This window comes from Ostrea edulis, chromosome 3, assembly GCF_947568905.1.
Source record: "Ostrea edulis chromosome 3, xbOstEdul1.1, whole genome shotgun sequence".
Taxonomy (NCBI): domain Eukaryota; kingdom Metazoa; phylum Mollusca; class Bivalvia; order Ostreida; family Ostreidae; genus Ostrea; species Ostrea edulis.
In genome coordinates this window covers 1,155,958-1,224,447 of record NC_079166.1, presented here as the reverse complement: position 1 = coordinate 1,224,447, position 68,490 = coordinate 1,155,958, and the positions used below count along the sequence as shown (strand labels likewise).

The 68,490-nt window shown below is 35.9% G+C and overlaps 1 protein-coding gene and 1 long non-coding RNA gene across 2 annotated transcripts; one reads left to right on the top strand and one right to left on the bottom strand.

Annotated features, from left to right (window-relative positions):
- The first annotated feature begins 8,239 nt into the window (after positions 1-8,239).
- LOC125673401 (receptor-type tyrosine-protein phosphatase O-like) lies at positions 8,240-36,928 on the top strand. Its single transcript, XM_056159688.1, has 16 exons — positions 8,240-8,517; positions 9,317-9,448; positions 13,622-13,924; positions 14,026-14,316; positions 15,894-16,005; positions 17,164-17,223; positions 21,749-21,799; positions 21,917-21,998; positions 22,186-22,273; positions 22,378-22,448; positions 23,754-23,876; positions 24,424-24,546; positions 24,663-24,811; positions 24,939-25,077; positions 36,285-36,375; positions 36,607-36,928. The coding sequence occupies exons 1-16, from the start codon at positions 8,343-8,345 to the stop codon at positions 36,636-36,638; spliced, it is 2,022 nt and encodes a 673-aa protein (XP_056015663.1). The 5' UTR covers positions 8,240-8,342; the 3' UTR covers positions 36,639-36,928.
- LOC125673416 (uncharacterized) lies at positions 34,292-35,920 on the bottom strand. The gene is made up of 3 exons (XR_007369527.2): positions 35,561-35,920; positions 34,597-34,682; positions 34,292-34,494 (listed from the first exon to the last, which is right to left on the bottom strand). It is a non-coding gene; the product is annotated as an uncharacterized LOC125673416 (long non-coding RNA).
- Positions 36,929-68,490: the final 31,562 nt, after the last annotated feature.

The window sequence follows — 68,490 nt, the reverse complement described above, 5'->3', positions numbered from 1 at the left end:
GAAAGAAGAGAAAGAGGAGGGAATATATGAAAGCGGGGATGTGAGAGAGAGGGATGGAAAAGAGAAGAGAAAGAAGAAAGAAAGAGATGTGAGAGATAAAGAGGTGGCAAAGCTTATCTGGTAATCCTCAAAAGTAGGTGTATGTAAAACTTATACGGTACCAATTTTGATGCACCAGATGCGCATTTCGACAAATAATGTCTCTTCAGTATATATCGCCCGGGAACTGGCTAGTTGAGCGTCGATAATTAACTCGGAATCCCCGAAAGGCAGGTCAGATATAGGGTTCGTTGGGTGGCAAAGCTTATCTGGTATCTCTGAAAGGTAGGTGAGTTTAGCGCCCGGGAATTTGGGCTAGTTGAGCGTCGATAATTAACTTGGTATCCATGAAAAGTAGGTTAGATATAGGGTTCGTTCGGTGGCAAAGCTTATCTGGTATCTCTCAAAGGTAGGTGAATTTAGCGCCCGGGAAGTAGGGCTACTTGAGCCTCGATAATTAACTTGGTAACCTTGAAAACAGGTCAAATATAAGATTAATTGGGTGGCAAAGCTTATCTGGCATCCCTCAATAGTAGGTGTATATATCGCCCGGAAATTTGGGCTAGTTGAGCATCCATATTTAACTCGGTATCCTTGAAAGACAGGTCAGATATAGGGTTCGTTGGGTGGAGAAGCTTATCGGGTATCCTTCAAAAGTAGGTATATATATCTCCCGGGAACCCGGGCTAGCTGAGCGTCGATAATTAACTCGGTATCTCTGAATGGCAGGTCAGATATAGGGCTCGTTGGGTGGCAAAGCTTATCTGGTATCCCTGAAAGGTAGGTGAGTTTAGCGCCCGAGAACTCGGGCTAACAACAGGGGCACCATTACTGGGAGTCATCTTGCAATTCGTTCTTTGCTCTAAGGGAGAAGAAAACAGTGGTTTTTCGGAAATTATCTGAGATCGAGATCAGCAACTTAAAAAAACCCGATCTGAACTTTTCAACGTTTATAAACAAATATACGTCCACTGAAAAACTTGCAATGCATTATAATGTGGTCCTCCAAGCCACTATTGATATGCATGCTCCTAACAAATCAAAGATCACTTTACGATCTAACACTGCATGGTTTACAGACGACCTTCATTCTGCGAAGAGAGAGACGGATGATGAGACGAATGAAATTGTTTATCCACAAGGAAATGTTCAAGGAGAAGTGTGTGCAAGATACTAAAACACAATATCATACTAACACAATTCAGGGATTGAGCAACAACTCGAACGAACTATTCCAGCTTACAAACAATATCATTGGAAATACAAATGTGTCAGTTTTATCTGTGTATGATAATGAATTCGATCTTGCATCCAAATTCGGTGAATATTTTATTGGAAAAATTCAGGAGATCGGAGATAGTTTATGTTCTTCGGGCTGACATAGAGTTTGATGGTATTCCTTTGGCAGTGTTTTAGTCAGTGTCGCTTTCTGAGGTGCGTGGATTATCAGTGATGCGCCAACAAAGTTCTGTGAATTATATCCAATACCCACAAAATAAAAGTTCTGAAACAATGTTTGGAGCGTGTTTGCCAATTATTATTGATACCATCAACAAATATTTCTTGGAATCAAACGTGCCTTTGGATTTCAATGAAGCTATAGTACGAGTACGGCCATCAATTAAAGACCAAGGACTTGACAAGGATGAATAAAAACAATACAGATCTGTACCAAGCTTACCTTTCCTATCCAAAATATTGGAAAAAGCAGTAGCAGCTCGACTTGAAAAACATCTAAACGCCTACCATCTTCATGACCAGGCACAATCTGCCTACCGCAATTGTCACTCCACAGACACGGCTCTAGTACGGGTTCACCATGATATTACCTCTGTAATGGACATAAATGTGTTTGCACTTGTGATGCTTGATCTCTCTGTCGCATTAGTCGTCATAAACCATAGTATTCTCATCAGGCATATGGGTTATGCTTTTGTCATCATGGGATCGGCTCTGTCATGGACGACGTCTTATCTCTCTGGTCGAAATCAACAAATTGCTATTCATCAACATTATCCAGAGTTCCTACTTCACTTTGGTGTTTCGCAGGGTTAGGTATTAGGACATCGTCTGTATTGTATGTTTTCCAAACCAATCGGAGAAATTTGCCGGATACACATGTGTTATCATAGCTACGAATATGACACTCAGGTATACCTGGTTATAAATCCGAATGACAGCTAAGAAAGCATTGCAGACATATTTGAACAGTGTCTTTCTGACAATAATAACTGGATGCAAAACAACATTCTCAAGCTAAATCAGCAAAAGACAAAACTTACCATCTTACCCCAAAACTTAAAGCTAGTGAATTTTTAGGATATCAACTAGCTATAGGTGGATCTGTAATTACTAGCGCTTCATGTTTCAAATAGTGTGGATATTTATTGACAGCATACTTAACATGAAATGTCAAATAAGTGCATTGGCTAAATCATGTTATTTCCAACTTCATAATATCGGTAGATTTAGATCTTTTATAACAGAAGATGCGTATATGACACTGGTTAGATCACTGATTACACCCCGTCTTGATTATGTAAATACACCCCTTTATGGTGTTGATTCAGCATCCTTGCAGAAGTTACGGAAAGTTCAAAACACTGCTGCTAGGCTAATGACATGTTCAAGGAAACATAAACATATTGCACAAATTCTCATATCGCTTCACTGGTTACTTGTGACATATCAAACGAAATATATAATTATGTTGTATATTGTCAAGGCTCTGCTAGGATTAGCTCCAGCAGACATTCAGTAATTAGTTAAAATGTACCACCTTCTGCGAAAACTTCTGCGGATTTGTTATGCCTTCTAAAGCAACGTGCTCGTATTAAACTATATGGAGAAAGACGGTTCGTTGTGTCTTAATCAACCCCGTGGAACTGCCTCCCACTGGATCTTCGACTCAAAACTTCATTAGCTGTTTTTAAGAATAAACTTAAAACATATCTTTTTAAACTTGCATTTAATTTTTAAGGAATTCAACATATAACGACCGCCGCGGTGGTCTAGAGGTTAGAGCGTTCGCCCAGCATGCGGAAGACCGGGGTTCGAATCCTGGCCGCGACAGACCTAAGTCGTTAAAACAGGTAGTGGCAGTTCCATCGTCAAACGCTCGACATCAGGTGTGAATGTCACGGGTCCTTGGAGATAATCTTAAAAACGAATGTCCCGTGTCTCTGTAGGTGTGGCACGCTAAAGAACCCTCACTGCACAATGGCCTTAAGTGCCGAGTATAGGTCTAAATCTGAAGCTCTACACCGGTCTTGGTGACGTCTCCATATGAATGAAAAATTCTCGGGCGAGACGTTAAACAACATATAATCAACATATAATGACCGTGTTTGATATCTAGTATATGGATGGTTGGGTTTTTGTAATCATGATATCATTTATAAGGGTTCATCAAATAGAGATAATCCACCATAGGGATGTCGAAAGATTTGTTTACCGCTTTGTTTATTTCACCTAATCTCGTTTAAAGTCAGCATTTCGAACATTCTATGATCCGTGTTTGCCCGATTCTCTATTATGCATTACTTATAGGAGTTATGAGATTGATCCCTGTATGATATATTCACCTTTCACCTAGAATTTAATATTGAAGTCTATGGAAGATCATGTTTTATTAAAATATTTTTAAAAGAAATTATATTTTCATACAAATATTTTGGTAAACATTAGTTAACAATAAACATGTATGTCGATAAAAAACCTTCAAAATTGTTCATTATCCTTGAATACTTTAATTTGGCATTGATGTATACAGTTGCATCCCCCCCCCCAAAAAAAAAACCCACACACAACAAAAACCAAACATTCATATAGTTTTGCCTATTCTTAGTTACTTGAGTTTAATATTTTTTTTATGTCCTTTTTCTTTATGCATTTATTGTTTTTTTGTTAGCCGAGTTGCGTAGCAAATATCGGCTTTTAAATTGGCGAAGGATGGGCGTCCAGGTGGGCGGGCGCCGTCCACAATTAGCTTGCCCGGTTTCTAACATTCATACCTTTTGGTACATCTTTGTGAGACTTACATAACAAGATCACATCCAAAAGAGGAAGGTTCCTATTTATTTTGAGGTCAAAAGGTCAAAGGTCAATGTCACTTAGTCACTAAATGCCATCGATTTGAGCTTGTCCGGTCTCTAACTTTCGTACTACTTTGTACGTCTTTGTCAATCTTGCATATGTTGATGCCATCCAAAGGAGGAAGGTTCCTTTTTATTTTGAGGTCAAAAGGTCAAAGGTCAAGGTCTCTTTTTCACTATGTACTGTAGATTTGAGCTTGCCTCTAACTTTTATACATGTACTTGCTGGTGCATGTTTATCAGACTTCAAATCCTGATGACATTCAAGATTCATGTTGCTTTTGAAATCCAAAGGTCAAGGTCATTATCACACTAAATACCTATTGCGGCCATTCAAAGCTTCATACTTATAAACTATATTAAATACGTGCATGTTTTTACTTTGTGAATGCAAGCGTGCATACTTTTCCAAACTGCACCTCGGCTATACGCATCTTTGATGAGTTTTAGTAATCTTTTTTTAGTTTGCTTTACATAAAAAGGAGACATTATATAGTTTTGCCTATTCCTAACTACTTCAGTTTAATATCATTTTATGTCTTTTTAATTTTGTTTACGCATTTATTGTCCTTTGGTAATTGTGTTAATTAAACAAAACGCTATAAAAAGTATAATAATAATAACTTCAAAACTTTTTGAACTAAGCATGACAACTATTGTAAGCTTTGTTTTACTCAACGTTAAGAAATGAATAAGAAGTATATATAGAAGCTAGTATACCCCATTTATACTACTTTACTGGACGTAAAACGATGTCCATTATGAAAAGTATATATTGATTGCGAATACTTACTTCACGTTAACACTTTACTGACAGATAACCTCTGAATAAAAATATCAAATTCTTTAACAATCTTGCAAAGACAACATGTCCTTAAATCGAAGTTGCAAAGTAATATGAAACCTAGAGTCGTAGAAGTTTGTTTCAATTTCTTATACATGTATGGAATTGATGCAAATGAAAATTATTTCGTTATGATGTATGAGAAAAATCGTTTAAAAGCATTAATCGTATAAACCTTAAAATGTGATTTGGTAAATTAATAACCTATCTCAGCTGCATGTATCGACATAACTCCGATTTTTCTTCAATACTTTTTTATCTACTGGTTAATCACTTTAGCAGAATTTCCCCATTTGATAGAAGGAATACCGGTAGGCGCATCAAAACATAACATTCATGTTTCAATCTTAATAACTATATTTGTTCGGAAATTACATAATTGTCACTGATCTCCTTTCTGTTTCCGCTTTCTCTCCATCATTTCACGCGTTTGCAAAGAGAATTAGGCTGGATCCCTTGATATTAGTTATTCTATTTTAGTTAAAATTACATGCTTGACACATTTTTTGATATACTTACAGCCTAGAGCAAAGTGATCTCATGCCATGTTATGTATTTATGTGTAGTGAAAGTACAACAAATATAAATAAGTAAATATCTTTCTTTCTTTCTTTCAATCTCTCTCTCTCTCTCTCTAAATACATGTCCACCACAATTCACTACTGTTTCTATTTCTTGTCGTTTTTGAAAAAGGACAGCCTATATATTAAAGATCGAAGTTTGTTCCTCAAATTAACCAGCTTAGCATGTAAAAGTACATTGTTGAGAAAAGGGGATGGGGTAAGCTATCTGCTGCTACGTACCTGATGATTATTTTTGTGCACATTTAAGTACATGTAATTACAATGCATGTCAAGCTGTGTAATGTAAGTTGATCTACACAAACTTTATTTTTTATAAGATTGAATCACGTGTGACCCCCCCCCCCCCATGTCAGTAGAAAGATTACATTAGAGTTTAACATGTTCCGTTCTTTGACACCTAATGCACATCTTATTGCGTACAGTGTGAAATAACAAATTAATGTACATGCATGTGTTTCAGGGGTATCTTGCTGTGTTTCATGTTTTGGTCGTTGACAATATTGATTAGAATTAATAGCAAAGAATTGTTGATATGGTAAAGACAGCCTGTTCTAAAGAAATCGAGGACTACTATAAATTTAGAGACTTTGTTATTTGTACATCATGTCTGAGTGTGTAAAAAATAAATCACGCAATGGACAGATAAGTTTTGACACAATTATGGTAGGATATTTTGTTAGGAATTTATTTTATTTTATTTATTCATTACGGCAATACAATAATACAACGATATGAAGCCTCGACCTTTTTGTGCGCAGTAAATCGAAGGTTTTTATAAAGGATGGATCTGTAGCTCTCTGATCTGTCCCAATATTTTCTCAGAGAGCTACAGTTCTGCAGCTTCAATTTTGTGCACTCACAAAATATAAGGAATGTACAGTATATACAAGTAACCGTAAAGGGCTTTTACCACGATTTTCATTGCTTGTAAATTTATATGAAAATGTGGTGTTTTGAATCGTGCTAGTATTATTTTATTCGATATAAAGCGTGCTTTAGTGATTATTTTGTATCGAAAGTGCAAAAAGCCAGATATGCATATTCTCGTTAGAGATTTTCGTGCCATTAGTATGTGACGTCATACGTGTCAATCGTGGTGAAGCGAGAAAGCATGAAAACATTTAAACAAGTTGTGAACAGCACATACAGCAGGCAGTTGATACAAAGTGGAGATATTCAACAGTTACAAGTCCCATTATATTGTGTTGTACAGTATATAACTGTAATAATCAGCACAAAAAAGGAGAGTACTTTTACTTTTACGAACGAGGCACGTCGGAGCAATTTTGTGAGCTTAGAACTAAACTTAGAAATACTTCAAACCAACGGAAAACCATCTTCAATGACGAACTTACATATTGCATTCTAACCCATTTAATTCATGATATCGACATTTCTGTTTACAAATTAATAGGCTCGTTGTCCTTCAGACTGGACATAATCAGAGACTGTCTTTCAGTTCGAGAACTCTTATAACCTACCAGGCATTGAGGCAATCAAAGTCGCCGCGGGTCTGTCAATCACAGAAAACACTTGGCTTTTTATATATATGCACCTTTGATTGCATATGCAACTATATATTGGTTTGCCCCCCCCCCCCCCCCCCCCCAATGCTTGAGGTTTTGAGTATTGGCACCATGTACGAAATGACTACACGGTCTACCCCTAACCCAACCCCCGATTAAAATAGTAAGAAAATGAAAAAGTCGAAAAAATCCTAGTTAATGTTGAAATTCGACGGCTTTATTTTTTAAAAAATGACAGTGCGTGCCTACGTAGTGAAAAAATTGCAACAATATAATGAATACCCCACCCCCATATTTTTTAAAAAAGAAGTGAGAGGGACGATTATGAGGTAGAGGTTACGAATATTGGCCCCATGTATCCCACTCTTAAACACACACTATACGATTTAAGAAGTTGAACAATTTTCATCAGATTGGTAATTTTAAAGTCCTCTTTGAAAAATAAAATTAGAAATTAAATCGATATCGGTAAATCGGCTGTTTCCTTCGATACGTTGTAGGTTAATGCATCAATTTAATTAAAAGCAGATCTTCTCTACCTTCTCCAGTGTAACGGTTAGAGAAGACTTATCTTAATTATATCATTGGCTAATGCATGTTATACTCTACATGTACAGACCTCTTTAAAAATATTATGATCTACAAGGGAACACAGTCAAAATGTTTGCAAACGAAACGTGTCATTCAGATATTTACCAAAACGTTCCATCCTTTCTATAAGCGGGATCTCCGTCCGAGTCCGTCAATGAAGATGTAGTTTGCTGAGGGAATTTCTTTTAGATTTGGCACAGCGGCAGGTTCAAACATGTATGACTGAATCTTAAATACTAACGGGATGTCTTCGATGTTGGAACATAAACTATCCATTCGGTATAATTTATTACTTTCAATAGAATCTATTCACACACACATACATAGCTGCTGCAGCACATTGACACGTATGCCGTCATGACGTATCACGTGACTAGATGGCTCATTAGTGACGATTTGTGAAGCGGAAGCTTTGAATATATGCAGATAAAATGCATGTTTGTAGCATTTATTGGGAGTAATGAAACAATATAACAGCGGACACGTGCTTTATTAAGGTTACTCCTTCTGATCTTAATTACATTAAAACTCGTGGTAAAAACCCTTTAATATTTCAGCCGTGCTTAGTGTCACCGTTGGTTCAGAAGTCACGGGGAAGATCGGGGAGAGTAACACTATATCATGTACAGTTACTGGACCTGTGATTAGCCAAATCACATGGAGGATGGGAGGTGCCGATTTATCTATTGATGGTACCAAATACGCAGGATCTACAACTGACTCGCCATCTCTAATCATTAATAACCTGGTTATGCAGGACGCTGGTCAGTATCAGTGTATTGCGGCTAACCCTGGAGGGACTTATCCAAGTCATCGCAGTGCAACACTCACTGTCATAAGTAAGACTAATTTACCTGCCATTGATCATAACATTTATCTCAATGTTCTCCATGTTTTTCAATGTTTTCTATGTTTTCAAATTTCAATACAATAAGTGCTCCCTTTTAATTCAATACAATAAGTGCTCCTTTTTAATTCAATACAATAAGTGCTCCCTTTTAAAGAAATGTAAAATAAGGTATATTTTGTTAATTGATATTTGACAAATACACTTTTTGGGACCCTTCAATGCGCAATGCTTATGCGTTTATTCAACAGATACATCGTCATCCTGGAGAGACTTGATATGATGAGAGTACAGATATTAAGAATTGTGCTTTTCCTAACATACATGCTTATGGAAGAAATTCATTAATGAAAACCTTTTGTAATTCTTCAAACATTTTTTCTAACAAAAATCAACACCAGGACCAGGGTAAAATTTCAAAGAGACTATAAATAATTATTAAGTATCCGTGAAAACTGTGTTCCACGAAAAGCATTAAGTAGATGGATGGAATATACATTTTCGATAAGATGTACATGTAGATACAAATATTAAAAATTTCAGGTGATAAAATTTATCATAGATCATTTATGGACGACAGAAAGCTGTATATTGTTAAATCTTCAAAAAATCCTGTTTATACCTTTATATCATACCTTTGTACTTGACCTTTGTATTTGGGAGAGGGCCTACATAGGCTATGCCTGTTGCCCAATCCTGTTGAGTTTCTCAATAAAATATGTTTAAATTGAAAAAGAAAGCTGTAATTAAGCGATTCACTTTTTTTTTTACTTCAAATCTTATCATTGCAGATCGACAGTTTCAAGACTACTGCAACGCGAGTCTCCCTTGCGATGACAGTAAGGAATTAGAATGTTCCCAGTCAACTTGGAGGTGTGTCTGTAAAAGGACATTTTATCATAACAACAAACAATGCTTTACAAGTAAGTCAATTATGAAAAATTCCAGTAAAACATACATGTGTCACTTATAATTCTGGATGTTTAGCCTAGTTGGTAATCTAAGCTTTACTGTTATTATATGGTTATCAGTGTTGTTCAGCAGCCATTATATAAAATATGAATTCCTTGTTCATTAATTCATTCTTTATTTTCTCCATATGGAGATATTTTTCACCTTCAGTTTTGTTGTTACCGGTAGTGTTTAAAGTATTCACATCAACATATCTATGTGCTACATATATTTCAAGGAAATATAGTTTTCTTATTTAGTACATGTGTGTGTCCAGGGGTCCGTCTTTGCCTAATTATCTATTTTGTATTGATTTTAGGAGTTATGAGATTGATCACTGTTCGTTATCTTCACTTTTCATGTAGACAAAATGAATTTATTTTGAACGGAAATGAAGATTTCTATTTTGGTATTGATTTTTTAAAAATTACATACATTATTATTTTTGAATGAACAGGATTATTAAATTTAGTTGCAATATGGTAGATTCATGTCAATGATATGATATGCACAGCCAGCTGTAAGTCTAATATGAATTTATCTTACTTAGATGCTGCATAAAGTATTCCGATAAAATATCATTACTAAATTATATACATTATCCAAGATGTATGACATAAGAACACACATTAAATGAATTATGAATTTATTACGTTAATGGCGTTACTGGCCGCGGTGAAGTAAATTGAGGCTACCAATGCATAGGGCCGCCTTGCACAAAAGTTCGCACAAAAGTGACGGCCCATCAAGAGGCTCATTTTGCAATGGGTTATCGCAAATGCACAAGCGTCACGAAAACAACAAATCACAAATTTGACGGCCCATCAAGAGGCTTAATGCGCATTAGCACAAGCGTCACGCAATCAACAAATTCACAAAATGTGACGGCCCATCAAGAGGCTCATTGTGCAATGGGTGATCGCAAAAGCACAAGCGCCACGAAAAACAAATTCAAAGCACAAACTTTACAAATAATCATTCAAAATGTCAAAGGCAACAAATGTTCATACAAGTATATATATAGGAATGTATGGTGTCCATTCACCAGGTTCATGGTAGTTTAGTCAACTGCATAACGTATTTACAGGATGACGAATCAACATACTCAAAGCTAAATAGACAGTTCGAATATCACATCAGAATTTGTTTCCAGATGGTTGACACTCTTCCATTGGAGTAGGGGTGTGACGAAACACGCCGCTTGCAAGGGCCATGAACATGGCTCTGCAACCGCCACCAATGGAGTGCCCACAATGGTGACGGCGGCAGCTCCCCAACTCCAATGGTTACCGCTGGCCAGTGAATACGTTGCCCTAGAATTAGACTGGAAAGCCAATTGCATCGCAACAAGTGAAGTTTAGAAGGGCCCCCTGGAAGTTATTTAACAACAAATCATTGTCAAGCTGAGATAAGTGAACCCCATCGGAATCAAAGAGAGTCGGTGGTTTGGCGCTGAATTAGGGGTGTTTAATATGACGGCCACCCCGAACTGACAAAAACCTGATAGCTTCCCTATCCATTCTACCTCTCATCCTGTTCATTGACCTGGTATTATTTGAGAAACGCCACGAGAACATTGGCAATGACGAGGACCAGACGATAGAGGTGGTAGAAAACATGACACGAATTTGTAACAAAGTAGAAATTAGAATTTGCAGCAGGCGCTCCGTTGTAGTCTGTCCCACATTGTTGGCTCCACAATGGATAATTAAGAAGGCGGGTGGATTTTCGTACCGTAATAAGGTCGTTAGTTTGGGAACAAGGTCCTGCAGCTTCATGCCGCTATAGCCCTGCCACCAAATGAAGATATTGTTCAAGTTGAGGTTAAGCCCCCCAAGTCTAGTACCTGCAAAAGTGGCCGCTTTCTTTATAATTGAAGATCCCACAATCCAAACTCTTGTTACATCTAAAATTCTTGGTGTGAATTAGCTTGGGGTAGCAAATACGGGCATACAAATGAATTAAAACCAAACCATAGCAATACAAGTATATTCAACGAATATATGAATGGAACACATTGGAGCGCCTTCGCCCTGCTGCTTGAATAACATTACTGTGGGCCCCTTGCATAGCCAGGGTAGTAGCTGCTCCTATTCTGAATGAATGGGAGTTATAATTTGTGGTGTCAATCCCAAGGATAGTCAAACACCTGTTTAATGTTGCACAAAACTGATAACGAGTTAGAGGCTGTCCCCCAAAATGAACAAACAAGAGGCCCCTTTTCGCAGGGTGGGATTGCATATAAACCTGCATAGAGGCGAATGGGCATGGGGTGCTGTAATACAGAGAATTGTTCCTACACCCAACTGGCCGGTCTTAGAACGCTTAATAGTGAGTTGTATTTTGGACTGAAGCAAAATAATGTCATCGAACTGTAGTATTGATTGAGGATTGTTGCCTTTAGATAGTGCAATTTCGCCTATGCGCAAGAAAGCATGAAATGCCAGTGTAAAGGCCGCGGAAAATAATTTGGTTTCATAAAGGTTGTGACATGCTGTGCGTAAAACTGAAATGATACGGTTTAAAAGCTGCAATGTAATGGGCAGTCGCGAGTCTTTACTATGAGTGCTAGTTCTTTGCATACCCTGCAAAAGTTTTCTGATGATAAACTGACCAGTAGGGTCAATATTGTGAGAGACTTTGGTATAAAATCTAATTGCCGCAATGTACGATTGCGCTGTGGAGTGTTTGTAGCCCATTATTGACAAGTATGCAATGAACTGTGTGATGTGCGATGGATTTTGAATTTAACGACCCATTCCAAAAAAGAGGAAACAATTTCAAATATTTTACATGATATTGAGCAACCAAGGGGAAGGCATTTATCAATGAAATATGCACCCTTAATATATAGTCCCAAGAGCTCAAAATCACCAGGGTATATGGGCAATAAGCGGAATGTATTTTTTTATGTCAGCCTTTGCTAGGAGAGCTCCCTTGCCTAATGTACCTATGGTCTCAACTACAGTGTCAAATTGGGTATACGATACTGAGGTGAAAGCCGGATCTATGTTGTGATTGATACTAAAGGACGGGGCGTAAGATAAGTGCATAATCATTCTCCAACCCCCATCTGACTTGGGAACAACCCCTATTGGGGATACATGTAAATTATGCATAGGTGGCCTAGGATAGGGACCTCCCATACGACCAGGTGCAACCTCACTAAAAAAATTGTCTTGAAGCACTTGCTCATGATCCAAGGCTGACGATAATTTTTTTGAAAAAACTGCAATTCTGGGCCCAGAGTATTGAAGCCTAAATCCGTGACAAAATCCATCTAACAAATATTCAGCCGTGACTAGATCTGGGTAAATACCAAGTATTTCAGTAAAGAATTAATAATTACTGGGGAAAGGCCTAGGTCCCATGTGCTTGTGTTGTGCAGGGTTTCGATTCGATGACTGTTGAGCTGGGCCTGATTTGTGACTAAACGACTTATTAGTGCTTGCTGTTGGTGCCCGAAAAGCATGATTGAAACTAGCATTGGATTGACTAAAGGTTATGTTGAGTTTTGTCTTAGGCATGGTAACCAGTAACAATATAGAAAAGAAAAAAAAATAATAATAAATAAAATAAAATAAGAAATACAAAATTATCGGAATAGATATACTGATATTGTAGTTGGGAACGAACTAAATGTGCAGCGAGAGATGGCACGTTGGTATAACGAATTTCCCAATCCGCTCTAATCTTAATATAATCAAGCCATCCATACACAACTAGCAGTAAAACGTTGAAATAAATGTGTAAATAGACAAAATCAAACACATTAGCAGCATATATGTTGATTTCAGAGGATATTTTCAGGAGCGAATTTTGGTACGTCTTACCGATCTAAATATAGGTTTGAAAGAGAAAGTGGCGAGAATTCTAACATCCGAGGCTGGTTTGCTCAGCCGTAAAATTTCCGGAATTGCAAACTGATACCCTTGTATAAAATTCGGATATATTAGACGAGCTACCATATGCGATAATATTCGTAACCCTCTAAGCAATAATGAAGAAGTGGTTATTATAGGAGCATAGTTTGGCTGGATAACCAAAGATAATAAAACATTGTAGATGTAAGTACATGCAGTGATTTAATTGATATATTTCAGTTATTCAGGCATCAACGTACATGTAGTTTAACTTTATTTCAGGGGATAGATTAAAGGTTACGATTACATCACATTCGTCCAGTACATCAACATTTTTTGTGTCCTGGATTCCTCCCTCCTATGATGTGAACCTTGTGAGTGGATATATTGTGATATGGAGAATCCATGACCAGGCAGAGTCAACACAGCAGTCACAAACAGTGGACAAGTCAGTGACCAGCCACACTGTTAGTACTGGACTGATACCGGGACAGCTATACATTGTGACTGTCACATCGTCTGTGACACTCAGTAATCCAGCCTCTAATATACAACTGCACAGTGACCTGGCATTCATTAGGATAGGTACATGTAACACTATTCAAATGGTTTTCAATATTAACCCTTTTCCTGAATTTCAGATCACAATGTACATGCAATGTGAATTAGTTTATGATTTCGTGCAGTTCCTCTTCCTCCTGGGTCTATTTTGGATAGCAGTGATTTTTCACCTGATGATTTGATGTTGAACTGGACTCCGCCAATAAATAGTACAGAAGTCACCAAATATGACGTGACAATTAATGGGACAACACTTAGCACCTTGGACAGTACTACTAAGATTCAATTTACAAAACAGCTGATTCCGGCTACACATTACAGAGTCGGTATTGTGACAGTTAGTGGTCAGGATATACATAACAACGAGGAAAAAAGGAGTGTAGCGTATACAGAGGAGATCTGGACCATCCCAAGAAGTAAGGAAGTGGAACATTAACTACTGATTAAAAGGAAAGTTAGATTTGAAATAAGATATCATGTTAGATATGTTTTGACAGCATGCTTACAATATAACGTAATTAAAATGTACACACATATAATATAGAATAAACTGCATATGAAACGTGAAGATAACGAACAGTGATCAAACTCCTATAAGCACTACATATATGAAACTAACTTCAATTCCCCCTGTACATACAAATAGCTAGATGAATATAACGAATTATACCTATTACAAAGAAAGTAAGACATTTTTGGTGTTTAACGATAATGTTTTATTCTATTGATAGTAAAACAGGTATATATGGTAAGGGGATTAGCGAGGCTCTTTTCTAAAAAACAGACAAAAATCATTCAAACAAAAATTATTTCTTTACAAATCAAAGACATATAGATAATTGATAAAGAAACAAACAAAAGAAGCATTCACACACATGTCACAATGTCACATACATGTACATAATACAAATATACACAATATTAGGAATACAGTGCCTAATGTATATATGTATTACATATATATACAGTAAAATATCTCTATCTCGAAGTCCGAGGGACCACGAAAAAACTTCGAGATATCCGGGGGTTCGAGATATCCAAAATCGATCTTGGATATTTTTTTTTGAAGGAGGATATTTGATGCATAGTATGGGATTTGCATTATAAACAAAAACCCCGTTGCCGTTTCTTATAGTTTAATACAAGTTGATAAATTAATATCGTGGAATTTCAAAGACAAACATTTCGTTTTTTTTAATATATATAAACATCCAATTGAATTGACAATGTGTTTCAAAATTAAGATGATCGTGCCTGTATGCTTACTTTAAGTTTACTGATTTCCAGGCTCGACTGGGATGTAGTTATTACGTTGTAATGAAAGAACCTATCACGGAAGAAACAAAAAAGACGGATTTAAAAAAAACCCACAACTTTTAAATGTTTATTAAAGAAATTTTCGTGTTTAAAACTTTTATATTATGACGTCATGTATATATTCCCTCCTCACCACGACGTCACAATAGACGTCTCCAAGATAAACAACTTTGTATTCAATATTTCTATTCACCTGAGGATGAATGTTAAAATCCAGAAAGCGCCAGTGATTGAAATATATTTTGGAATTGCATGTTTTTCTGCTTTTTTTTATTGAATTGAGGTGGGATCAGGTGCCTAGGAGGAGTAAGCATCCCCTGTTGACCGGTCACACCCGCCGTGAGCCCTACGTCAATGATAGAAAAATGCATTGTCAATTACACGAATATTTTCCATCGCTGTAGTTATGATATAGTGAATGGCGCAAAATCTAATTCTTTCATACTGCACAGGAGTCTTTTGTCACAGTTGGCACGACCCTTTTTGCTTCTGATAAATTAAACTCATCAATAGTTTATATATATTAAACATCAAACAGTTGAAATCGTTTTGCTGGGGACTTGATTTGAGATTCATTATTGTTCGTTGTCTTCATTGTCTTCATCTTTCAATGTATTCCAATTTGTAAAATACGCGCGAAGGCATGAAGTAATATGTAATTTTTGTCTTCGCACAGTGATAATATATGAAGAGGAATCAACGTCATCCATCGTGTACAGTATTCCTGGAATACTTTTGATAATAATAGTTTTTACGATTGCCATCTGTATATGGTGGATAAATTGGAGGTACATTGTAACATATTACTTACAAATCAAAAGGTTGATATATTCTTAAGCGTAGTTTGGTTATAATAAGTAGAATTGTAATATTCCTAAAATATGGCGCTTGTAAATTATTCAATACACCTCCCTCGATACACCAATTTGGATGCACCAGATGCGCATTTCGACAAATAATGTCTCTTCAATGATGATCAAGCCAAAATTTTGGAAATTCGAAATGACAAAAAACTTGTAAGAGCTAAAAGGAAAACTAGAGTGTCAAGTTCGTTATGCATGAGGGATATATCATCCTTGATTTTGAAATGAATTTCTAAATTTTATCCCAGCAATTAAATATACATCCGTATTTTCAAGTTAGTAACGAAGTACTTAGCTACTGGGCTGTATATACCCCTGGGACTAACAGTCCACGAGCAGAGGCCTCGACACAGGGGTGATAATGTAAAACTTATACGGTAGCAATTTTGATACACCAGATGCGCATTTCGACAAATAATGTCTCTTCGGTGATGCTAGATTTCCCCCCACTCTTTTAAACTTAATTGGGGGACCTGAGAATAAGCTACATTCCATATATATGATAAAATGCAATTATGTTTCGAGTACTTATGAAAAGGGAATTCTTGTTTTCATCATTTAAAGAAATGTAGCAAGCTCGGACTTCTTTTCCAAATATATTTGAATAACTATAAAACATATAAAAAGCATTTAATACCCATAATTATGTTTTCTTGAAGTTTATAAAATATATATGAATTTAATCTAGTCTTTAAAAGCAGCTGGTATACAAACGCAAAATTACTAATTATCTCATCTAATATTCGTTAAACAATGAACACAAAGCTATCGTGGGATAAATACGTGTATTACAGTTCTTATCGTATATACTATTCATTTTTGTACGTGTTTAGAAACATGAATTTAGTTTACGTTTTTATCATTTTTCAAAAGTCTAAGTTTGTGGCACTTCACTTACAAGTGGTGACGTCTCAATATAATTGCAAAATTCTCGACGGGACGTAAAACAATCATTCAATGATGTTTTTTATATATATATATATATATATATATATATATATATATATATATATATATATATATATTAACAAGCGTCTTTATCATTAATAGGAATTTATTTTAAAACATGTATATTAATTACAGGAAACCGAAAGAAGATTCCGAAAGATATACGGATTTGACACTGCATGACGGAAGAAGCAGGTAAGAATCAATGATGTTCAATTTAAGCGTTTAGAGACGTGATTTACTCTTGAAAAGATTGTTTGAATTCATGCATATTCTTGTTCCTTTGTCATCTAGACCCTACAACACTAGTGGGATTCCTGATTCAAGTATATCCATTCTTTGTACGTGTGTATATTCAAACCTTTGATTCTCAAGGGTTACGAAGCAAACGTCAATGAAAGGATGATGTGTAATGTACATTTGGTATAAGTGTAGCCGTGTTCTAAAAAAAACGCGTCGCAAGAAATTTAGAAATCATGAAAAGTAGAGTTACATACGTCGTGATTAATGACGTTTAGCTTCAAATGCATATACTTTTTGTATTATTACGTAATCATCAGCATGGTTAAATGATAAGTGTTATCATTCAGAATAACCGTGAGCACAGTAAGGTGCTAGATAGCGTAGTGGTTAACACACTCGCGTCTCACCGCTGATTTCCGAGTTCGATTCACAGGATCGCCAGTAGTTGTATGTCGCTCATTCGGACACGTGGGTTTCTCCTGGATATTGCTGTTTCCTCCCACATCTATGATCCTTCACGACAACATCTGAACCGACAGTGACATTGATATAAGTTGCTGAACTCAAAGTTAAAACATCAACTATCATAAAGTCAATATTCAAATATTTAGAACAATTTTCTTCCATTGATTGGAAGAAAATTATATCAATTACAAACAAATAACAGACTTACACCGGGTATAAAAATTCAGTGTCTGATGCTGGCTAAATGCCGAACTGAAATCGCACGCTTTAAACTGTCACGAAGCAGCTGTTTGTTCCAATCAGTCCCCAGATATGAATCCGAACGAAAGCTTCACGAAAGGCCTAATATCATAAAAATCACTGTACTACAAATGTAGTTCCCAGGGCTTTCAAGAAAGGAACAGTGTTATATGAATTTTACAACAGCTAAAGAAGTGCTACCTCATCTTTATACTAAACTGAACAAAACAACGTTCTAAAAATTTAACATCTAAAATGCTACCTAGCTCATAAATAACAGCCAAGTATAAATGCATTATACAACACATACCTCCTTAAAAGGTTTTAATGACATTGGAAACGAAATTATTCAAAATTTAAGACCCGAATACGCTATCATTGTAAAACAAATCAAAGCAACAAAGCAGAGCATATCCATGACACTCTTGATGAAGCATTCGCAATAACTTTGTCATAATATTAAGATCATGCTCTTGTAACAATAAACTCTATCATGTTAATCTTTGACTCTTGTATGACATTTTGTGCAAAACTAGTTAGAGGGTTGTAATCCGTAAAAACAAGAATTGAATGCAAGGTAAAATTAAAGAAAAAACCAAAATCTTGCAAAGCTAGCAACAAAGTAAGATACTCTTTTTAATCGTAGAATAATTCCGTTGACCCTTTGTTTCTTTGAAAAATAGGAAATAATTCTTTCTACATTGTCGCTATGTTCTTGAAACAATACATCATCGATTACCATATCACTAAGATAAAAATGCTATAAATGCTTAGAAAAATCTGGAGCTGAATGAACTGAACTACTCATTGGGACAGATTTAATTTTACAAATAAACAATCCATTGAGATCTAACACTTTTTGCAATAGGTTGTTAAGTGGACCAACTATTGCGGGAATATGAGGAACGATTTCTGTAAAATCCAGCAATGCTTTAAATGTCATTCACTCTATCGTTGACCAAATCCGAAACTTTGTGATAACCTCCATTTTAGCCATTATAGGACTGATGTAACATAACCTTAACCTACTCTATGACCTAGATAGTCTACGCTACCATGACAAAAGTCACTCTTCGTAAGGTTAACTGTTTAGTTTGCTTTGTAAGAATGTTGTAGAACACATACATGATTTGGAGATGTTTTCCCCATCCATCGCATCATCAATGTAGGCTTCACATCCTTAAAGGTTGTAGGGACATTTTTTATACCAGAAGGCATTCATTTGTAGTGAAACGGGAGTCATACATACAGGGATGTCTTTGTCAGTTAATAGAGAGTTGTGCTAACAGTGACCCCTGGACACACCAGAGGTGGGATCAGGTGCCTAGGAGGAGTAGGTATCCACTGTTGACCGGTCACACCCTCCGTGATGCCTAGGTCTTCTTGATCAGGTAAACGGAGTAATTCGCAGTCAAAAATCAATACACCAAGAACGGCCTAACAATTGGTATGAAACGCGTCAGATAGCATATGACCCAATGATAGGATATATTAGCAAACTAAGTCTTGTCGAATAAGCTCTTGCGTATCAAATCAGGTGAGAGATATAAACACTATTTTCAGATAATAATGGACTATTGCTACATACATATAGGAAGCTGACGATGGAGAAGCTACAGTTATCCTGTTAGTCATAAATTTGAGTTGTTTGTCGTTAATATTCATTTTCAATAACATGAAAATACGAAGTAGATGTGAAATACTCTGTGGTGCCTTATCTCGAGTTCACAGAGATTGATTGATTGCATATTGTTTAACGTCCCACTTCAGAAAATTTCCCTTATATGGAAATGTCACCATTGCCAGTGAAGGACTGCAAAAAATTAGGCCTCTGCTCGGTGCTTACGATCTTTGGAAAGGAAGGGATCTTTACCGTATCACGCTTGCTGTGACACAAGGCCACGGTTTTTACGGTCTCATCCGATGGATTGCCCCATGTAGTCCCTCTTACGACAAGTTCCCACGGGATAGTTCACAGGGATATATTGAATGGACATATGAATGCAATTGATTATTGTTAATAGATAAATCTTTTCTCAAATCAACAACATCAGAAGGTATGATTTTTCAACACGTTACGCGACAATATTTCTCGATAAAGTAAAGGCTAGACTTTTTGACATCATATACAGGTGTTTCGTCAAAACAATGCAAAAAAGAAGAAACCATTCGTATATAATGGTCAATCATTTAAACATTAGGTTGTTAAACACCATTCTGATTCCACAAACAAATATTCTGGAGTTTTTCATTGACAATATCTTCGTTATCAGATCTGTTGGAATTACTATGGGCACGAATTGTGTTCCTTTGTTAGCTGGTCTGTTTTTATATTCTGATGAAGCAGAGTTATTTAGCATCTACATGAGAAGAAAAATCCTATCATACGGTCTACAACTCCACATTTAGATATATTGACAACGTTTTATCTATTAACAATAATTGTTTTCATCCAGATGACGATTCGATATATCTCTATGAAGTCGAGATAAAAGATACCACCAAGTCATCCACATCTGATTCGTACTTAGATATTTCATTGAAACTGAATATGAACTTAACATTATGACAAACTGATGATTAGCAAAAATGACCCTTATCTCATCCAACAGTGTTTTTAAAAAAACAACATCACAATGAAAAAACGTGACGTCATTATTTGCATACTTTTAAAGGAAAGGTCACATAATCACGAGTTTGTTGTTATCTTTGATTGACTGTAATATTTTAACAACAATCAATATTGCTTTAATATGTTGAGGGATTTTTCTCCATAGTTCACACTTTATCAGTAATATAGTTATGGACCTTTTTTTACAAGGAACGGCTTATTTCATCTTCTTCATCTTCAACTTTCCATATTTATACAGCAATATTTCATTATCACTTGTGTATGGCACTTATATCCCTAAAATGATTCGATATGCAAGAGCGTGTTCTGCATATGATCAGTTTTTTTTAAATCGATGCAGGCTATTGACAAATAAGTTGATGACACAGGTGTTTCAACAGTCTTATTCAAAGCCGGCATTTTACAAATTCTATGTGATCTAGTTTTCCGATAAAAGTTATCATTGGGTCAACTGCTGTTTGACGTGTTTCATATCGATCGTTACGCCGTTATTGGCACATTGATTTTGACTACAGATTCTCCCATTTATTTGATAAAGACAAAGTGGTTACGGCGAGTGTGACCGGTCGACGGAGGATGCTTGCTCCTCTTAGGCACCTGATCCCACCTCTGATATGTCCAGAGTTCCGTGTTTGCCCACCTCTTTATTTCGTATTTAATAGGAGTTATGAGATTGATGACTGTTCGTTAGCTTAGCCTTTTATTGATCACTGTTTTGTTTTCTTCCTGGAAAGAGGAGAGAATATTTGAAATAATGTTTGAAATAAAATGTTTTCTTTAATTATATTATTGAGTCCAATAACATCTTCTTTGGTGATCCCGACAAGGTCGTTGAAATTCACTTGAATGAATTTCGTTCAGCAGAATGTATTACGTTAATCAGAAGTAGAAAAGGAACGTTTCCAACCATTATTTAGTAATCAATTATTATTAACATGTTTTAAATTTGATATGGGGATCTCCCATTTATTTCAGCATATATTTGTTGGGAAAAGAGACTTGTTTGTAGTCGTACGTTACTTTGGTTGTTTGTTGCTTGTCGGAAATTCTGAAGAATGTGTAATTGTTATAAAGGTATATAAATGTGTTCCAATATAACCACCTCAATGACTAATGATATTTTGAAATGCATGCATTTAGTGACCATACATATTCGACCTTGGATCAACGTACTCGGACACAAAGAGAAAAGTAGGTGTCATAAGTGTTAAGTTTTCATTGTGTTGAAGTATTTACAAAACGTACTCGAATATACTTATAATGAACTGTTTAGTGCTTGTATCATGAACTATTTTGTGCTTGTTGTAGACCGATCCCTATACTCTCATTCGGGGACCATGTTCCGGAGCTGATGAAAGATAGTAGACTAAAGATTTGCAACGAATTTTCCGTGAGTAGAATCTCGAAGAAACTGTTACATTATAGAAAGATAGATTGATCATACATATGAGATTGATCACTGTTCGTTTTCTTCACATTTCTAACAGAAGAATCCATAATAACGATTGCTGAATCATATCACATATGTTTTATAACATGAAATACTACACACCAACCATGTACATGTCATTGTGTAGGAATTACTTCGGTCAAAGGAAACAGCAATAACAACAGAAGCAATTTCGAAGATCAATACAAACAAAAATAGAGGGCGTGTAGTACCTTGTAAGTCCTATAACATATTGATGTTCATGTATGTGTCTCCAAAGAAATCGTGTTGCTTTGCAATGCTGACTGATACTTTTAAAGGAGTTGAATAAATATTTCAGATGATTTTAATCGCGTACAGCTCCAAGAGAAGAGGGATGGGTCCGACTATATCAATGCCAGTTTTGTTTTGGTATGTAATCAGTTACTAACCTCTACTTAATTTATAGTTTCACGTTAGATCTAAAACATACAAAATAGAAATTGATTGCTTCAGATGAGAGGCTGTTTAATTGCCAATTACCGACGTTTATGTGTATGAATGCCTTATGATATATGAACCAAATCGAAAGAGATCTATCTATAGTGCAACGCAATATATTTGGTGATCCTGATTAGAATAGGTACTCAGTACCCCTTGTTTGTCGTAAGACAGGTGTGACACGATAAAAAACCCTGCCTGCTCAAAAGCTGTAAGCGCCGCGGATAGGTCTAAATGTTGCAGCCCATCAACATCAATGGTATCCATATTAGTGAACAAATCTCAACCCAGATGTAAATCAAAGTACAATCAACCAACTAAACTAGGCACCTGGTCCTACCTCCAGTATATCCAGGGGTTCATGTTTGCCCATCACTTGATTTTTATTTTCTATGGGGATTTATGCGATTGAACTGATCACTGTTCGTTATCTTCACTAGTGTAAGGCGAAAATAACGAACAGTGATTAATCGCATAACTCCTATAAACAATACAAAATAGAGTTTGGCGAACACGGACCCCTGGATATACCAGAGGTGGGATTAGATGCCTAGGAGGAGTAAGCATCCCCCGTCGACTAATCACACCCGCTGCAAGCCCTATAGATCAGGTAAATGGATTTATCCGTAGTCAAAATCAGTGTGCCAAGAACAATTGGTATGTATCAATATACTGTTATCAGAGTCGTTAATGATGAATCCTATTGACTATATAATTATAGTGATGCATGCATTGAATAAGAAATCACCACAGACATTGACAGGTATGCTACTGGTTGGGAAGCTTCGCCGCCGGAAGGTCTGGATGCGATTCTCAATCCCGGTACATGTACCGCATTCAATCAAATACGTTAATGATGCTAAATGGTTGTTATTTTTCGAAACTCCGGTTCTGTGTCACGGTCACCTTTACTGCTACCATTTTAAGCGTTCTGCCCAGGTCAGAATTTGTGGCACTTCAACTAATGAGTGAACTATTCTCAAATGATACACACGACAATATACATGCAAAGGATAGCAAAATATCTTCACTTGTAAGAATGGAAGGTATTTTCACAGGAATATATAATGAACCAGAAATATCGCTATGCTCGCTACTTTAGTCTGTCATCCAAGTCTTCAGCCATTGTCTTCTAAATAAATTATGTTGTTTTTTCGTTTGGCTTCTTTACTTCTTTTGAGGAATTATTCGATAAATCGTCGGTGATTTCTTAAATGAAACTGCTATCTTTTAAAGAATCAAAGCTATATAATGGCACAGTGCCCCCTTCCGAAGACAGCTGGACATTTTTGGCACATGGTTTGGGAACAGAACTGTCCCTCGATAATAGCACTTACTGGTGATGATGAAAAATATAAGGTAATGCGAATTGTGTATAGAGTTCTTGACATGAAGTGAGACTTGATTGAAATATAATCTTTTGTATCCCTGTCTGATAAATGTACAATTTCTTTTTGGACAAGTTCTAAGGAACTAGAATATTACTTACGTTGTTTTGATGTGACAAAGAAATCATAACCTTGCATTTGAATATGCAACGATTCATTTACTTCATCTATGTTCACATACTAAAAAAAATAATATCAGATTCACAATCCAACGACAAAATTAACGTTTCGAAACTTTGGGAAATCTTTTTATAAGCAGAGACACTCATTTTATGCATACCAAAGTTAGATAATAATAAAAAGGCCATACAATGTGTATCTTTTCTTCACGAACTGCTCAAATCTGTGTGCAAGGAAACTGCTATAAACGTATATTTGTTCTTTAACTAAGAGCACAGATAAAATGTCTTGATCAATACTACATGTTATACGCCATGAATTAAAAAAAAATCGTCTGATGTTTTAAGATTGGTATAAAATCAGATAATCTACATTGGTTGATACCTACAATTCTCCAGGAGAAATGGTATTTTCCTACAACCGATGGAGCAGTCCACACTGTTGGTGGAATCGATGTGGAACTCGTAGCAACTTTCACCGTCCTAGAAAAAGTGGTATTACGTAAAATCAAGTTATCTAAGGTAATTTTGCGATCTATCATAAAATAAGGAAAAAACTGTATCAATGATTTATGATAATGATGATAATATGGTATGACAATGCAATGAAAGATCACACATGATTTTTAATCTTCCAGGGGAAGCAGCTAAAGAATGTAAATCACTTTCATGCATACGGTCTGCAAATGGTCAACATGTCAGAGGAACTCCTTAATCGCATAAATCTTGTAGCATCAAACAACTCCAAACTACAAAGTAATGGGCCATATGTTGTACACAGTGGATGGTTAGTAAGCAGTGTATTTCAAAACTACTGACAAATAATCAGCAATATATCACACTTTAAAACCTCTGTGATATGGAAAAGTCTTGACATGTACGGACTAATTAGAATACACATGGATATATTTCAGTGTCGGTATAGACTACAGCGGAATATTTGTTCTGGTGGATTACCTTGTTAAGTTAATTGAGTCTGGTGTCAATAGCATTGACGTTTACGGGTCCACCTTCACCATCATGAGCGAAAGAATGGATGCCGTAACCACAGAGGTATTAATGAACGAAAGTAATCAGGAAATGTGTTATTCACTTTTATTAAGATTTTTCGGAACGTATAACACTCAGACACCGCAATATATAAAGAATAATCTGTAATCAGAACGTACATCAAAGCAGATGTAATACCTTTTGATACTCTATAATCCAAAAGACCAAATGTGTCATTATTTCATACTTATTCATCTTAGTGTTAGTATTTCATACTCATTTTTAGCTAGCAATTCATATATGATCTATAATGATCTAGTTTGCAAATACAACCTATAATTGGGTCAAATGCCGTCTGATGTGTTTCATAACGAATGTTAAGCCGTTCTTGGCACACTGATTTTGATTACGGATAACTCCGTTTACCTGATCAAGATACAGGGCTCACTGCGGGTATGACTGATCGAGAGGGGATGGTTGTTCCTCCAATGCACCTGATCCCACCTCTGGTCTCCAGAGGGTCCATGTTTGCCCAATTCTCTATTTTGTATTGCTTATAAAAGTTATGAGGTTGATCACTATTCGTTATCTTCCCTTTTCATACTCATTCTCATTTCATTAATTCATGAAAGTTATTACTTTTATATCATGACAGATTTTTATCATCAAGCTGTGTGTAATAACACACGGATAATATGAAAATAAGTTTGTACAACTGCTGTACAAACTATATTGCCATTTTGTTGTAGCCCTGCGGGACGAATATCCGGAGGGTTAATGTCATGACTCTGATATTGACGGCAGTGTCAACGTCAGACTTTAAGGGAAAAAAATAACATTTTGAAGCAGTAGATAGTGCTTTGGTATTTCACCTGTGGATACTCTAGGACTAGGCCTTTCATTCCGAATCAAAGGGTTTGTAACTTTGATATTTTACACATAAAGTCTCATTGTAAACCCATTCATTTGGCATCAAGGCTTTTGACCGTGACCATGGATTTTAATTTACTTTTCAAACATGGTATCCTTGGTGTATGTTTTGATCCAAGAGGGAATAACTTTAATATTTCTCAGACGTATGGCCATCTCTTTTATTTGATAACAAGACATTTGATATAGAATCTTGACCTTCAACTGACCTGCTTTTCAAAAAACAAGGGGAATATGGCTTATACTTGCATTGCGACAAGGCCTTTTATTTGGTACCAATACATCAGACCTTGGATTTTGACCTGCTTCACAAAAACTGTAACCTTTTGAACTGAAGGCCGTATGTTAAGTAGTGCTACACTTCCCGGCGAGCTCTGTTTTATTCTGACAACGCAGCTATTTTAAGGCTTCCCGGAGTTTGAAGTGCGTTCAAAACGTATGTTGGATTGCGAGGTCGGTTTTTGGTTTTCACTTGTAATTTATATACTTAAGTAAAGACAATTTATATAGAAGGTTCTCTCAGCTATATATTAGCATATCTGTTATGATATCACATGACTTCGTTGATCACGTGACGGTCATTTATAATTGTTTGAAGTGTTTCACATAAATCGCTTCAGCGCAGCTAATTTAACAATTATTTTTAAATTTTTGTTTGATAAATGAACTCACCGTATCCTTGTGTACCCGAAATTTGCTTGGGTAAAATGGTAGTATTACTTGCGTACAAAATACACGTATTTCATGAAGAGTTCAACTTACCGACACACTTACCTACACATTTGAGGGTAATCTGTATTCAAACAAAGCCATCACACATTTACCCAAGCAAGATTTGGGTAGAGAAGAAACTCCTCTTACGATTTCCGTAAAAGATCTCAAATGAATCCTCATAAATTGCCTGCGTTGGACTCTTTTATAAACACATCATAAATTCTACCTCTTACCACTGGTATAAAACAGAGCACATTGCAAAAGTATATTTTTCGAAAGCAGTTTAACCACGCTGAATTTCAATCAAGGGTACTGAAACAAACTATTTCAAAATATTCGGACATATAAGATATTAAAATACAATTCAGACACGTGAATTTTGCAATAGCGTTCTGACATCTTACAGGCAGTTTGAAATAAGGTCTAAAGTTTTTGACACTCTCCCCGTCATAACAGCTCAAGTTTGCAGTGACTTGACACCATTGTCCATTATGACGTCATACATTGGTAATTCGGAGAAGTAAAGGCATAAAGTTCACTGTGATATTCTATAAGGGAATCCTTAACCTACCCGCGAACATGATATAGGAGAGAATGCATATATTGTACTGTCCACTGTGATGTAAAGTACTGGTTGTCACGTGATTATATCATACAACTTTCAAGGGCTTTGTGGAACATATGCATTTCACACGCCGAACATCAGATAGATTTGTGGCTGATGTAAAAGGATATCAGCTGTCGCCACACTAAATCTGTATTGTTCCCTAATACATCATTACAAATTAATTCTCGCCTTTTTTACTATTGTACCAGAAAGACGAAAGGTGAAGATAACGTACAGTAATTAATATCATAAGTAAAATAGAGTTGGACCAACACGGACCCCTCGACACACTAGAGGTGGGGGCAGGTGCCTAGGAGAAGTAAACATTCCCTGTCGACCAATCATACCCGCCGTGAACCCAATATCTGAATCAGATAAACGGAGTTATCCGTAGTCAAAATCAGTATGACAAGACCGGTCTAACAATCGGTATGAAATACGTCAGACGTTATCCAATGATAAGTTGTATTGTCAAACTAGATCGTTATGACGACCATAGAATTTGTGAAATGCTAACAATAAAACGAGACTGTTGAAACCCCTGCATCATCAACTTGTTTGTCGGTAATGCGCCTCGATAAAAAAAAACCGACCATACACAGAATAAGCTCTACCGTATGAAATCAATTTAGAGATACAAACAGCATATGTAGATGATAACGGAACAGTGATACTTAAATATTGGAAATTGACGATGGAGAAGCTGAAATCATCCCGTTTGTCATAAATTTGAGTTGTTAGTATGCTGTTGATATCTACTTTTAATAGAATACCCAAGTATGAGGAAGTATTGTACGACTATGTTGTGTCTTTTATTTAGAGTTCACAGGGAATTGAAGGCCACAGCAAGAAACAAGAGATGTTTCCTTCTCACGTAGAAGTTTTTGAATTAGTTCTGCTTGATAGGAATATAAAAACATGTTTGCTAACAAAGGTGCATAAATCGTGCCCATGGGGAACACTAGCATATGTTTGATTTCAACTTCAGAGTACCTGTGCCAGGAATCAGAGTTGTGTTTAACAATGTAATTTTGGGATGACTGGTCACTACATATGAATTCTCCCGTTTTCCATTTTTTTTGAAGAAGCAACTGTATAGGATTTCAAAAAGTCTAGGTTTAAATTTATCGTGGGGAATGGTCGTGCAAAGTTTTGAAAAGTCATACGTTTTGATGTTGTTGCTATGAGAAACATTTTGCTATTTCAAATTTACTAAACCTTCTTTAGAAGTTTTTAAAATCCAGATTTGATTTGCACCACCTCTGGCATATGTAGTCAAAGAGTACGTTTGACGTTTCACCTTCACAGGTGTTAATATTTTCGTGAGGAACAAAGAAATAAAAACAAAGTAAAGCACGTAATGTATCCAAAAATGTATCTTTGTTTGTAAGGGCTTTTAGGAAATTTAGGAATCGAGTATAACTACGGTAACTCATATTCATCCGACCCATTGACTGGGATATTAAATGTGTCTAAAACTGAAGCATGATTTTGAAGAATTTTATGTTTTGAAAGGGCAGTTGGAGTATAAGTACGATTACCAAAAGTGGAATAAATGCCTAGTTCGTTTAAATACAGTTGTAACAATGAGCCTTACAAATAAAAACAATGTTGTTACAAGGTTTGTCAGCTGGAACCAAAACCGTTTCCTCATGTAACTTATCTAATTGTTTTATCACTTCTGATTTACTGAACACAGAAAGACATATGATACGTACTTTTGTTTTGATATGTCGAATGCGGGATTTTTATATTCCTCTTATGCTTTTAACCCATTCTGACAATGTATCAAGTTCTTCTTTTTCATATTGAGCTCATCGTCTGGCATACTCTTCGACATAATTCATAATAGGGATGAATTGATTGATTGAATATTGTTTAACGTCCCTCTCGAGAATATTTTACTCATATGGAACCGTCACCATTGCCAGTAAAGGGCTGGCGAATTTAGACCTGTGTTCGACGCTTATGACCTTTGAGCAGGGAGGGATCTTTATCGTGCTACACTTGCTGTGACACGGGGCCTGATTTTTTGCGGTCTCATCAGAAGGACCGCCCTATTTAGTCGCCTCTTATGACAAGCAAGGGGCGCTGAGGACCTAATCTAACTTGGATCCCAATTGGATTATAAAATATGAATTGCTGTCGTCAATTGAAATACCGATGTTCTCTGTATTTAGGACCTGTGTTTTAGAATAATGTAAAACTTATACGGTACCAATTTTGATGCACTAAATGCGTATTTCGACAAATAATTTATCTTCAGTGATGCTCAACCGAAATGTTTGAATCCGAAATAATAATAAACTTGTAAGAACTATTTTAGGAAAAAGCAGAGTGCCAGAAGTGGAGTCAAATTCGTCTAAGGATAAGAGCTGTGCTTGAGGGAAATAATCCTTAATTTTGAAATGAATTTCTAAATTTTAACACAGCAATTAAATATACATTCGTATTTTCAAGCTAGTAACGAAGTACTTAGCTACTGAGATGTAGAAACCCTCGGGGACTATAACTCAAATAAGTGATGTGAGGTCTTCATTTTCAACTATATCAACATCACCAGTAATGGCATATCCAACTGGACTGTAGTTGAAGGAAGAGAAAGAACAAGAACATGTAGGTGGTTTACGAATAAGATGGTCATATCTAGGCACTGCAAATTTGTTTACAATTAAAGTTTGGATGCAGTAGAAGTCTATTTGTAGCAAAAACAGAGTGTAGACTTGAACTTAAAATAATTTGGAATACACGACTGAACTCTTATGACGAAAAATGTTGCTTGTGTTGATGGTATATATTCCTTTGTTTGTAAAGATCTTATAAAACTGTCGGCATGATTCGGAATGAATATCACTCATGATCCATGGTGGTTTAAAGAGGCTGCGATTGGTAACATCCATTATCATAGAGTTCAATCTATATTCAAGTGTTGAAAATCCAAGTATAGACTAACTGTGGCTTCGTCAAATAGCATATGTAAAACTCTCACTGGAGCACAATAATGTTTTGTGCGAATATGATATCGACCTAATTATTTGTTGACGTAAGGACTAAAATGATATCAACTTACCTGGTGTGATATTTTTATTGAATTGAAAAAAAATCCTTCGTTGAATAATATATATTGATGGTGAAGATTTCAAATGTAATGATTACCTATCTTGTGTTTCCAAGTCCTTAAGTACCTGTCACTGTTGACTTCTTATTTTCAGTCAATTTTTAACTGTATCCTTCAGAACGAGCTGTTTACGCATTCATTGTATTTTGAAGAGACTATGACGAGTTCAGTTATGGGACAGTTAATATTAAGGATGTTCTCTCCTGGTTTGAATTTTTTTCAGAAGTATCAAACTTTTTTGATAAACCATTTGAACTGATACATCTTTATCCGAAAGACATTTAAAACATAAAAAAGAGTATGTTAGTGTGGACTTTAAAGAATTACAGCCCCTCAAAGTTGTCCCTTTGCTGAAACTTAATTTTTCATGAAAATCACCAATTTTCACAAGAAACACACTATAAAACAAATATTAAGGACAGAATAATCTTGGCTTTCTTTTATTTTATGTAAATTAAGCATAATTGATTATTTCAATAACTTTTGCATAAAATGTATCACCAATTCTATAAAAAATGAAGTATTAATTAACATATTTGTATAAAATATCACACAAATCTGAAGACCTATTTCATCAAAAAAATCAACCTAGGGAGAATATCTGTATCAAACTTTTTCTGAAATTACTAATGTAGATTTGAATCATATTTTTGCTTAATTTAAATGAAAAAAATGTGTGGGGTAGTGTGCATTGGAACAAAGATTTGAACCATTTTGTGTCCCCACCCCCTTCTTACACTGACATACATTCTAAACAATAACAATATATGATTTGTTATAAAATGTGTATTTTTTAATTCATATTTACAAATTCTACATATGTATTTCATTATATGATAAATAATCAGAAAACATAAATAATATATGCATATATACAATACTAATTCATTTATAACTACAGAATGTGTAAAACTTATCCCCCGCATCAGGATTTTCTAATTTCCATGCACTGTGACCTTGATCTTTGACCTTCTGACCCCAAAATTGATAGGCATCTTTCTGTCTTTGTATGTATCCATATGTCCAAATTTGGTTTGAATAGAATGTAAAGTATTTGAGTTATTATCCAGAAACTACTTTTAACAGTCAATTTCCATGTGGCCATGAGGAAGAAATCTGCACTTCCTGGTATGGTTTTTCATATGATGATAGCATAACTCATTCCTCTCACTGTGGTTACCAAATGGATGTAGCTAAAAAGCAAACACTGGAACTCAATTTCTATCAATACTGTAAATTCTTAACAATAGAACAGAATATACTATTAGTTTTACCACCAGACTGCTAATACACCAACTTCAACTAACTCCAATTTTTGTCTAACCAGGGATTATGTTTTAATGCCTTGCCCAACAAATTGTTACTCTAAAAGAATTTCTTAGGCAAAATGTTATATATGAATTTGTTCGCGCATAAATGACTGTTTATGAAATATATGCTAAAATTCTATTCAGGATTTTTTTTTTTAATGTGCATTTTAATACCCTATAAACAAATTTTAACATTATTAAAACTTTTTGACAATTACACTTTGAAGGAATAATTAAAATAAAATTTTGATAAAATAATTTAATTATAATTTTCCAGAACTGATTAGAAACAAATTATCGATCTAGTAGCCCCCCAAAAGACATATCTATACATGTATATATAGTCAACAAAATTATCTTTTGTTTCAACTAATTTGTACAGGAATGGCGCGCCATAATTCTCTAGATGGGAGAAACCCCCCTTTTCCCTTTGAACTCTTTTTAATGAATTAAATTCGCTGTATACTTTGGCGATTTTTTAAAACAATGATATAGATTACACTTTTTAATCAAAATGATGCTTCAATAATGATACATTGAACGTTGGGAGCGAGATTCGCTCGTGACCGACTAGGCGGGATCGGGAAGATCGCAGATCAATTTAGGTACAGATCTACATAGTTTGTAGATTTTATTTTCATAAAAAAAAATTCTTGTATATTGAAAAACTTACAAATTCATTCAATACTATATCAGCAGCCTCTGATTCGAATACTACATCGCTAACATCCTTTCATTCCTCCCTCTCGTCTGACACTGTACAGTACTGTACTGTAGTGTGTCACCAGTCACCATGTGCGTGGTTGTGCCTGCTTGTCTGTAATTTTCTTTGTCTGCCACTCACTTGTGAGAATATCGGATGGAGACTGATCTACAACTGTCGTTTTACTTCTAACGAATCGCCCATGTATGTTTCTGGACTGCTTTAGAATAGACTAAATCCGACATCGTACAGTGTGCGTCTTCGAGCTCGAGTTTGTTTACAATCGTAACGTCATCATGAATGTCGTAAAATGAGAAAATAAGTAAAACATTGTCATGTTTTAATTAATTTTTGTTAGTTTATTAACATTATTTACAAATAAAAACAGATATTGATGTTCTTCTTTGTGCATACGAAATAAAACACACGCATCCCCATAGTTACGACTTTAAAAAGTATGGAGACTCACTCGCGGTAAAAGTACCACGAGAGTACACCCTTAAGGTAGCTATTGATAGCTAGCCCCCAAAAAACCGCTCATTGAATTTTTTTCAATTTTATTTATTATAACATTTTGACTTTATCCTAAAACATATCAAAAAATCAACAAAAGTAATCAGGTTAATTTTCGAGGAAAGCGAGATTGAAATCCCCTCTTTTGCAGCCCCAAAAGGCAAAAAATGCCAAAATTGAGCAAATTAACACAAAAGCCAATAAAAATTTTATTGACACCAGAAATATTGTTTGTCATATATAGTTATGTAAATTAAACACAAACAGATAAAAAATCAACATGGATTAGAAATTTAAAATGCATCTAAGGAAAACATTGGCATGATTCGACTTGGCAATTGGCCAAATTTACCATAAATATGGCGGTTCTCAAATACAATCAGGCATACATTTTCTGACAACAACAAAATTCTGCTCATAAAATTTCTGATTTTATTTCATTTTTACAATAAGTCAAGTAGTATCTAAAATATTAAATAGAAAAAAATATACCAAATGAGGTTTAATCTGAAACTATGTCAGATTTTGTAACCCTACCCCCTCCCTTCTAGAAATGAATTTTAAGAGATACAGTCAGCAGATATAAACTATTGACCTTAAATGATTAAGCATTCCCAAATTACCATATTGAGCATTCAAACTCACAATACTAGAAGTTTCTATGAGCCATTTGATAATAATATATAGTGTGTGCTATTGCAGTTGACCTTTTCGTACTCACAATGATTGCCTAAATATTTAGTTATTTTTCATACAATTTCTTGTAATAACTTAACCAAATCTATTACCTATACATATTTTTTGATAGAAATTTATATCACTATACAGTATAATACACCAAATATGTTTAAATAATCATTTCATATTTCAATAAATAATTAATATCAATAGAAAGAGACCTATGGACTGCCCATGGATCACTACATGTAAGTCCATCTGAGTCATCTTGCCCTCACAGATAGGTGTGTCTTTCATAAGTTTAAGATTTCTAATTGTAGTTTCACATGGAACCAAAAACTCACTATTGGATAACTGAGAATGCATGTACATGTATATTGCATTAACTAACTGAAGTTTTCCCCAGGTGAAGGTCTATGTTCACTGTATGTATAAGGGGGGGGGGGTGAATTAGTTCCATTATGAAACTTTTCTAAACATTTGATATACATTAATGTATCTATGATGTATGTTTCAACTAAATTTTGAATTACAAGGAAAATTCAAACACATTGATTGAAGTTATAAAATTGATATTCTATCATGTGCACATTTTTTACTAATATATCTAAGAAAGAATAATCAACATTGAAATTTCCTTTACATCTATGCATTATTATTGTCTTTCAAAAGGCATGTACTTGTAATATACGAGTACATGTACTTGTTTTCCCTTAAATTCACAATTTAGTTTAAAGTATGTTGCATAACATCCACTGCTCTGAGCTCATATAAGTGAATTAATGTTTTTCATCCAGTCCCAAATTTTGCAGTAGTTATTTAATCTTCGGAACTTGATCAAACATTTTTAAATTTGTGGAGTTGTGGGGGTCATGGGGATATGTCATCATCACTGTAAATGGAGTACCTGTTCAAAATATAGATAAATATATTTAAATATAGCAAAAAAGATGAATATCTGATATACTCAGAATTGTCTTTACAAATGTTTATAAAAAAAATATAGTACCTCTCTTGCTGTTATACTTGTTGACTCGAAATCCACTTCAACCTGCACTGGTCCTATCTAACCTCCATTGGTCCTCAGGCTGATGCCTAGAAAAAAGATCATCATAATTGATATTTGCACAGTTAGGTCTATATTATACCATTGAGTAATTAGATTGCGTCAGACAATGTGAATTTTAAAACTGTGTCTCAACACATATTCAGTTAAAATTTAAATACTGATGTTTCAAAATTATAAATTGCAATGAGATGACATGTATATATGTTTTCATAAACTGCCATAGACTTATCATATCTGTTTTATTTACAAAATGTGGGTCAAGAGAAGGGCATACGTGTAGTATACATATCTTACTTATACATACAGTGCATACATTTGCCTATGAGAGGGCATATGCAGACTTGTGATTAATTTACATTATTTAAAAAGGTTTTGCCAACCTACATGTTTGTGTGAAACACGAAACTTCAGGTTTGATATATTTCTTAGGTCACTGAAATTTCAAAGTAATAGTATATGTATACTATAGTCTAGGGAATTATAATTCAACACATGCCCCCCCCCCCTTCCACTTTTTATCCGGTTCCCTCATACCCCTAGATAGTAGGTCTATACAGATATTTGTTTTTCATTACTTTTATACATGTAGTTCAAGGTATGTTATTTTCGTAACGGTTATTTTCATAACGATATTATTATTTTCTTAATAAAAGAGTTGTGAGAGCCCATGTTTACAAATGTTTTTTTTTTTTTTTTACATGACATCCGTTCGTTTACAATCACATGCACAGGTGGGAGTTATATTTTATGCACATATGGAATACATATATACATACAAAATAATACATCTACTGTATGTCGTGTGTTTAAACTTACAGATGTTATTATAAATCGCGTTGTGAAATAGCAGAGGAAATGTGAGTTGAACTTTTGAATACAAATTTATGGCATTTTTTTCACTCACCAAACGAAACTATGATTTCGTTGTCCAAGTTGAATGCATCCACCAACTTCCTCTTCTTGCAAGAAACTTTGTTTAGCCTCTCAATGACTGTATAAACAGTATTTAATCTCTCAGCATGCAGCACTCGGACATTACGATGCATCAATCAACAACTTTGTTTACGTAGCGCATCCATGTACATGGATTGGTGGTTGGTTTAACATTTCGATTAGCAAAAAGTTTCACACAGATGAAACATTTGATCTACCATTATTACAGACATTGACGTATACTTATGTGGTATGTGCATATTTTCTGTAGGCGAGTCAGTCACAGCAACAAAACACTTTCGGAACCCCTTTTTGTTTTTCGACTATTCTATGATGGAGTAAGGAATTCCGGAAAATGAATTCACGTGAAAATACACAATTTTTACTGATCACGTGGTTGCTATCCGTCGCTACCTTAAAGGGTTTCAATTATTTCGTTTAGAGTAAGCATTTTGCATATGTTTGTGATCCCTGTAATGACCTAATTAGCAAATACAAGCTACCATTGGGTTAAATGATTTCTGTCGTAAACCATACCAATTTACAGAACTATTTTGGTTGCCGGTTGCTGATCAAGATATAGGGATTATGATGGGTTTGATTGGTCAACAGGAGATGGTTACTCCTTCTAGGTATTTAGCAATTTAATTATGTGTATCTATGGATAATATCTTTGTTGTATTTCACTTTGATAGGAACAATACGCTGTCATTTACACGTGCCTCAAAAGCTATCTCAATAACCATGCACGTTCTGGAAAGCATCATGCTACCTTCGAAAGGAGAGGTAAGATATGGGCATATTCTAAGGTTTATTATTGATAGTTTAATCGCGGCGAAGCATAAATTCAATAACCATGAAACGGTTTATTGTGGCAATTTTCATGGACAAACATGAATGGAATTTGTCATGTCGACTTTGAATGTTGTGCAATACTTGTTATAAACCATAGTAATTTCAGTTGATATCACCGTTTTAAGTAAGTTTATATACTGAACATATACCTTTTATTTGTAGATGCAGAAAGTGCATACGAATATTTACCTTGAAATAAACCTAACCAGGAGATCCTTCTTCCATATCAAGAAGATCCACTAAACAGAATGACATACACTTTTACCTTTTTGCTTTTTTCTCCATCGTATATATTCCATTGATTCTCTGAAGAGATCTGTTGATCACCTTTGCCAGATACAATGATACATAATATAATCAAAGTTTGTAGTTAAGACGCCAATAAAGTGATCCCCGGAGTGAGATAGAACGACACTAACACCTGATCAATTGGTTAAATCAAATGTAATGGACTAATCAACAATAATCAGCAATAACGGTGACAATTATGCACACTGGTCAAATATACAACCTTACACCTTGGGTTCCCGGAATCGAGAGATATTCGGGGTTCCCGCTTCCGGTAAAAAGGAAAAGGGTACCCTGGGAATTCGCCCCTATCCTAATCTAGAAATCAAATTTCACTATACCCCCCCCCCCCCCGTTTTGAGGAGGAATGTCCCAATTCCGAATTAGAAAGATCCTCCCCTGGTAGACTTATCTAAAAAAACTAATGTAATTTACCCCCAAACCCCTCTATAGCCAGTGTTGAAAATAAAACATTAAAACAATAATTACAACAATCAGACTAATGCTACAATGGACATAGATAAACTTTATCTTAATATCAACTAAAATATATTAACAGTTCAAGAAATGTTTTCATATAAAATGTCACAGTCACATGGCACATCACAGAAAATCCACAAACATGAAAGTCCCATCGCAGAGTTACACTTGGTCCATGGATACACGGAACGTACACACCTCTCCAGACCTGAACATAAGGAAGGCACGTCACCGCACTGGCACACCAACGTTATCCCCCGCTACCAACAACGGGGTCACTCATTACCAAGTTCACCAGGAGCGCCACCCCCTTTTTGTGGTGATGTCCAAAGTATAAAAACTAGAAGGGCTGCTGGGTCCCCATAAAAACAAAGTACCTGAGCGTAACAACTTTCACGCTAGTCTTGCTCGTATCCCTGTACAATACGCCCTGGGCATAACACAATACCTTAGCGCACATTCCCCCTGAGATGGTGGCTAAATAAAAGAGTGATGTTTTGTCTAACCTCAGCCACCAACTCAGCCACCAACTCAGCCAGCCCCTCATTCCTACCCTCCGCTACCCGGATGTAAGTGGCACTGATTTGGCCTGGGGTCATCTCCCCTGGTCCAACGCGCAAGTACGGACTATCCGTTTCTAATAGGAGGCGGTTCAAAGGGATCCTTAGAAACCCCGCCACCTGTTCGGGGGAGGCCCAGAAGATGAGACCGCTAACCCCAAAGAACACAATTATCCCCGTGGAGAGCCACTCCTCCACCTCCGCAGGGCCCCCGGAAAACGAGTGGAGGTAGATCGGAACCCATAGAGGAGTGCCCGCCTAGGAGAGGATACTCATCATATCCCACATGGGCTCCCTCCCTAGAATGTCCGTGGAACACCCCCGCAAGTGCAACACGACGGGTGTTGCAGCGGTCACAAGTCGACAGAACTGGCCCAGAACCCACCGCTGCTCCCCCACCGAACCCCCTTGAAGTAGTCTAGGCCCACCTCCCCAAGGGCCCATCCATGCTTAATGCAACTGTCCACAAACTGGTGGATGCGATCCAGGCTGACCCCTGATACCTGTGTGGGGTGTATCCCCACTGCACTAACCCAACCATTCTCCCCGGTTTCCTGAGGGGGACCAACCCCATCTATATACACTGTACAACCCCCAACCACCTCGACTGGGACCTTCGGGTCCCCCGGGAGCCGCCTGACATATTCAGCCAGTGACTCCTGGAGGTCAAATGGATTGGTCATCCTGGTAGGATGCCAATGCGAGTCCACTACCTGGAGATATCTCCGAATAGTGGGAGTCGCAGACTTAGGGGCTGTATGTGTCGCTATATGGTGTCCCACCATAACCGTACAGGAACTCCCCCAATCCTCATGAACAGGGGGATAGGACACTCTAACCCGTGAGGGATTCCCCATTTGCCTCCTCCGGCCACCTCCCCCAGAGAGTTCGCAACCGTTCTCGGTTGTTCGCGTTCATCCGATTTAACTGGGATGCCAACACCCTGGGATGCGCAAGCATACCTGTATGCACGATGAGGCTTTGGCCAAACCTGGCCAAATCCTCACAGGTGATGGGTACCAGGCCCAAGTGCCTGGTAAGGCCATTCGCCAGAACTCGGTTCCGCGCCCGAAATTCATACTGCACGGGTCCGAAACCCCGTTGAACGAGGCCACGGAGACGGTCCAACACTCGCTCATTGGTATCTCCCGGATTGGAGGGGACCACTAAGGTCCTCGTCACCTCCCGGAGATACCTCACCATTTTCCCCGGTTCAGAGGGCAGTGACTTTCTAGCACATGCCTGGTCATGGGGCTAGACCCCGTGAAGGTGGCCTTACACCCGTGACCAAACATCTCCTCAGTCTGCTCTAATGTAGCCTGCGCCCATCCTGCACCCTAATAACATTCGGGATCCCTTCTCTCGCCTCAACATCCTGAGGCTGGTCTTCAGAGAACCAGCTCTCCGTATATATATCAAGTTCCCCCCTGCTCTTCGTTTTTTCTGTCGACATCCTACAACATAGAAAAGATAACTTGTTTCCCCCATTTGTTCCATTGAGGTAGATTTTCTACACCCTAACTTTCACCCTAGTCTATCCCTGGGTGCCATCTCAGTCCCGTGCAACTAAGCTACAATTGGGACATGTATATGTCGGTACGCGTTCCGCATCATCCGGTGTAATCCCCACACAGGCTGGGTGAAACCAATCCCGGCATTGATCACACTGGTCCATCATTCCCTTAGGATTTTTCTGTTTACATACACAATACTGTTTGGCAGCCCTTGCCTTACTCAGCTGTGTGTGTGGGTTAACGGGTTTGGGGGGCGGGGTCCTCTTAGACCTGCTCGTTGTTCCCATATGTAGGCCATATTGTAAGGGAGAACAACCAGCCCCACTCCTTGTATCCATACCACCCTTTGGGGTCTCAGAGTTCTCGTCCGCTGAACTGCCCTCCCCATCATCTGATGAGGATCGATTCGCCTTTGGGCCTCCCCACCGTTGATACTATACCAACCATTTGGGCAATTCCCCAGACTCGCATAGAGTAAAAATATGGGGAAAAAAATCAATATTGTTTATTTGAAAGGACGATGGTGTATCATGATTTGAATCATTTATAATCCAATTTGTTAGAACAGTAATTCAGAAGCTCTTGGACATTTACCAAGTGTATAAAACGCTCAAAACAAACAAACGAATTAATACAAAGCCCGGTGCTTATTTGTATTAGAATGAGAAGCGATCACACAAAATAACAACCTCATTCTGAGGTTTGTTTTCTCTCTACCTTCAAATGTGTAATGTCGGATCAAGCTAACAATCAATGTAACAGAAAGGGAATATGTTGATCGACATAGATGTGGTAATGTCCCAGAGACGCTTCAACTTAACAGCTGTAAGAGAGAAAAACATTTCTATTGTGATAATATCACGATTGAAGAAAATTACGTTCACTTAAAGTTCATATGACCCGATTTCCCACCCAGATTAAATGCGAGATGTCTACATTGCACAAAGAAGAAGGGTTAATGTGAGAGCAGACGATCTGATTTCAGGACCTATGCAATGATCGTTTGCGATTCTAAAAGAAAGAAAAATCCAGAGGTAAGCAATTCGGAAAAATTCACTGTCTACGGTCAGTATAAGTAAAAGTCGTTATTCACTAGTTTAAACAAATATGAAGTATTTATGAATAAAATACTCAAACACGTATATAGGAACAGGATCGCATGCGTTAGTATATAACAGCTTATGATGTATTGCATATACAGTAAACAGTTGTACACATACAATAATGTACATACATATACAGTAAACAGTTGTACACATACAATAATATATATATATATATATATGTACAGTAAACAGTTGTACACATATAATAATATATATATACAGATACAGTAAACAGTTGTACATATACAATAATATATATATACATGTACAGTAAACAGTTATACACATATAATAATATATATACATATGCAGTAAACAGTTGTACACATATAATAATATATATACATATACAGTAAACAGCTGTACACATATAATAATATATATACATATACAGTAAACAGTTGTACACATACAATAGTATATATATATATATATATACAGATACAGTAAACAGTTGTACACATACAATAATATATATATATATATATATACATATACAGTAAACAGTTGTACACATACAATCCTTCGTTACTCTTGGATTTACATTCAGCAAAAATGAAAAACAAAACTCATAAATTTAAATTAGAACATAGAAGACATTGAGGGGGGGGGGGGGTCTGTTACACGTAAAAGAACGAAACCGCGAGTGCCTTCAAATGTCTTATACCTGGACGCAGGTAAACTACCTGTTCCGCACGAGTCCGTTTAACTCTTTATAATCAAACAATCCAATCGTAAACATTTTACCATTAATAACCCCAAAAGCATCGAATATAAATACTAAAACATGTTAATCTTTAATGTATGAATATATTCGGTATTTATACTCTATTCACCAGTTCAATAGAACATAAATTATTTATGCAAAACTTATACGGTACCAATTTTGATGCACCAGATGCGCATTTCGACAAATGATGTCTCTTCAGTGATACTCAAGCCTAAATTTTGGAAATTCGAAATAACAATGAACTGTAAGAGCTAGAAGGAAACTTAGAGTGTCAAAAGCTGGAGCCAAATTCGTCCAAGGATCAGAGCTATGCATGAGGGAGATAATCCTTAATTTTGAAATTTCTAAAATTTATCCCAGCAATTAAATATACATCCGTATTTTCAAGCTAGTAACGAAGTATTTAGGTACTGGGCTGTAGAGACCCTCGGGGAATAACAGTCCACCAGCAGAGGTGATTACTTCTGGTAGCATTGGAATAAGATAGAAACAATACCACATAGAGTTAAAGGTACGGTTTTAGCCAAAATCTGCCCTGTTTAGAAAATTCACCAAAATACTAAATCTGGTATTTGAGAATATGCCATTTATGAATATGAGCATTGTTATTTTTTATCTTCCATAGCAGCTGTAATATATTCAACAGAAAACTCTATATTAAACTAACGACGTCATCAACTTTGACGTTAATTTTGACGTGAAATACGAGAGTTCTCCCCAAGCGATGTTCTGAGTAGGAAAATAAAAACTGTATCACACATAGAAGTATTAATTTTTTTTTATAATTTCATAATTTATTAGAATGTATACATATTATTTGGGATAAAATATCCTCGGATACTCCCGCATAATTCTCACCAATGGTGCCAGGGGCCCATTGGATTGAATGTATTTTATTATGATTATTATTTTATATAAGGCATATATATAATTTATATGAAAATACATAATATTACTATATGTATATCAATAAATATTTTCGAAGTCATAAACATATCATATACAACGTTGATGTAGATATATCAACAGTAGAATAACATAGAAATTACTCAAGGAATAATATATAAACAATGTAGTCCTAAGTTGACCGTATAGTTATAATGATAAATATTTAAGGATAGTATATACTGGTCTCTTCACAGCAGTCAAGTTACATTAATTTACAAAGATGTTCAAAAAATGTATGCTCTTTTGCATTTATATACTTTAATACTGATGTATAGAAACATAATGATTTTTTAACATGAGGGTCTCTACAGCCCAGTAGCTAAGTACTTCGTTACTAGCTTGAAAATACGGATGTATATTTAATTGCTGTTAAAAAATTTAGAAATTCATTTCAAAATTAAGGATTATCTCCCTCATGCATAGCTCTTATCCTTGGACGAATTTGGCTCCACTTTTTTGGCACGCTGTTTTTGGCTATATTTAGCTCCAAGACTTCATAGTTATTTCGGATTTCAAACATTTCGGTTGAGCATCACTGAAGAGACATTATTTGTCGAAATGCGCATCTGGTGCATCAAAATTGGTACCGTATAAGTTTTACATACATATTAAAAGTCGTTTCACTTAAAGAATCTAATCTACATAACATTTTATGTTTGTATATTCTATAGGCTATATAAGTAATAAGTAAATTTAAGGATTTGGTTTTATGAATTTGTTCTAGAGAAAATCCAACAACAATGTGTTTCCATTGAACTTTGAAGGATAGATAACTGCTAACAGTGTTCCATATATTTAAAACATTATCACACTCGTAAATCAAATGTTTTGTAGTCTCAACTTGCTTACAATGTGTACATTCATTCTTTACATCTTTTTTCCATTTGCTAATATATGCATTATTAAATAAAATGTTATTCAATAACTTATAACTGAATTCCGCTATCTGTTTGTCTTTCAAATCTTTAATATTACATTTATAAATGTTTATCCAATTTGAATCACCGAATATTCTGAATTCTTCAGACAGTAATGCCTGAAAATTGGGTTTGCAAAACTTTTTTTCAACTAATTTTTTATAAAAAAGAGTACTTGATGTTTTATGTATATTGGTAAATTCAAGAAGGAAGTCAAAATTAGTGACATTTTGTTTATTTACACAGCTTGAATTTGAAAAATCGTTTAGTCCTCGAATTTTTCTCGTGATTGTCATAATAATTTTGTATTCACATAGCCAGTTAGATTTGTCATTAATATTTGAATAATGTTCTAGCAGTTATATGTTAGTGATTTGTTTGATGATAGAATTTTTATTCCATCATCAAACAAATCACTAACATATAAGATACCAGATCTCGCCCAATTATCGAAGAAAATGAGTTTTCCTTTATATTTCAGATTTGTGTTGTTCCATAAATGATAATGGTTGTTGTAAAATATCATCAGGTAATCTTTTATCAAAGTTAAGTTCGCTTTTACATTCATTAAAGCAACACATTTCTTTATAAAATAGTGGTAATTTAGTTTTGTTTAAATTCTCCACTTCAGTAGTTGAACATTTTAACATATAGTATATATGAAAGTTAGGTTTTCTACAATAATTATTTAAAATTTCAAGTAAGTCTCCCTTTGAATTTAATAATCTCGGTATCCATGCTGCCTTTAATGCTTTTAATTTGCATTCTACATCTACTATTGAAAGACTTTCTTTTTTATCAAATGAAGTTAAAGATTAAACCGATACATATGTTAATTTTGAAATGGCAAGTGTATTTATTATGCATGCTTTGCCAAAAAGTGTTAATTTTCTTCTTTTCCAGGATTCAAACAGTTTTTCCATTTCATTATATATTCTTATCCAATTTTTATTGTAACATTCTTCTTTATCGTGACCTAAAAAAAAAAAATGCCTAGACACTTGACCACTTTACTTGTAACTCTAATACCAAAAAGTTCATCAAACTGATTTTTCAATCTTCCGAGCAAAATACATTCAGTTTTGTTGATATTAATTTTAAAGCCAGCACTTTCACAGAATTTATTTATTTCATCTAGGGCATTTTTCATAGAAATTTCATTATTTACCGCAACTGTTAAATCGTCTGCGTGCTGTATACTCTTTATTTCAGAATTATTTATCACAACACCGTTAATGCTGTTATTGTTTTTTATTCTAATCGTTAAGATTTCTGCTACTAAAAGAAAAAAGGAGGGCTGATAGGGGACACCCTTGTCTAATCCCCCTTGTCATAGAGCATATTTTAGAAAGCCATCCATTATTTTTCATTTTAAAGATTGGTTCTGTATTTAGAATTTTAGTCCATTTGATAAAATTATTTCGTATATTGAATTTATTCAACACTTTAAAAAGAAAATTCCATTTCACAGAATCGAATGCTTTTTCAAAATCTAATAATAGTAATATTCCTTCTAAATTTTCAGTTTCACAATATTCAAATATGTCTAGTAGGAGTCTTGCATTCTCCCCAATATAACGTCCTTTTATATAAGCAGTTTGGTTTTCATTAATTAAACCTGATAAAAAAAAATTGCAGTCTTTTAGCAAAAATAATGGCAATTATTTTATAGTCAGTATTTGTCAAACTTATCGGTCTATTTTTTTTAGTTGATTCTTTGCTCCCCTTTTAAAAACCAATGATATTACTGATAATCTTTGAGTATTTGTCATTGTTTCATTGTTAAAAATCTCTTTTAGAGCATCATAAAAATACGGTCCAATTTCATTCCAGAAAATTTGGTAAAATTCATTAGGCAAACCATCGAGACCAGGTGATTTATCACTTTTCATATTAGAAACCGCCTCTGTACATTCTTCGAAAGTTGGGAAAAGTTTCAACATGTCTTTATTTTCATCACTTAATAGTGGTATATTTACCTCCGACAAATATCTGTCAATGATTTCATCATCTAAGATTTTACTAGCATATAAATTTTGATAAAAGTCAACCATTTCCCCCAATATTTTATTAGGTTTGTTTATCTTTTTATTGTGTGAGTTTAGAATTTCGGTAATGACATTTGAGGATCGATGCTGTTTTTCTAAGTTTAAGAAATAAGAAGTACTTTTCTCTCCATTTTCTATCCATTTAGCTTTTGATCTTATTTGTGCGCCTTTAGATTTTCTATCATAAATACAATCTAACTCTGCTTCTAGAGTTTTAAGTTGTTTTTTTTGTAATTTAAGTCTTCAGGTCTCCAGTTTCTAATTTTTCAATTTCTTTGTTTGAATATTGAAAAATTTATCGAAAATTCTTTTACTGCACGTTTAATTTGTTCCCATTTATCAACTGGGTTTAATGAATTGTCAATGTTGTTTATGACGTTTATAATTCCGTTCTTATATTTCTCATCTTGTAAGTGTGATACGTTTAATTTCCAGTACCCTGGTCCTCTCTTATCGTTTGAAATTATAAAGTGAAATTTTAAAAAATCTATGATCAGACATTCGAGATCCCTTGGAGTGAGTGCCTGGAATTTTTCTTATTATCATTCCGCTAAATTTGGGACAAAAGTTATCATTAATGAAAATATAATCTATCCGACTTTTTGGATTATTATCAGCATCACACCATGTTAGACCACACATGTCGGGATGATTTCTTTTCCAGAAATCAATTAAATCAAAACTATTTACTATATTATTAAGCGAATCTATACTTTTGTCATGTTTATCATTTAATTGACAGTTGAAATCTCCACAGAGAATTATGTTGTCGTTTAAACAATTTTTTGAAATAAAACGTTTTAAATTCTTGAAAAAATCACATCTTTTACAGCTCGTATTGGGAGCGTATATATTAACAATAGAAAATATACGACCCTGCATATCAACATTTAAAAGAATTTTTCTACCATCTAAAGACCTTTTAACATTCAAAACTTCAATATGAAGATTTTCTCTAAATAAAATTGACACCTTTACTAAATACTGAGTCGCTGTAGTTATGGAATGATTTTCCTTTCCAACCAAGATTATATTTACTTTCATACTTTTTAACAAAGTGTGTTTCTTGTAATATATCTATTTTCGTTTCTAATAGCCATGAATATAACTTATTCCTTTTAACATCAGTATTTAGACCCTCTAACATTTACTGATATAAAAGTTATCTTTTCCATGGTGTATAGTGTCAATATAATGAAATTATGATATAAATACAATTAAGTACGTTAAACAACAATTGGTAGTACTAATGTATCTAAACATCATTACCGCAATTTCAAAATCCAGTCCCTAGTTCAGTCCGTTCAAGTTGGTATCTATTATACGTGTGCTGGGCATCAGTTCGGAGTCAATCCATTCGCGGATTCACCAGGGTCAGAGTTATTTTCCGATGACGCATCGCATCCTGACGTGGATTCGACTTTCGTTTCAGCACGCAAAGAGCGGAACATTTCGGCGATATTTTTCTGGGATTTACCGTGCCTTTTCTGGTTCCTAGAACTTGGCTTGGGCTGACTCCATTGGTCGCTCTTTTTGCGTTTTCTGATTTTCTTTTGCCACTTTACCAATGATTTGTTCTACGAGATTCTGTCCGGGCCAGTCAGATGGTTTCGTGTTTTGGGTACCTGTCTGGTCCAGTCCTGTCCCCCACTTGTCATTAAAAGTAGACTCGGCGAACAGGGTATCCTTTTTAACAGATCTGAGCTTTTCTCTGAATCTCTTCCACTTGAATACATTTATTTTCTATTATTTCTTTCATAACATCCTCAGAGGATTCGTTCCATTGATCATTGACTTTCACTTTATCACCAATGCGTTTGGCGGAAAGCGCATCTGTAGCATTTTGAATTGATTTGGCAGCATCCTGGTCCCCACATCTTAAAGCTTTGGAATATTGGAAAGCGTGTTCCGCGGATTTGTGCTGTACTCCAAATACATTGAGTTCGCATGGGAAAAAATTTGAAAGAATATTGTTCTCACCATTAAAAGATACAACATGTTCTTGAATTTGAAAAGAAGTGCATTTTGAATCTCCTGGTTTGTGACCAGACGTTTTACAGACTCTACATCTAGGTGTGTTTTTACAGTTTTTCGCAGTATGCCCCGTTTCCCAGCATTGGTTACAGGTAAGATTTCTCTGAATTTTAGGTTGACCGTAGTGGAACAGTAGGCAGCGAATTCCAGCGCAGTAATTTACTCGAGGTAAAACTTTTCCGTTCTCAAGGGGTTCTATATACACTAAGCGGTTCCCATTGAGAATGCTTGTCATTTTGTTTGTCACAGGATGCCGTATTTTTTCATATAGGATTTTGCTTCTTAACTTGACACCAAGCTTATACAAAAGCTCGATCACGGCATACTCATCGATGGAGAGAGGTAATCCGCAAAGGCGAATTTTCAATGTGTTGACTGTAGGGTCGTGATTTCCTGAAGAGTACGGGTTTGTATAAAAAAAAATGACAAGGAAATGCTTTGTATGGATATACCCTCCGTAAGCAGTTTTTCCCTACTATTTGGGGTTTTCACATATATACGCCATAGGTTCCTGTCAAGCTGAAGGCAGTGGAGTGAGTTGCCAATAACTTCCACCACACGCTCCACCAGCATGAAATCAGTAACCCGAGTATCGTCACAGCACTGAACATCAGAGTCCTTCAGGTATAACGGTTTTATCGTTCTATCGAGCTGCTCGACCATGATGGGCAGTTTACAAACGATACAGGTGAACTCAGGTGATAATCACTCACTTCGTACGAAAAGTAGAAAATATATACAAATCCAAATATATACAAATCCAAATTTGGAAAAAGAAAGAAAAAAATCACATATATGTAAGACTCTAAAGTGCGATGGTCGCTCCAAAGTACGATGGTCACGCCAAAGTGCGATGGTCTGCGCCAAAGTGCGATGGTTTGTTAACGTTACGGACGCCAAAGTGCGATGGTCACGCGAAAGTCCGATGGTGCGGAGTTCAGTAACGTTTGTGACGTCACGTCATTGTGATGTCATTCTTAACGTCTTTCAAAATAAAACCGAATAAATGCAACACGGACGACAGCAACGACAAGGTATACAAGGTTGAGGATGGTGAGAACGGCAAAGTACATTTGTTGTCGAACTATCTTCTTCGCCCACACATTCTTTAATTCATGATCATTTATTACTTGTGACGTACACGTAATAAAATTCTGGGAATATGCTATAATGCAAAACATTCTGTACGATTTCGCCTTGGAAAATTTTGTCTTTAATAACACGACAACGAGAAGGTAATGAAATAAGTTGAACTTATTTTTATGCATGAATTTTGCACTGATATTTTAGTGAAACAACACACGGTTGGTACAGTCTGTACCACAACACTGTGTCGTTTACAAACCAATGGATTTCGACGTGTCAGACCATCGCACTTTGGCGTGTCAGACCATCGCACTTTGGCGCATGAATGTGGACCATCGCACTTTGGCGTGTCACATCATCGGGGTTTGGCGCAGACCATCGGGGTTTGGCGTGACCATCGCACTTTGGAGTCCCATCGCACTTTGGAGTCTTACATATATACACTCACATTGAACATCCCTTAAAGTATGTTCTTGCGAAGAATGTTCAAGTTCCGAAAAACGGCAACAATTGTTAAAAACACAGGAGCAAGGCGAAAACACGTCTACCCTGTTCTGTCACGTGACTGACGTATTTTCATCATTTTAAATACGTTCCTATATTTTCATTAGCGTAAATGAAAGGTGACGATAAGGAACAGTGATCAATCTCATCACTCCTATAAGCACACCAAAGTTGGGATCAGGTGCCTTGGAGGAGTAAGCATCCCCTGTCCACCGGTCACACTCGCCGTGAGCCCTATATCCTGATCAGATAAATGGAGTTATCCGTAGTCAAAATCAGTGTACCACGAACGACCTAATAATCAGTATTCAGTCTTTAAATTTCACCAAATGCAAAAGCAACATATTTACTCGGTCAAAACAACCAATCATTGGGGTCAATGTTACCTGACGTGTTTCATACTGATTGATAATCCGATCTTGACACTGATTGACGACGTTTTGACGGTTTACTCCGTTACCCGATCAAGATATAAGGCTCAGAATGGTTGTGGCCGGTCTACAGGGGATGTATATTCCTCTTAGGCAACTGATCCCACCTCTGGCATTTGCCAAATTCTTTATTTAGTTTTCCTTAGAGGAGTTATGAGATTATTCATTGTTCGTTATGTTCACTTTTCGTACATAGATATGATTGCTTCTAATTGTAAACATTCTAAATGAATATTTGTGTAAGCTGTTAGTTATGCGAACTTATAGAGTGTATCCATATGTGTTAGAGTTATTTCCGCAATGGGAATATACATAAGAAATACAACGCTATGGAACTGACACCCTATGATATACCAGTAGATGAGCGTACTAAAATGTGTAATTATATATTGCCATGGTATTAACGCTTATCCACATTGATAATAAAGAATCCATATGGATTGGAGCTACTGACCAGGCGAGAGAAGGTCACTGGAGGGCAATAGCCACAGGAGAGATTGTACCGTACACGAACTGGAAGGGGATAAATCCCAACAATGACTCAGGAAACCAACATTGTGGGACACTGAACTGGGGAGGTAAAGGACACTAGGACGACGATAACTGCTCGAGAAGATTAACTTTCATCTGCGAAATACATGGACACTGAAACAATGTAAGTTAAGACGTCACAGAATTGCTTAAAATATAGGATCTGCTACTTTTCCGATTAATGGTGAGTTGTTCTTGATAGCGACTTTGTGGTGGTATTATTTGATCAAATCTTGTATTCTAAAACGGGAATCTGAAGATTGATAGAAAGCAGACATTAACGAAATTTGAACAAATTATACAAAACATGATTATCATTTGTAGGTTTCTGATAAAGAGTAAAGAGAAGATCTGCGGCCATGTAAAATGTCTCTGCATAATAAACATTGTTATAATATGCAAGGTTGTTATGAACGCTTGTAAGTAGTACAGAGTAAAGAGTGTATATAAACAATACCTATACTATTCTAAATGATGTTCAGGCAATAAATCTACTTTCCACTCATTGAGTGAAATTTCAATTCAATTTTGAAAACGTAACTCTTGTATAGTTCATCAGAGCATTTTATTGATCAATAAAATAAGTAGATAGTTGGGAAAACACGGATCCCTGGACACACCAGAGGAGGGATCAGGTGCCAAGGAAGAGTAGGTATCCCCTGTCGACCGGTTACACCCGCCGTGAGCCATGAGCCTTATATCATAATCAGGTAAACCTCCTTATTATACCCGCACTTTCTAAAGAAAGTTCGGGTATATTGTTTTTATCCCGGTCCGTCCGTCCGTCCGTCTGTCCCGGTTGTTGTCACTAAAACTGTGTCCACATTTACAGCGCAATCCAAATGATATTCTAGGAGCTGAATAGCAAAGTCCTGTAGATGTGCAATAAGGTTTCAGAATGTTCATATTGGCCCCAGGGGGCAAATAGGGCCTGAAAAATGACATTTTCTAACATAAAGCTTGTCACTTAAACTCCATCTACATCTGTAGGAGCAGTCACATGATATTCTAGGAGCTGAATAGTAATGTCCTGTAGATGTGCAATATGGTTTCAGAATTTTCATATTGGCCCCAGGGGGCAAATAAGGGCCGAAAAATGACGTTTTCTATCACAAAGCTTGTCACTTAAACTCCATCTACATCTTTAGGAATAGTCACATGATATTTAGGGAGCTGAATAGTAATGTCCTGTAGATGTGCAATAAGGTTTCGGAATTTTCATATTGGCCCCAGGGGGCAAATAGGGGCCGAAAAATGACGTTTTTTATCATAAAGCTCCATCTACATCTTTAGGAGTAGTCACATGATATTCTAGGATTGTTGACCTTGAATGACCTTGAAAGTGGGTCAAGGTCAAAGGTCAAGATCACTTTCTCCTCCACAAAGTCTTAGGTGGTTGACCTTTTAAAATGGGGTCAAGGTCAAAAGTCAAGGTCACTCTTCAAGATGTGGGTCTCCACAAGCGACGCAACATTGAGTATGTACGTCATTCCAAAGGAAGTCTATATCCCCTTTCTTCACGGGATTCAGCATGATAGCTGTCTGCACCAAGTACTTGCGAGACACAGATAGATGACTGACACTCTACGCATAACTTGGAAAACAGTCTCCATGGGAAAGCCCTGTCAATGTCAGGGAGGACTGCATAAACCAACCAAGTGCCAATTTAAATATCTGCCCAATGTTCAACACTAGGACACTAGTACTGATCTTTAAGTAATACACAAAACTGACACTCTACACAAACTGATAACAGCCCCCCCCCCCCCCCCCAAGAAAATTAAAAATTAAAACAAATACACATACATGATACACAGAAATAGTTAAACATTTACATTTCACCTTCTGTAATATTGTAAACCAATAAATGAATAAAAAATAATTTAAAAAAAGAAAGAAAAAGAAATGATAAATAAAATAAATGAACAAGCCAGACTTGCCTGATCAGGAATGATGCAATATCCTCGTTTCAGACTCTATACTCAGGAAACAATTTCTTTGTGCCTTTGCTCAGCCTCTCAAATCCAAGTGAACTCACTGAAATGACATCCACGTCCACACATGTACACAAATCATCCAACGAGGAAATGCGCAGCTTCCCCTCCTGTCGTCCGTTTACTGCATCCTCAAAAGTGAAAGTAGAAATCCCCGCCAACCAACTTTCTCACAGTATCAGTGGAGCGTAGCGGGAACGATAACTCTGGGTAGAGATTGCACATGTCACTGTTTCGGATTCTATAAAAAGCCACTTTATTAATGTACAATGATCACCATCAGGCATTCAAACACAAAAAAACATCATTGATATCATTCAAACTCCATTATTTCTTCTCTTTATATCATCTAGTCACATTACCTTCGTAAATATTTTGCTCACAAAAACGTCAGCTGGATCAAATGATCATAGTTATATTCACTGTCATGATCGTGTGCAGGATTGGACAAAACAAAATGGCAGACGGCATTCCCAAACAAAGGTAGGCTCTTAAAACTCTTCATTTTACCGACTTATTAGACGATGAATTTATGAATTTAAAACACTGCCTGGCCAGGGAGGCATCATTAAGTTGATTGGTTGTTGGAATTCTTACTCATGTACACGTACAACTCTAAATTCATTGATCGAAGTTGACGATGTTGCCTCGATAGAATTCGAAGCGGGCGAAGATGTTTCTAATCATGTTTTCATGCATTTTAAGAAAGATACTTTCGGTAAAATAGACTCTGCACATATCTTTTGATGAAAACTTGAACCAGTGTATGCGATTTGTCCCTTAAATTGCTTTGATTAGATAGATATCTTGACTTGAACATTTGCTAATGTGCAGGATTGGACTGTGGTCGTTTCCACGATAAACGTGCCGGATTGGACCTCGATTTTGGTTCAGGATTGGACCCTTTCTTAAATACATGCATTTTTTTTCTTACAGATCCAGTCAGGAGCGGACTTCCTTAAGCTTAAAAGTTGCAAGTGAATGAAGTGTGTTCTATTTTATGTCTCCTACTAAAACCATGGTTTTGACAAACCTAAAAGAGCACGTGGAGCAAGGAACTATCAGTAAGCCGGAAGAGCCAGCTCGAAAATCTGTAAGTGTTTGAGAATTTCACCGCGCACATGAATCTAAAGTTCTGCCACACGTTAGAGGGAGCCTTGTTCTCGAAGATCAACATGTTGAAAAGTCTTCATTTTGCAGAAGCAAATACATTTATTTGTATATACACATGTAGACCATGTTCGATTCCCAACCACTTAACATTTGTGATATCTGCATAGAATTATTAAAACTGAGCATGGATTGACGTATAATAATCTCTTCAGGCATGATGGTTTACATTTCACAAAGCTGTTCAATGACAATAAAGACTATAAGATGTTGAGATGTTCATGTTTTCAATACTTAATCATCTGTCCACATGCACTTGTTCTTTTCATATGTATGCTTCTGCTGGAACCAGTTTTGATTGTTAAAGCGGGATTTATTATCTTTTGAAAAATTTCCCTATCATTTTAATTCTAATAATCTTGAGTGCATATGTCATGCAAGATATCGAGGCCAACTCACTTACAAGGATAATTACTTACGGTAAAAGTGTTTGTTGGAATGTAGTAAATATCAGTATTTTTGTATTTAAAAACCTTTCGTTTCTTGTAATTACATTGAATTCAACCTTAGAGTGCATATACTGATGAAAGAAAATAAAAAGGATAATTTCTCAGAAATTCGCAATATCACTCCTGTAGCTGAAATATGAACCTAAATGAAAAGCAGTTTTGTCCATGATGTTTTTTCTTCTTCAATATTTGCTGCTCAGATGAGAGGTTACTCTTCAATACAAAGTTTTCACTAGTTGTTATCAGTTCAATACAAACGCAATAACATTGAAATATATTTAATAACAAGTAAAAATTAAGAACATTTCTGGTTCAATGAAATAACAAATCAACATGTGTAAAATGCAATGCAAAAGACTAGTAGTATCTCTGTAAAACAAAGCATAATACCGTAAAAATAATCGTTTCATAATGTACATAAACGGATATATAAAACGGTATCAGGACAACTCGCCCCCAAGACAACTCGCCTCATCATGGGGACAACTCGCCCCTAAGACAACTCGCCCCCTTCATATCATGTATACATGTTTACAATTATTATTTTTGGTCCAAGTCCAAGAAGTGTTTTAGCAAAAATTAATGAATTTCTTATAGATAGTATATACATCACAGACAATAAGACGTGTTCACATAAAACCGAACTTCGTGTCTTTTTATGCAAGACGAAAGATTTTAGTGAAAATCCAGTGTTTGGGTTCAGTAAATTCATCATCACTTTTATGTACATGTAAAATATATAATTTCAGCGGAAACCAGTTAGCGTTTGGTATAGGGAGAGTATTAGCTTGGTCTACAGCTGACGTAGTATAATTATCAATAATCTGCGTCTTTGAAATCGCCGCGTAAAAAGAATCACCCCGGGTAAAAAGAATCCGTAAAGCAAAGCCGTTACAAAATTTCTAAAATGGGAATTTTATTATTTTTCAAAGGGAATTAGGTGAGAAACGCATTATTACATATATCAGAATATGCATGCTTCACCTTTACACTATATCGATAAAAAAAAACCACTCACCCCCCCCCCCCCAATTTCTCAGTATTTGGGAACATTTAATCAATTACCTGAAGATCAGTAAATATAATTTTCCTTGCCAATTGATCTATGAAAAATATAACTTTTCCTGAAATGCAATAATCAAATCTGTGTGTAATTCTATTAGAATTTACCATTCGTGTTAAAGTATGAAATAAAAAGACGTATCTTTATAGGGTTAAAAGTGTAAATAACACACACACACACACACACACAAAATAAAATAAAAATGTGATAATATATGTATATATAATATTGGGGGCGAGTTGTCTCAAGAGAAGGGGGCGACTTGTCCTGAGAGAGGGCGAGTTGTCCTAAGAAGGGGCGAGTTGTCTTGGGGGCGAGTTGTCTAGCATTCTATAAAACGGCTGCCATGGTATATGTATGCACTTCGTGTATTCAGAAAACAATGTAATTTTTTTCACTTCATGTTTCTTTTATAATGTGCAAAAGCGTGTGTTGCACTGGTCACAAACGAAGACAATTTCTCTGATTGATGTTTCCTTTTTACATGCCTACGAAATTCAGAATTGGTCTTGAATTCCTCACCACCAATTTCGCACATTAGAAGTGTACCCATCTCATGGAATGAAGTTCTAGGGCTTGATACCTGAAACAAAGTAGAAAATCTATATAACAGAGTTTGGAATTAGGGAATATGTAAGCGGGTTAATTGAATTCAGGAAACGTCGAATTTATATTGTTACAGAGGATTATAAAATGATGATAATTTCTCACGTGTGTTATAAGTCAAAATGGCCTTATATATCCTGGATACGAACAGTCAACGTTACATCTGTCGTAAACAAAGATTGGTGATTCATGTATAGATCTGTTATATTGGTTCAATTTGAAGGAGAGCGAATGAATATTTTTACAGTAGCAATTGTCGTCGTTGGGAACTTAAACGACGATGTAATTTGATAACAGTAAAACAAAAATTCAAAATACACCATGGTCATGTTGGAAATGTCTGAGAATCTAATAACTACATTAATCAAACTAAAATATGATAAAGTGAAGCAAAGATTCGAAAATATAAAGGATTTTGAAAATAAAGATAAAAAGAGGGTCCAATCCTGAACCAAAATCGAGGTCCAATCCGGCACGTTTATCGTAGAAACGACCACAGTCCAATCCTGCACATTAGCAAATGTTCAAGTCAAGATATCTATCTAACCAAGGCAATTTAAGGGACAAATCGCATACACTGGTTCAAGTTTTCATCAAAAGATATGTGCAGAGTCTATTTTACCGAAAGTATCTTTCTTAAAATGCATGAAAACATGATTAGAAACATCTTCGCCCGCTTCGAATTCTATCGAGGCAACATCGTCAACTTCGATCAATGAATTTAGAGTTGTACGTGTACATGAGTAAGAATTCCAACAACCAATCAACTTAATGATGCCTCCCTGGCCAGGCAGTGTTTTAAATTCATAAATTCATCGTCTAAAAAGTCGGTAAAATGAAGAGTTTTAAGAGCCTACCTTTGTTTGGAAATGCCGTCTGCCATTTTGTTTTGTCCAATCCTGCACACGATCATGACAGTGATATTTAGAGAGGGGAAAAGTGGAATATGACATGTCTGATCATCAACTTTTATCACATTTGTTTGAGAATGTAATTCACTAAAAATTAAACTTGTCGTAAAAATTACACAGTGAAGTAACTACGACGAGTTGCAGGAAACCTGGATTTTCGAGTTACTGCTTGTGAAGTATATCTTGTACAGAAGCGGATGTAGGAATTTTTGAAGTGGAGGGGGGGGGGGGTCCAGCACTTGATCGTTTAGATACTTTTCACACCGTCTCTCCGCTATCTATTTCTGATATCGCAAAGAAATGAGAGAGAGAGAGAGAGAGAGAGAGAGAGAGAGAGAGAGAGAGAGAGAGAGAGAGAGGTTACTGCCAGTAGGCTGGGGGCGGCCTAGGCCCCCAGAAGCTGTAGGGTAAATGGTGTAACTCCTGCATTCTGTCCTGCATTCTGAACATTTCCTGGCACTTCCTTTTCACTTTCAAATTGTCTACTTCTTAAACAAAAATTTTTATGTCACATATATACAAATGTACTTTTTAAGAATTCTTTTTAAAAGCGATACTTGCATCTGACGAAAATATCGTAAATATATTATCAGTGTGTTGTCTTATTTATCCTAGAGTTGAATGATAATTATAATAGTGTTGATAAATTTGAATGAAGCAATTAGTAGTCCATATACATGTAAGTATCTACCGTTCATATCATTTGGACTCAAAGTCTCGTTAAAATTGAATATTTCTTAAACTTTTTGGTTCTCCAAAGGGGGGGGGGGGTCCAGACGCCCTGGACCCCCCCCCCCTTCTGGATCCGCCCATGTCTTATATGTTGTTTCTGCTAGGAACTTTCATTTGCGATTACAGTCACTTGCCCTTTAAAACCATCCCAATGCGAAGTAATATGAACCCCGTCGGTTTTATTGACAACGCAATTTCTTTCTTTTGAAATGGGAAAGAAGTTCGAGTTATTGACTTCCCCCCCTCTCTCTCTCTCTCTGGTTGGCAGTCGAAACGGAATGTAGTGAAAATGTAAGTTTAAACGATGAATTCAGTCATGTTTTGAAGATTTGGTATATCGAGGTTTGGCTTTAAGTATGTACTTTGTTTTGATAGCGTTAGGCCTAGTTGTCAAATTACTGAGTCAACTTCTTCATCCCCTTTTGGAACTGAGAATGCAATGACGTAACCAAATCACACTGTGGCTTCTTTACTAGTTAAACATTATAGGATTCAGCGATATAAAAAAAGGGGGGTGGTGGTCCAGGAATCCAAAAAAGAAGGAAAAAAATGAATCGATAAAAATAAATATACGTGTATCACCCAGTGCTAGTTATTATTTTATTCAACTTGTACATTAAAAATAATTGCCTACATATATTAGCAGTATCATATTTAAAAAAAAAAAACAAAAAAAAAACACTACAAAGATGTCCCACAGAAAGGGGGGGGGGGGTGCCAATCCCCGGATTCCCCTCTGGATCCGCCATTTGGACAGAGAGTACATTTAAAGGCAAACACTTATGTGCGGGTATTACTGTCTCATGACAGCATCTAGTTATTATCCGTAGTCAAAATAAGTGTGCCAAGAACGGCCTAACAATCGGTGTCAAAAATTGTTTGACAGAATTTGATCCAATGATAGGTTGTATTGACGAACTAGATCGTTATAACGACCATAGAATTTGCGGAATGCTGACTTCAATCGAGACTGTTGAAACCTCTGTACCATCAAGTTGTTTGTCAGTAGTTTGCCTCGATTTAAAAACTGACTATACGCAGAACAAGCTCTTGCGTATCGAACCAGTTGAGATATATAAACACCATATGCAGGTGATAATGGAATATTGCTACATAAATATGGGAAGTTGACGATGGAGAAGCTGATATCATCCCGTTGCCATACAGTTGAGTTGTCAGTTTGCCGTCAATGTCTACTTTCAATAAAATATCTAAGTATGAAGCAGAAGTGGACGACTCTGTGGTGTCCTTTTTTCGAGCTCACAGGGATATATCGAATCGACATATGAATGAAAGTTATTATTCTTAATAGTTAAAACGTCGTCGATATATCTAAATTGCGAATTGAAGGCCACAACAAGAAATTTCTTCTCACGTAGAGGTTTTTGAATAACTTCTACTTCATAGAAATAGAAAAACAGGTCATTTAACAAAGGAGGACAATTCGTGCCCGTGGGAATTCCAACATACTGTTTGAATACCTGATCACCAAAGACCACGAAGATATTGTCAATGAGGAATTCTGGAATTTTTAAAAAAAAATTTAACTTGAAAGTACTGGAATCAGAGTGGTCTTTAAAAAAGCAATTTTAGATGATTGATCACTAGATGTGAATATTCCCGTTTTCCATTTTTGTTGAAGATGCAAATGTATATGATGTCAAAAAGTGTAGTCTTATATCAGAAATGTTTCATATTGTCAAAATAGATAGAAAAGTTTGGTTATTGTATATAGATGTTAAACTTATACAGTACCAATTCTGACCTTGTATGATATGTATATCATAAAAAATGGACAATTTTTACTTTTGTTCAAAATGTCTTTAGCAATGCTTTGCGACAAAATATCATCAGCTACTAGGTTGAGCCATAAGGCACGTGGGCCTATTATCTGATGTTAGAAAATTAAATACTTTTTGTTCATTATGTCATATTACAAGAAACATTAGTGCAGCGATGACCGACAACAACCTAGATTGTGAGTCGGAATTGCGCACGCATCCTGTCAGGTACGCGGATTAAGCTGAAAAATTTTGATAGGCGAAGGCGGTTTTCAGCTGGCGTCCTTGGAGGCAGTAGTATCGAGAGTTGTTTATTCTAAGACAAAATGTTTTTAATTCTTACACTTGTGAAATGAACATGATTTGTAAATATATTGGTCATTTCTATGCCGATTAATGTTTATACAATAGAAGGTCAACAAATCCATTACTGTACTGTAGTCAGTCCCTACCTTTATTAATAATATCCAGTATTTGTTATGTTGTAATGCAAATAAAATATATATAGCCCCCCCCCCCCGACCCCAGCTTGAAAGTTTCGATATGATAGTAAAAGACACCCACCATCACAAGTTAGGAAAATGAAGATTGGGTAAAACAAACAAGAGGCCCGCAGGCCATATCGGTCACCTGAATGCTAGTGAAAACGTATCACTACTTCCATGGGCTATGAAATCCAGAAAAACATTTCCTTTTCTGAATATCTAAGCTTAATTTTAATGTTCAGCAACAGTATAAAACAAGATGTGTTCTTAAAACTTCACTGCCCTCAAAAGTGCATACACACTGATGAAAGGCTTTAAATAATAGGTGTATTAACATTAAAACATCAAAATATATGACTAATTTGGATTCATCCTAAAGTCATAACCCTGGGTTGTGAAATTCACCATTTTTTGTAAATCCTTTCTGCTATTCCTAAGTATACATTTAGATTTTATACAGTATCAGCAAACTTACACATAAATACTATATATACTAAGTTTGGCCCCACCCTGGGGTCAAAACCCCCACTCTGGGTAAAATCAAATTAACATTTTGGGGAAAAGACTACTTGCTATATCCATTTAGTTTCAATTTAGTATTAAAAGCACTAAAGAAAATGTTATCTAAGTGTTTTACACATAAACAATATATAACAAGTTTGATCCTTGGGGTCAGAACCCCTATCTCGGGGATCATGAAATTTACAATTTCGGTAGAGGCCTTAGCTTCCTGCGCTACATTACTATGCATTTAGTTTTTTTTTTTTTTTTACATGTGTGTGGTTCTTGAGAAGAAGATTTTTGAAAATTTGTCATTTTGGGGCATTGTTTGTCCTGCCCCATAGTCCCCAGGCAGGGGCGCAGTAATCCTGAAATTTACAATTTAGGTTCCCCTTGTTTCAAATATGTTTCATATTTAATTTGAAAAGAATTAGAATGATAGTTATCAAGAAGAAGTTAAAAATATCTATTGTTCACACATTTAATAACTGACCATTTTGGCCCCAAACTGATACCAAAACCCCTAACCCTGGGATCATCAAATTTACCATTTTGATAAAGGACTACCTGTTCTTCCTAAATATATATTTACTTTTAATTTAGTATCAATAGCATTAAAGAAGATGCAATTTAAGTGTTTTCAACATAAAAACCATATAACAAGTTTGGCCCCGCCCTGGGGTCAGAACCCCTACCCCGGGGATCATGAAATTTACAATTGTGGTAGAGTCCTTCCTACTCTACATCACTATGCATTTAGTTTTTCTTACATTCTTGAGAAGATTTTTGAAAATTGGTCAATTTTGGGCAGTTTTTGCCCCGCCCCTAGGGCCCCAGGGGTGCTGGAGTCCTGAAATTTACAAGAATTGGACTGGTAGTTATTAAGAAGAAGTTAGAAATGTTCAATTGTTAACGCACGACGGACGACGACGGATGAAAACCAATTGCAAAAGGTCACCGATTGACGAAAATAAAGTGTGTGGGGGAGGGGGTATTGAGGCAGTCAAAGTTCATATGTAAAAGATTCTTTAACCCATCCACCCCCCTCCGAATTAGGACTTTGAACAACGGACGAAACATCTTGGTTTGTTTGCGGCTTTTGTTTTGTATTATTGCTGCTTTCGTTCATATTTTTCATTATTATTATGCATGGAAAGAAATTTTGAAGAATCCAGTTTTCTAACAACCCCCCCCCCCCCCCCCCTTGAAAAAAAAAATGACGATACATGCTTGGTTATTGTATTTTGCGTTGCAACACACGTATACTACTTATATGCTGTATAATTGCACCCTTTCACCAGGTTTCCTTCATTTACACAGTGTAAGGAATGGTAAACCAAAATCACAAAACAATATGCAAAAAGACCAGGATATTTTTAAGCGTAGGAACTTCATTCATGAATTACATAAAAACATGTATTCAGAAAAATCGCATGCATGCATTGCAGGACTATATCATATGTGTGTTTTAAGGTATCTGTAACATGCCATGTTAATTACTTTCAGGCTTGGGTGTAATTTATTCATAAATATTTTTATTTCGTAGATCTAGCCCAATGGATATATACTAAAAATAGACATACCGCTGTACAACAAAATGTTTTCGATAAGATATCAGTGTTCATAAATCTGTAAAATTCGTGTTGAGGTTTCGTTTCATGATATAACAAAACTGCATAGTTAAGGGAGGGGGTTGATGAGCCTGATGAAATTAAAAGAAAGAAGCCCACATTATTTGCATTCAAACTAGATGTACTTCAAAATGAATTCAGTTCTGCTCTGACTGAAAACATGTTTCTAAATTTGAGTGTTTTGGGATTTAATGAAATGTATATATGCACCTTTCTTTCAAAACAAATTGAATTTTTGTAAATGTTATATCAGGTACGTATAAAGGAGTTTGGAGTCGGTAGGGGGGTTGGTCTACCCTCCCCACTTTTTTGACAATTTACTTTTTTCCGTTATTCTAACATACAAAGTCAGTATTTTCAACATGTAAAGATCAAACTAATATTTTTTTCCTAATGATTAATTCAATTATAAGCATCAACTCCTGTAAGTTTCCAATATATTGTCAATCAGAAATTGTAGATACATGTAGCTGGAAATTTTAATGCTTGTAAGCTTAAACTCATATCAGTGATCAATTCTCTTTCCATCTGTGAAATTATATTGCACATCGAAGTATGAGTCTCTCTCTCTTTCTCTCTCTCTATCTCACACACACACACACACCAGTGTGCAAGCTGGTAAAAACGTAGTATATACCTCATGTTCATTGTTTGTATGTCCGATTTTGAATATAAAGATCATTTATTCATTTATGATTTGTAAAAACAATTCAATTTCCACAGCTGAGTTACAAGTGTATATATTTTCTAGAGGCGGTCGAACGCAGATCTATACGTACAAATGTAGCATCATGTTGCAAACTGTTGGGAAAATCGTAGGAAAATTCTCTTCTAAAGTTATTGATATGCAGAAAAGGAATCTTAAAATTTCTTTTTGCCCAAGCTCCATATTCCTGAATTAGAAGGTGGGGCCCCGAGGGGGGTGGGGATGGGGGTGGGGGGTCCGTTCGTTCTTTGATTCATCAGTTCATTCACAGTTACATTCATTACTGCAATGTGTCACCAGAAGAGTGGGGCGGGGCCAATCCTCCAATATGTCTTATGTTCCATATTAAATAACTAACTTTTGCAGGTAAAGCGAAAAACCCGGAAATAAACTTTACGTCAAAAAAGCTGAAGTGGCAGCCCCCCCCCCCCTCTCTCTCTCTCTCTTCCTCCGGTTCTACGTCTAGTATGTTGGTATAGTTTAAGTTCCCATAATATGTTCTCGTGCGCGCATATGTCTACATGCATCTGATATCATGAACATTCATATAACCTTTTTCAATTAACTGTAGATCGACAAACGGTAATGTTCTTAATAGTAGAGCATACACATTACTAATTATTGGAGAGGGGGTTACGGGAGAGAGAGAGAGAGAGAGAGAGAGAGAGAGAGAGAGAGAGAGAGAGAGAGATGCTGAGAGAGAGAGAAAGAGAGAGAGAGAGAGAGAGAGAAACTAAGCAGCGCCCGTCATATAAATTAAGTGATGACCGCAAGTTGATTCATATGGCGGCCAATTAAGAGGTGCCCGCCACGTTAATGATTTAGCGGTTGAAATTTAATTCATTGTATATCCCAGCACCTATAGGCTTCAGTAATATATATAAACAGGCAAGGATGATAGTAAAATTTACATTCGATAAAAAATGTTCGTGATATTCAAATTCTAGTCGACGTGGTAGTTTTCAGTCTCCTGTGGAGTCTTAGAAACTGAAGTTTAATCAATTTTATTATTTTGTTTAAGGTAATATTATTACAATTATTAAGGTATTGATTAACTTCGACACCAGTTGCACCTGGACAGGAGTCGAGTTTGTGAATTACTGTCGGTCTGTGCTACATTTCTATAAACAAATCGTTCAATCTTGTCCGGTTTCTCGTCTCCTGTAGAACCGCGACATGATTGAAATTGACACGTTCACTTGGATTTCACGTTCTTGGGATGTTGTTGCAGATGTCACTTTATCTAAATTTCATTTCGAAAAATACACGAAGGCATGGACTACCACGATTTATGCTAGCTTACTTCATGAACGCATTCTGTTGAGACCCCCCCCCCCTCCCCGGACCATCGTTTGAACTAATACTGAATTGAATACTAGCTGAGGATGTTTGTATATCAATAATAATTTACCATTGTCCTGTTGTCCTTTTAATGTATACCCTCACGTAAAACTTTGATCAACTATTATGGTCGAACTCTACCCCTGGGAGTCATCATTTGAACAAACTTGAATCTGCACCATCTGTTGAGGATTACAATATGAATATACGACTAATGATGACAATTTTGATTTTGAGATTATCTTAAAGAGTTACAATGTATGTCCCTATACTTTGCTGTCCTCTTGTGGACTCAACCTACCCTTGGAGACATGAATTGAAGAAACTTTAACCTACAATACGCACAGGGCTAGTGTAGAGAACCCAAGTTATTTTCCTTTGGGAGGGGGGTGGGGGTCCTGGTGTTTCCACACAAGCCCCTGTACACTACGTGGGGAGGTTTGCATATTGATCTGATTAACGTAATGGCTCTGTTATTATTATTAAAAAGCCAAACAAAAAACAAGTAGAAAAAGCCAATAAAGCAGTTTATGGGATTCTTAAAAAAGGACGTTTGCATAACCTATCAATACAGTGTCAGTTAGATTTATTTGATAAAATTGTTCAACCCACTTTATTATACGGCTGTGAGGTGTAGGGATTTTCAAATAATGCAATTATAGAAAGAGTCCACCTTAAATTTTGCAAATTATTATTGAAGTTAAAACAATCTACCCCCGACTGCATGGTGTACGGAGAACTTGGCCAACATCCCATGCACATACAAATACAACGCGTATTATCTCATTTTGGCACAAAATTGCACTTAGTAAAGAAACAAAAATAGCGAATCTCCTGTTAAAACTGGGTAATAATGTTACAAACCAATACGCAAAAGAGATTGCTTGGTTCAAGAACGTGTCAAATATCCTTAACAATTGCGGACTTTTTAACATTTGGCAAAATAGCGCATGTAGATCTAATCCAAACTGGCTAAAGTCAAAAGTCAAACTTATTTTACTCGATCAATTCAAGCAAAAGTGGAATTCTAACATTAAAACACTATCAAAAACTATAAACTATAGAATGTACAAGGATGAATTAAAATTTGAAAAATATTTGGATATCCTACCCAGAAAAGATGCTATAACCTTTTGTAAATTTCGAACTTGTAATCATCATTTACCTATTGAAGGTGGACGCTGGCGAAACGAGCCCCGAGAAACAAGACATTGTAATAAATGTGATTTAAATGAAATTGGTGATGAATTCCACTACATGTTTAATAGCAAATCTCTGATTGATATAAGAAAACAATGTTTATCTCCAAAACAAATACGTTTCAAAAACATCATCACTTTTAAAAATATAATGAATTCAAACAAGCAATCTTTTCTAAGAAAATTGTGTTCCTTTATAAGAAATATTAATAAACTTTGCTCCCCGACCCAATGACTACTCGAATCTAAAATTGCATATGTTGCCTATCTCCATACTCAGGCATGCCTTAAAACATTTAGTGACATATTACCATCACTTTTATATAAAATATATGTACTAAATCTCTGTATACAATTGTGTAATTGTGATGAGAAATAAATTCAGTTAAAAAAAAAGTTATCATTGAGATGAAGACTGTTAAACATTCTCTCTTAAAACTTTTATCCCCGATTGTGGCCAAACTCTACCCCCTGTGGAGCTATGGTTTGAACAATTTTAAATCCCCACTCATTAAGGACGCCTTTGTATCAGTTTTGTCTGTTCAAGTCCAGTGACAAAATATCTTTTTTTAAATGCCGCAATACTTTCACTATATTTTAATTATTTCCTCTGTGAAAATGGCGTGACCCTTCATTTGAACAATTTTGAATAGAGAATGCTTTACAGTACGTCTGGTAGAAAGTAACCCTGTAGTTCTGGAGAACTAGAAAATGTGTAAAGTTTGTATACCTGTTTCACTCGTTTTCCATAACCAGGACAATTGCAATTGTTTTGATAACAATAGTTTTCAGTTCTTACTTTAACTCACTTGACTTTGACTTGCATGGCTGCATGTTCGATTGCTGAAAGACGAGTTCAATGACAAAGCGCACAAATTACTCTCCATAACGTATAAATGACCTTGTGACTTTTATAGCGTAATCTGACAAAATACTTTTACTTACAGCAGACATTAATTTGATTAAATGGATACAAAATATATCCGGATCAGCCTTGTAAAATGTTATTTATAATTATGAAACACTGCCCAGGTTTCATGTTTTCTGAGGGGAATGGCGTGATGTTACGAAAGCCGATTAGTATCATATCAAAAATAAAATCACCTTTCACTATCTCGTAATTACGATATAATTATCTCTTAATTACGAGAAAAGATCTTCGTGCAACTGGGTCCTGTTGATTTGACAAATTTTGAGAACACAAAATTAGACGTATAAATAATCCGGCTCTAATGATATTAGTCTTTGATTATTGTATAATCCGATAAAAGAAATAAAACCCACAAGAAATGTGCGTAAACATATGCATTTCATATTTCTAAAAGTGTGATTATGACCGGAACTAAACTTAGGCGGACTGGAGCATAAATTATAGCCTGGTACGAAAATTATAGGTATTTAGCGTTTCTATGGGAACTCTAATCTATCCGCAACCAAATCCTTCGACACCAGACGACAATATGTACCGTCACACACACTTTGAATAAGATCACTTCGATTTGCTGACCAATCAACAAAGAGGGAAATAGTATCAAACGCGTTTCCAGAATTATCCATGAGATGTGTAACTCGGCTTTATATCAATATTTTCTCGTTATTACGTGAACATTTTTTTTTTTGTAATTACATCTTTTCTCAATTACGAGATCTTTTCTCGTAATTACGAGATAATGGAATGGGTTTTTTTAAATGATACTAATAGGCTTCAGGCGTGGATCTAGAATTTTTTCAAAGGGGGGGGGGTTAAAGAGGAAATGCAGGGGCGGATCTAGGAATTGCGATTGCGGAGCTAGAGCGAAGGGCGCCACTTTATGAGGCAGAGGGTTTGGGGACCACCTTGAGGCCCCCAATGGGTCCAGGGCGAAGCCCCCGGAAGCTCCTGGATTTTACAGGGTTTAAAATATGTCTCCTATTTAAGTCGTTTTTACTATTTTCTATCATTCTTAATAAGGTGAAATCAGTAAAATGACGCAAATTTTAAGGGTTTTTGGAAAAAATTAAGTTCTCCCGATGAAGTAATTCAAGAAATCAAAAAGATTTTCAATTTTTGTCATTCATTTCTCCGGTAGTGGAAGGAATTATTACTCCTTTTATCGTTTACTACATTTGTCTAAACAATATACTACGATTTACCTTAGATTTGGAAATTTTAGGGGGGGGGGGCGTCGACTGCACCCCCCTTAAATAAGCCACTGAAATGAGAGTTGTTATAACGTACGTTAACATAGTTAAACGACAACTTAACAGGAATGGTATCAATTTGTATTTCTAAATTCAAATTTGGATTAATGTTATTGTATAATTATCAGACGTAGGTCTGTCACTCTTGATATTAAAACGAATCCTGTTTTAAAATGCATTCCGATTTACTCCCAGTAATTCATTTTTTTTTAAAATAAATAAAATGAAATATTACAGATACAAGCTATATAAAAGATAATTTAAATTATCATCACCTGATAGAAATATTGACGCACAATTGTATAAACAATTTCCATCGCCTAGGATTTTAATAACGCTATAGTCATTCTCTCTTTTTAGTGAATCCAAAGGGGGGGGGGTTGCAAACCCCCCCCCCCTCTAGATCCGCCACTGGGCTTTCGTATGATGTACATATTTTGATCAAACATAATTTTTGTGCGGCTTGGTTTCAGCACAGGTACCTGAAGTATGGATATTACTAACCCCCCTTTTTTGATAATTTTTTTTTGGTGGCAATAATTTCTCTGAAATGTGTGAATTCCCAGTCTATCTCATCCCTCTTTCGATTCGTGTAATCGTTTCACGCTTTTTGTAAACTTTAGAGATTGGCCTTCTACCGGTATAATAAAATACACTGGCACTTCTTTTTTACTTTTAAATTGTCTGCTTCTTGAACGAAACTTTTATGTTACTCATACTTTTTAAGAAATCTTACGGTAACTCATTAAAATAAATCTTTATTTAATGGCTCGTTAAAACACCTCTTATGAAGTGTGATTTTACCATCGAAAAAGTGATACAAGCTCTCAATAACTTTATATGAATTTTTGTGATTTATCTCGGAATGATAAAAACGGCACTTTGTTTCCAAATAAAATACTCTAGAGTCCAATTTTCGCTGTGATTTGATATGGTCGTTATACTGAACGATCTAGTTCGTTAATACAACCTATCACTGGGTCAAATGCTGTCTAAAGTGTTTCATACCGATTGTTAGGCCGTTCTTGGCACACTGATTTTGACTAAGGATAACTCCGTTTACCTGATCAGGATATAGGGCTCACGGCGGGTGACACCGGTCGACAGGGGATGCTTATTCCTCCTAGGCACCTGATCCCCCACCTCTGGTGTGTCCAGGGGTCCGTGTTTGCCTAACTATCTATTTTGTGTTGCTTATAGGAGTTATGAGATTGATCACTGTTCGTTATCTTCACCTTTCATGCAAAATATGATTATCTAAGAAAACAAGCCAAAACGACTCAGATAGACGTTCTAATTTTTTTAACAAAAAAAATATTAATGAAAATATAGAATATTATTTGCTAATTTATTTTTTTAATCTACGGATAAAATCTTCTAAAAACATGTTAATTTGAAAAAAAAGAGATATCGGAGAAATATATTTTTTATACAAATTGAAATGAAATGGTCAAAATTGTGAAATATTACGATTTTTCTAAATTGAACCAAGAAAAGGGGGTGGTGTCCGGACCCCCTCTGTATCCGCCATACAACAACAAACACATCATTATGAAATAAATCACTGGAAGGAAGTCCTTTTTTATAATATCTGTTGTAATTCACTACAGTGTCGGATCCAGAGGGAGGTCTGGGACTTGGACACCCCCTTCGTCAAAAGACTAAATATCAAATAACGCAGTTTGAGGGTGGACCCCAATCTCTACCCAGAGTTATCGTTCCTTACACTCACTTACACCTCTGTAAACGTCTCAAGGGTTTTACAAGATTTTTGTAAAATGGCACGTATGCTCAAATAAAGTATGGTTTTGACTTCAGTTACAAAAATATACGTAAATAAATAAATATTGAGCACATGTCAAGTCTTTTTGTGACACAAGAAGCATTGATTTGGGTTGAAACGTAGATATTGGGTAGTTCTATTGCACCAGGCCTATATATAGGTACATGAAGAATATATAGTAATGGAAAACAAGAGGCCCATGGGCCACATCGCTCACCTGAGTCCATATCAGAAGATTTTCCTTATCTATTTGCATGTAAAACCGTAGTCCTTATTATGGCCGCAAACCTTCCCCTGGAGGCCATGGTTTTTGCAAACTTGAATCTACACTATGTC

What these genes read in the sequence shown, in the direction of transcription:
- LOC125673401 (XM_056159688.1), top strand. Translation starts at nt 8,343, where the DNA reads ATGGGAGGTGCCGATTTATCTATTGATGGTACCAAATACGCAGGATCT. An exon ending in GATCTGGACCATCCCAAGAA is followed by an intron (nt 14,317 to 15,893) that starts GTAAGGAAGTGG and finishes GTCTTCGCACAG; the next exon opens with TGATAATATATGAAGAGGAA. An exon ending in CTGCATGACGGAAGAAGCAG is followed by an intron (nt 17,224 to 21,748) that starts GTAAGAATCAAT and finishes GCATGCATTTAG; the next exon opens with TGACCATACATATTCGACCT.